This window comes from Drosophila miranda, assembly GCF_003369915.1.
Source record: "Drosophila miranda strain MSH22 chromosome Y unlocalized genomic scaffold, D.miranda_PacBio2.1 Contig_Y1_pilon, whole genome shotgun sequence".
NCBI lineage: Eukaryota > Metazoa > Arthropoda > Insecta > Diptera > Drosophilidae > Drosophila > Drosophila miranda.
Genome location: NW_022881603.1, coordinates 16986015 through 17046962, shown reverse-complemented (window position 1 = coordinate 17046962; position 60948 = coordinate 16986015). Strand labels below are relative to the sequence as shown.

Sequence of the window (60948 nt, the reverse complement as noted above, 5' to 3'; positions counted from 1 at the left end):
TAAAATATTTGTTAACATTAAAAAAAAATTTTAATAACTATAAATACCAACTGCTGCATATCATACCTTGTATTAGACAAAGTTTTTTCTACAAAAATTGTTAATCGAATAGACTTTTTTTTGACTGGCAATCAATATTCGATTTGACTCATCATTCGGCTCTCAAATCTATTTAAATAAATTATATATAATACTGACAAAATCAACAGCACGCACACGCATATTTATTCAGAAATGTTTTTTGTTTAGGTTTGTTTCGTACAACATCGGCGCGTTGTCTATTCTTTATTAGCTAGTAGTTCGGTTCCTTCGGCTTGAACAGTTCTTTATATTTTACATACATTTGCTTGGGAGGTGGCCAGCCAACGTAGGGTAGTATATAATATAAGTATATAAGCCACCTTTAAATTATTATTAAAGCGCTTTGCCTTTGCCTTAAACTTAGAGCATATATATATATATTTTTATGTAGGTGTAGGTGTTTGCATATGTATATTTTTGGATGAAGCGTTTCTTGTAAATTGGGGGGTAAATGCTACAGTAAAAATTGCCTCTCCTCTCCTCTCTTTCCTTCCGTCTAGCGTTCATGTTATGAATGATGATCGATCGTCAGATGTTGTCGTCGGGATGGCACAAACAACCACCAAACAGGAAATAAATAGAATAACAAAATGAATGATTTGAAATTACGTTTGAACTACAAATGAATCTCAAACGAATATTTGTTCGTTATTTTTCCACTGATTTCCAATGTAGTGTAGTGCTTGTTGCATTTTAGGGTATTTTCCTTCTTTCTGTTCAGTGTTTGAGTTATACTTAGTTTGCTAACGGACGTTTTGATCATTTTATTATTGAACTCTTTACTTAAATACAAACGCAATTTCGTAGTGCCACAGTACGCTTTGTTTTATAGCCATTTTCTAGGGCCATGTATGGTCCGGTCCATATTTGTGATTCGATTCGGTCAAGCGATCGCCTCGACAGCGAACCACAGAGCAGAGCCACATCGTGTGCCACTGAACATACAAACATACATAGATATCTAACTAGTTACATAGATAAGATTGTGTGTGTTTCTTTAGGGTTTGGGTTCGGGTTCGTGTGTGTACTACTCATAAGTATTAATCTCCAGTCAAGTTTCGTAAAATTTCGATTTCTATTGTAGAACACATTTTTCCTTCCCACCGCTGATATCCACTTGCTCCAGCTCCCTGGCTATCTCATGGTCGTCTTCAATGCTATAAATAATAAATGATGAGGGTTTTAAGTACGAGTTTCTGACGAGTATGGCTTACGCAATTTCCTGATTATGCAGATGTTGAACCAGCTGATCCCGCTTGTCCACAATCGTAACCAGCTCTTCGAGCAGCAGTCGCTCCTTCTCCCGCTGCACCTCCGTCTTGCGCCAGTCCTCTACAGATTGAGCCGCTCGCAGTTCCTGATTAAGCATTGTAAACTTCCGCTCCAGATCTTTCTCTTGTTCGCTGGGGGCACAACCAACACACATGAGTAATCCGTGCCGGGGAAAATATAGATAGATAACACTTACAGTATGTTCAACTGCATCTGTCGCCTGAGCAGTGCGTTCTTTTTGTTGACCAACGTGAACCACTGCGATAGCAGTTGCTCCTCCGTTTCCTCGGTTTCTGTGGGTAACGATACGTGTTAGGATTAAAATGCATGCATGGTACCACGTATGGTTTCTATAATCTCAAAAATGCTAGTTGTAGTTTAGTGTAGTCTAAGAACTAGGACTCCTTCGGCGGTTTTAAAAGCTGTTGCAGAGATTGCAGACTCTGTGATTAGTGAGAATTAGTGAGACGGTTGAAGCTTAGAGCTTTATTCGAACGAAGTTAGACACAATCGGAAGCAGGTATTTTTAAATAGGGAAAGCAAAAGACACACAAAACGAACAAACGGCAAACAACAAACAGCACAGAGCAGACAGGAAACAGCAGAAGGTACAAGGTATGAACGATGCGATGCGGTTTAGGCTGCGAAAACGGCGGCAGGCGGTTTTGAGGCGGCGGTTGGGTAGTGCTGTTCTAGCGGCGCATGGCGGAAGCAGTTAGGAACTCAATTAATCTAGTGGATGGACGGGCTGGCACTTTACCGCAATGGGCGCGAGAGTGGGGGCGGCGGGAGCGCCGTTGATGGTGGCGCCGCTTGTGGCGATCATGCTGCCGCCGAATGGAGACCACATGTCTTGTGGCTACCATGGCCAGGGCATCATCATCGTCGCTGTACGCTGGTAGATTGTCATAGGAGGACTGCTGGGAGGACATGCCCGAGGCGGAACTGCTTAGCAGATGACTGTAGGGCACGACATGATGCACATGATGCGGTCGCGGCCGCAAGTGATGTTGATGGCTTTCATGGGTGTTGGGGCTGTTCGATGGATGATGGTCTTTATTCACATTGACAAAACAGGAATGGGAGCGGGGTCGCGGCCGTGTCTGGCCCAGGGTCTGGACCTCATCGCCCGAGATACAGGCGCTATCGCTGGTACCGTTACCGGTGCCCTTATCCATGCCCGCCCTGCATGCTGCTCTACTACCGAACAAGCTCTCATCGTCGGAATCTAGCAGCTTGATGCGAATTAAGTCACCACCACCAATACTATTTCGGATTAGCCTAAGGAACGGGTTCCCGTTCCGATTGGTTCGATTATTACTTGGATTGCCGCCCATCACAGCGCGCAGCTTAGCCTCCAGACTGCTGGCCTTCTGGTCGATGGCCTCCTGCTCCCGCTCCAGTGCCTCCAGTTCGGACTCGATGTAGGATAGCTTTTCGCCCTGCAGAAACACAGAAGACGAGAATTAAACGAACATCTCAATTTGTAGGACCATCTTTCCTTACCCTCTTCTCGTGCTTTTGTGAGATGCGGTCCACAATCGCATTGAACGATTGCAGGGGACTGCCATTGATGTTGACTCCCCCGGATAGGGCATTGCTTAATCTATGACTAGGACTGATCTTGTTTCCCCCACTGCCTGGCTCCGCCTCGTCAATTTTCTTCAGGTTCTCGAAGTAGAAATCGTCGGAGCCATTCTGAATGGGCGAGATGGTGCGCTCGGGCGAAAAGTTAAAGCGCTTGCCCTTCGTGGGGCTGGTGGGACTGTCGATAGAGCCGCCGCCGCCTCCGGTCTTGGTGCGGGTCTCCAGTATCAGGCGACGTGCCTGCTCCCGCAACCACTGCTTTCGCTCCTCCTGCGAAAGCAAACAAAGCCGATAATTGTGTGAGAATTGATTGAGAGATAGGCTGCGCTGCGGGCGGACTGTGTCTCTGGCAAAAGCTACTTACGTCGTTCGCATCGCCGCGATCGCCGCTGCCGTTGGAAAACTTTAACTTTTCCATCATAAGCTTAGCTTTTTCACTCATTGCCTTGTGGCGCGTTAAAATTCGCTATAAAACAAACCAAAGTAAAGCAAGAAAAAACACAAAGAAACCAAATCATATTTACAGAAACGAAAAGCTTAACTACAACATGAAATCAATTCAAAACTGCAACATAACGAAGCACTGCAAAAGCTACAGCTACTACTCTGCTGCTGGCATCTACTCACATTGGCCGCGTGTGCATCCAGCACCGATAGGGATGCATTCTCCTTGCCCCCCACCTGCGTAGCGTTCAATGAGCTTTCATCGGCGTCCTCCACAAACTGGCTCTGGGGCGGCGGTGGCGTCAGGCATGACTGATAGGCATGCTGCGATGCGTTGATCGAGTTTTTGTCCTTTGTGGGCGACAGCACTTTGCCCAGGATATTCTTTGAGTTGTACAGAATAAGGTTCTTCACATCCTTTTTGCTCTGCGGCGATAGCTGCTGGGCTTTGTCCAACGAAAAGATGTCATCGTCGAAGGAATTCTGATGCAACAGCTGCGTCTTCAGATGCGAAAAGTTGAGGTTCTGCGACAAATTTTCCGACTTGTAATTGCCAATAACGTAGCTTGACTCGTCCGAGGTTGTACCTGCGAGATGGCACACCGTGAAATAGATTGTTAATAAGAACTTCAATAGTTTACATACCGATTTGTTCGATTTGCAGCTGCTTGCCGGTAAAGTGCGCCCGCAACTGGTGCAGATATGTCATGACAGCCAGCTTGTCCGGCACTGTCAGCAGATTCATGTCCCGCGGCTCAATGACACGGGGTATGCCCAGCGATTCGGCCGCATCGAAGGCAATGCGACAATTGCCAACCACATCGTGGGCACTCAGCTTCGTCATGTCGCTGCAATAGTGATAGAAGATTATAATGAAAGATGAACGATCTCTGGTGCATCTCAAAGAGCACTCACATCAGATCCGGGATAAAATGATGGATGATGGCACAGAATGCCATGCCGTTGCGCCAGCTGGTCGTTAGGTTTGTAACCTTTACATTTGGATAGTCTTTGGTAACTTCTTTGCACCACTCGAGCAGATCCTGGCCGGGTGTGTTCTCCTTTAGTACAATCTTCTCCACAGGCTTTAGGATGTTCATTCCACCGGCCACTGCACTCGACTGCGATTTGACAGAATCATTAATCGTTGGGGCGGGGGCAGGGGCTACTGTCTCGTAGCTCTTATTCAGATTCAGCGGCTGCAGCTCGGCACGTTTCGCATTCGAAATGCTGCTCCTTGTGGTCTGCTCTGGTGGGGCAACTTCAGTGGCCGTGCTGTTGTTCTTAACGCTCTTCGCGGTCTCCTCCTTCTTGGGCTCAGCCGGTAGATCGACAACTGGGCGAGACTCCTCCTTCGCGTCGAAGTTTAGAGCCTTTCCCTTTTTTGCTTTCGCACTCTCCTTGGCAATGGCTGCCTTTGGTTCTAGCGGTGTGGACGTGATCACCTTGGCGAATCCCTCACTGTGATTGTATCCCAGTGAGCCTGCCGGTGTCTTCTGCTGATCCGTTTGCCTGATTTCACCTGTGCCCCTGGTGGGCGTGCTCTCCACCACTGGCTGCAATCCGTTGGGCGTTTTCGAACCCTCTTCAACAGCAGCAGCAGAAGCTGCGGGCAATTCAAGCGTATGCGAAGTTTCCCTTTCGCCATCGGCTTCTAGTTCAAAATGCAATTCATTAAAGGACTCGGCCAATGGTGTGGGATCTTCAGATAACGAAGGTACTACACAGAGTAATAAACGGAAAATAAACGCAAAAGAATAACGAAATTTTCATTTACATTTACACAATTTACGCACAAGAATACGAGAGTTGCGGGGTAAATCATTCAAGATACGTGTGGAGTGGTGTGAATTGGATAGAAAGGGAAATAAACATTGTTTGAGTATGAGGAATTATTGTACAGATAGTATCTACAGCTAAGAGTTGCATATATTTAGTATATACTAAGTAAAGTAGAATTAACATACTTAATCTAGTCTGATCTATTTTGCGTACATTTAGAAAAACATCGAAACATCAAGAGTCTGTGCATACAAAGGATGAACGGACGGCACTTACCACTTAGCGGCGTGGCCACATCTATGCAGCCATTGAGGCTCGTTGTCATCTGCTCCAGTTGATGGGTGAAATCATATAGATTGTCCGTGATTTCGCTGAAATTCTCGAGGTCCGGTATATCCTCTAGATCGTCGAGCGGGGCCACATCACAGTTGTTGTTCACCGACATCATTGAGACAACGCTCTGCATGTCCTCATCTCTGCAAAACACACATACATGTTCATTTTTACTGGATCTCTGGATCCCTGCCGGTGTTTACTCACGTCGCCTTGCCCTCTCGGAGGAACACACAGCTGATGGTTAGTTCTAGGCTGGCTGCGGTTATCTTCTTCGAGACCGCCTTAAGACTCAATGTAAACCTCTGCTGAGTAGATTCGATGCTTGCGTACCTTCGCATATTAATGCTGGCGCTGGCCAGCACACGTTTCTTTCCCATGGGCGTGACCTGTTACAAGATATAAGTAATGTGTGTGTTTTACCGCCCATTGCTCACTCACATCTTCGATGACGAAGGTCCAATCCTTATCCTCCAGCTCGTGAGTGCGGGGATCCTTGAACAGGGTGACGGATATGGTGTGATTGTCCGGCACTGGCCAGGATATATTGCCCACCAGGGGGTTCATCATATCCGGCTCCCATGGTAATGGTGCACTTACCACGCGTCTCGATCTTCTTGTCCACACAATGGAGAGATTTGATGGCCGCCTTCAAAGATGATTCAATTAATATATGGATTATTTGTTTCTGAGGAATCTGAAAGTGCTTTCAACTCGAATCTATTCTAAGAACATACGCGGTCTTGTTATACATACTCGTACAATTCATGTATGTATAAATGAAATAATGAATAACATTTTTTGTTCCCGGAAAATTACCGTATTTATACAGATATGTGGGCCCTTGAGCTGATATGCCTGTACATATTGGTTCATATATGCAAATGATGATTAAAAAGAGGAGTTTGCATAAAGAATTTTAATATCAACAGGAAGTGGGGTCATGTACGAGTATATAAGCACACTCATTTTGGTGAAGGGGTTTATGGGCCACTTGAAAACGAGATATTCCTCATTTTCGGCTGTCCAGAAGAGCTCTGAATACTTGTATCCCAACCATAGATATACATATGTAGATACCATCACTTACCATTTGGCGGTGGTCTCTACGTGCAGGTCGTGGTAGGAGGCGGTGAACTGGAACTTTGCCGCTCGCTTAAAATTGCGCTGTAAACGCTTCCAGACGCTGCCCATGACGACACTTGTGGTACCCTCGTGGGACCGTTTTGTTGTGATGTTGAGGGGGGTGGTGGGGGCTTCTGTATAAAAGTTATCTCTGCTTCGATTCTCGTTGTGGGTGACGTCGACTTAAGTCTCCTTAGTGCATGATGTCCTGTCATAAATCAGCTGCAACCGCTGCAGTCGACCTTAAAAGCACAGAGCGCAATAATTGATTAGAATGTGCTTCAAACGCCAACGCCTGACACAATGCTATGTATGATCTGGATTATATTTCTGGGTCGTTCATACAAAGAGAGTGCACTCTTCAGATACAATTCAGATTGCATGGTCATGAGATACTTGAGATTTTTGCTTAAAACAGTGAAGGATTTCGTCACCTCTCGCTTTGTTATCTGCAAAAATACTCAAAAAATACATACGCACACACACACACTCGACCCGAACAGAAGTACACACGGACACGCACAATTCTCCCTCCCACCCTCGCTATGTATCGTTTAGTATTTGTTGTTTTGCCATTGCACTGTGTTTTTTGTGACCTTTAGTTGTCACTTTTGTCGCGTTTTTGTTGCTTTTCTTAGAGAATTACAGCTTATTGCTAGTTTTGTATTTATATATTAATGGCCCTGTGTATGTGTTTGTTTGCGTGCGTCGCTTTTCAGTATATTTCACTAGCCAATCCAATATTTAGCAAAACTCTGTATCCCACATATATGAATATGTTTGTCTGTATATACATAAATATCACCATTATGACGTCACTCTTGTTTTGGTCTCTGAATTCTTTTCAAGGCCTTCTATGCTTTGATACGGGCAACGACACTGCTCCTTGAGGCTTCAAGAGTGTTCTTGACTTGCACGAGATTCGGGCTTGTCACAGCCCAACATACATTTAATTCCTCGAGTTTTCCGCACACAAAACAATATCCCAAGGCTGCACTACATATATTTAATTCCTGAATTCTTCGCACAACAAATCCAGGGTTACAACAATTATTCAATGAAACGTTAAGTGTAGACTGCTAGAGACACAGCTAAGTCCAATATTCAGGGCTGCAGACAAGAAAAGTGCTATCGATAGTTGAAATGGTTTAATTGATTTGCGCACAAACAAATTGTTAAATAAACTGCGTTGCATATTAATTTGAAGCCCAATTATGTATAGCAGACCAATTTTTGGTTTAAATGCAATTCGATAATTTTTATTTATAATTATTATCAATGTATGATCAAGAGAATGTTGATTTAATTGAATGTGAAATTATCTTGTTTATTTTTTGCATTTGTTTCGTTTTGTTTTTGTTTTGCTTTGTTCCGCCGTTATAAGTCTACACATATTCTATGTAAGTGTGGGTGTACATATGTATGAGGCTTTGAGTGCAGCTGGTGTGTGTGTTTTGTTGCAGAGGCGTGGCAGTCGATCTGTATCGTGGTTTTGTTTTTAGCAATTAAATTAAATTCAATTGATGTCCTTGCAAATAAACACAAATAAATAAAAACGAGGGGGAACGTTGTGAGTTGCTGCGTACACCGCAACTCTACAGTTATACCCGATACTAAGTCAGTATGGCTCTCCTGCGGCAGACGCCGCTAATATTGAACCACACGACAAAGAGTGCGTGCGAGAAAGACAGAAAATCAGTCTGAGCGTGACGTCGGGCGCTGCGTGGCCGCTGCAAATTGATTTCTTGCTTTTGGCTACAAAAATGATCCGATCTGATCCAGATTCAGCAATCTGATAGATATAGTCATTATCTATGATTCTGCGTTTTTAGTTTTCTCGAATCTGCAATATTGTGGATGCAACAGATTTTCGTTCTTTGTGGGGGCGGAAAGGGGTGGGGCGAAATTCTGAGATATACGTTTTATAGTGAGATCTAACAGAAGTGCGGATACCAAATTTGGTTACTCTAGCCTTAATAGTCTCTGAGATTTGTGGATGCCCCAGATTTTCGTCCTTTGCGGGGGCGGAAGGGGGTGTGGCGAAATTTGGACACGAAACGGTCAAGGTCCGATATCACAGGAGTGTGGATACCAAATTTGGTTGCTCTGGATCTTATAGGTTCTGAGATCCTTGAACTCATATTTTGCAATTGGCAAAGCCGACCATGAAACCTGTGTGTTAGAGAGAGACAGAGCGAGAAAGAATGGCATTGTTTTCTTGATTCTGGCTATAATAATTATACGATCTGGTTGAGATTTTACACTCTAGAACATATAGTCATCCTCTACGATTCTGCGTTTTTGGTTTTATCGTATCTTTAAAAATGTGGATGCCACAGATTTTCGTCCTTTGTGGGGGCGGAAGTGGGCGGGGCAAAGTTTTGAAATATTTTTGTAGCAGTGACATATCACAGATGTCTGGATCCAAAACATCGTTGCTCTAGCTCTTATAGTCTTTGAGCACTAGGCGCTGAAGGGGACGGACGGACAGACGGACAGACAGACAGGGCTCAATCAACTCGGCTATTGATGCTGATCAAGAATATATATACTTTATGGGGTCGGAAACGATTCCTTCTGGACGTTACACACATCCACTTTTACCACAAATCTAATATACCCCAATACTCATTTTGAGTATCGGGTATAAAAAGAACAAACCAAAAATGATTAGCTGTGTTGGGTCGGGGGTGGTTTGGGAGGGCCGACCATGTGGCGACATACAGATACAAAAGAAGCGCATCACAAAAATATGGTTAGAAAAAAATGGTTATAAACATGTCATAGTGGCGCATGAAACGAAATATATCAGAAACAATTTGCTATCAAATAATTTAAAAGATAATCACAATTGGTTCTGAACCATGCAACTGAAATTATCGATCATCCTACAACCGAGAAATGTGTTAAAAATGCTTTGTACATATATTAATTCGCTTCCTGGTGTTCGTGCATACACATGTACGAGTACTATACCTAGCTGCCACGCCATTAAACCACAGATACCCGTCTAAGTTTTGCGATTGGACTGGCCCTTGGCCTGCGCCTGCTGCTGACCCTGCTTGCAGAAGTCCTTGTACGCGCGTTCGGTTTCCTCGTCCATTTCGGGATCGAGATCCAGGTCGCCGTCTCGTACATCGAATTCGTCGCCTTCACTGCCATTGGCATCGTCCTCGGCAGCGAGAAAGTCCGTCTCCTCGGCAGTCAGCTCATGGCCATCGGGGCCGTAGAAAACGGGCTCATCGCTGAGGCGCGGTGGCTCTGCCACAGTATCCTCCTCGCCACCGAGGGCGTTGGAGACCTTGCGGCCCCAGTTGTTCTGCTGCAAGGCAATGACGCTGGCGGCCATTGCGTACCTGCCGTTGGTCTTCAGTTCAATCTCTTTCAGGGCTGTGATTATATTCAGTATGTCTTTTGGGCAGTCGGCGGTGAGGTCGTAGCCGGCCAGCTTCAGGGTCTGGCAAATGCAGCGCACGTTTTCGGCACTTTCAAAGGCCAGGAGCTTGGTCAGAGAGTACACAATGTTAACGGCAATGAGTTGGATACGGGCGTCGTCATCACCGCGGAGCTGCATGTAGAGCTCGGCGAGGAAGAGCGCAGTCTCGCGCACTTTTTGCTGCTCCCCCGATGTCATATACTTCGACACTTCCTCCTGGTGGTAGTCGAGCTTGCATTTGAGTAGAGTGTGGAACAGCGAGTCTGGTTTGGGGTTCAGCATGTGCAGCAAATTGTACAGCTTGGCTCCCATGTATCGGAAGTTCGGCTGCTCGATGGATTTCTCGAATATATCCTCCATGGCGATCGAGAGTACGTAGTGGTTGTTCTCCATGCCGTCGAAAATGGTTAGGAAACGTGATGCGATTGTATCAAATTGGCCCGGATTCTGAAAGATGGACCGAATAGAACGCGATTAGTGGGCCAGACCCAAAGCATATGGATATTAGCTACTCTCACCTGGTTAAGGCAATGTATTACTGTATCGAGATACTCCAATGCAATGGTAGCCATGTCCGGCTGCGACGCGTTCGACGACTACGAGGACGAGGCAGCTGCGGACGAAGTAGAGTCTTGTGGCTGCTGCTGTTGATTTTGGAAGTACTGCTGCTGCTGTTGCTGCTGATGGTGCGGCTGCTGTGCGATTTGTTGGAATGAATTATTTAAATGAGCGTAACGTTGGAATTTCCCGTGTTGTTGTTGTGTGTTCTGTTGGTGTGGCAGTTGCTGCTGTACCTGCTGCTGATAGAAATTGCCCCCCATCGATCCATTGTTTGAGGACTCCTGATTGGATACGTTCAGTCGGCTTTGTAGAGAATTCGGTAGATTTTGCATATCATTCTTAAACTTCTGCTGATGCTGGTGGTGATGATGGTTGTGGTGCTGCTGATGCTGATGGTGGTGCTGCTGGTGCTGATGATGATGCTTGTAGCCATTGACATAGCGGTGCTGCTGCTGCTGCCCGTAAGGCGCTGTTCCTCCAGGCTGGTGCTGCTGACATTGCTGATGTCGCGATTGGGGTTGTGGGGGCGCGACTGCCCTCGGTATAAAAACTGTGGCGGCCGCCGACAGTTTCGATGAGCCGTCAAAGCCGCTGGCCAGCTCAGACAAAGCCTGGGCCTGTACATAACCAACTGCTTGACCAGGAGCGTACTCACTCTGAGTATAGCCCGCAGCTCCTCCATAATCGTTGAACAAGTGCGCCTGTTGGTCTAAAGGGATGGCGGCGTCATGGGCCAAGCCAGTGGCGGCGGTATTGCCCCCGGGATTCGGTAGACGTAGTGGCTCATACTGGTCTTCGGGTTGGAAGGGTGCGCGGCATGACATAGCGATAGCGGCGTCGGTTTCGAAAACTAAGAATAAAAACACACAATTAGCTGAACACGTTTTAAAAAGCACTAAACAAATCACATTCATGTTTCAATGATGCGGTTACGTCGACGCCGAGCGCCGACGCCAATTCCGCCACAATTGCGGACATTTTGTTTCTTCACTAGGTGATTTTATTTTTTTTTTCAAGCACAAAAAGTCGTTTCTTATATTTTCTTTACAGACTTGCACTGACTCACAAATCTTTCTGACACTGATGCTTCAGTTTTCAATGCCTACCTTAATTTTATCGAAATGTAACGTATACGTCGTTGGTTTTCTTTTTTTCGTCTTGCTTGCGTTGTCACCTTTGCTTTGCTGCCTTTCAACTTTCGCTTGCTCGTGTCTGCGTGTCTGTCGGAATTATATATATTAATGGCCGACAAGTTCACGTGATTGTAATATGCATATATTTAGATGCGGGATACTGATATTATGCTGATTTGTTGTCGCTATACTTTACCAATTAATTCTTCGCCAAAGATAATTAACAATTTCGCCTTTTCACTGTCGGGACCGCTTTATTCATCAAATATACCGTCAGACCCTCATAAATATACCGAAATATACGTCAAAAACTTCAAAATATACCGTAAATATACTGAAGAATTAATTGTATTAAAGTTCCATCATGTTCCTCCTTTTTGATATTCGGTTGAATATTACTAGCTAGCTAGGACCCTCAGCCCTGAACTCATAATTTTATCCCGTTCATAAATCAATTTCCTATAAGACTGGTAAACTTTAAAATCTCATCTTTATTGGATTGTTTATAAAATAAGGTTTAAGCAGATACGGTCAACTATGATTTCCACTAAATTAATTTAGCTAGACAGTTGGTACATATTAACTACATTTGTATGTAATTATCAAAAGCGTCACATGAAGTGCACATTTGTTGACAAGTTTGGCCGTTTATTTTTTTTAGGTAAGCCCCATGGAAGCGCCAGTGTGAAACCACTTTTTGACATGCCTTTTTTTAGTATTCGATGTGGCCTGGGATTTTCATATTAATGCTTTGTTCCATAATGCATCTTAAAAAATATTGGAAAATACTAGAAAACACCATGCAAGCTGTGTGAGCTAGACTTTCAGAAATATACCATATGGTATAGCCAACCCCCCTCTATTTTAATAAGCGAACAGCTTGAGTTAAGCCGTGGAAAAAAATACTGCTTGTTAATTCTTCTTGTAGATCCTATCCTTCCTGTCTACTTACGAAAAAACCACGATATCTTTCACCTGAACTGCGCTAAAAATCTGAAATGAAATTTCATCATTTTCGTGGGAATTATTCGCTTCCACTAAACGTTCACACTATAGATTGTGCTGTTGTTGTGCTAAATGTGCGCAATTTGTTTGCAATTTTTATTTATTATTTTGAAATTTCGTCGCAGTTCTCGTAACTAAGAAAATGTGAAAGACAAAAGAACGCAGAACTCGTTCAGCCGATGTCTCAACTAGCATAAGATAAAGTGCAATACATACATATAGAATTATTTCTCATTTAATGTAAGGACAACGGTTTCGTTATAAATAAACACAAACGTGAGTATTAGTGTGTGGCGTTCGTTCGTATATATACAGGTTGCAGGTGCAAATGCACTGGTATTGTGCAGTATAATTGTTCTACTAGTGCCAAAATTCTAAAATATAATTAATTTACGTGTTTTGCTTGCACTCCACCCCGTTCCCCCTTGTGTGCATACGTGGTTGTGTGGCTGTTTTCCTCCCCGATTTTGTGTGTGTGTTTCTCTTTTAATAAACTCAAGGCATTGTGACTCAAGAGCGCACACACAAACGCTCCAAGTTCATTCACTTGCATCTGTTGTTATGCTTAAGCACATTATCTGCACATCCATCCAGGCTTCCACTCGGAATTCTCGGCTTTGAGTCACCTGTCGTCGATTTGGCGGGCAATCGACAGATACATAATCTAATCGAAGAGTTAATTGAATAAGTAAATAGTAATAGGCTAGTGTCAGAGTTTGGAGACGAGACATTGAAGAAAGACAGTGCACAGATTCGAACTAGAATTTCCTTTTATGATCGTATGCTTCTGTGTCACGAATTCCGAATCTGATCGAGTTGATCAAGTTTTTTGGATTTCCTTGACGATCAGCACTCAGAAGGAGTTGTCATGGTCCACGATCGCTGCACGTATCTAATTTCACCATTCTCTGATAGTTCGGAAACTCTGTTCTCTGTTTGTATCTGTTTATGCAATCAAGACCTGTTGATAAAAAATTTTGTTGTTTTTGTGTGTATTTTTGCCCAGTCTATTTTTATAGACCACAATGGACACTGATGTGAATCAGATGCATTACCATTATAAGGATATATTGTCGGTGTTTTTGGACCCCTTCATTGAGGACTTTGACTGCAAGGATGTGGAGGACTCACTGCGTTCGATACTAACCAAAAGGGAAATCGATTTCATTTTTGCATCGGATCAAACGGATGTTAGAATCTACCTTTTGTTTTGGAAATTGCTCGAGAAGCCAGAGAGCATCGTTAAAAGATTCGTCGAGGAGGTTCTCAACTATCGCGATGGGGCCAACTACGAATTCCTGATGAGGCCCATCAAAGCCGAGTACCTACAGCCGAGCCCCAACACCAGGCTGTACGTAGAGCAGCGGGATCGTCTGTTCAATGACAATCAAGTGTTTTCCAAGTACAATGTGCCGCGCCTAAAACCGGTAAGATATTGGCAATAATGAAATATTTAAAATTAATTTTTATTTATATGTATGTACGTTCTGTGGACAGTTCCTCGACTTAACCAAGGCCCTGCTGGAGTTGAGGCCAGCCAAGAATGTCCTGGTCGATGGACCCCTGGGCGCCGGCAAGCAATGGCTTGTGCTCGACGTTTGCTCCTCGTACAAAGTGCAGCAGAAGATGGACTTTAAGATATTCTGGCTGAATGTGAAGAACTGCAACAGCCCCGAGGCAGACCTCGAAATGCTGCTCACTCTGCTCTACCAGATCGATCCGAGCTGGAGCAGCCGATGCGACTCCGGCACCTGGAACATCATGCAGCGCATTGACAGCGTCAAAATCGAACTGCGGCGCCTGCTCAAGAGCAAGCCATACGAGAACTACCTGCTGGTGCTGCGAAATGTGCAGAGCGTTCGCACCTGGAAGGCGTTCAATCTCGGCTGCAAGATACTCCTGACCACTCGCTACAAGTGCGTTACCGATTACCTGTCCGCGGCGACCACCAAGCATGTGCCGCTGAAGGATGCCCTCACCGAGCACGAGGCTGAGTCGCTAATTGTCAAGTATCTCCACTGCAGGCCAGAGGATCTGCCCAGGGAAGTGCTGACGACAAATCCACGCAGCCTGAGCATTATTGCCGAGAGTATACGCGACGGTCTGGCCACTTGGGAGAATTGGAAAGAGTGAGTACATGAATATAGGGGAAATCCCCTTCTTACAATGGCCTCAACTCTTAAATCTGTTCTTTTTCTTCCCAGTGTGAACTGCAATAAACTCACGAGCATTATCGAGAGCTCACTGAAGGTGCTGGAGCCGGTTATAAATAGGAATATATTCGATAAGCTCTTCATATTCCCTCCGTCCGTCCATCGATGTAAGTGCCTCGATTAGCTCATTGCCAATTAAATCTAATCTTTAATGTTCTATTCGAATGTAGCTCCTATCTCTGGTTTGGTCAGACAATAAATCAGATAGCGACGATCCGATGGTGGTGGTGAATAAGCTGCACCGGTACTCCTTGGTGGAAAAGCAGGCCCATCCGTCGACCATAAGTATACCCACGATATATTTGGAGTTGAAACTAAGGGTGGACAACGCTGCTGCACTCCATAGAAGAATCGTTGATCATTACAAGTAGGTGTTATACTATATATACTGCCCGATTTCCTTCGAGAGGCATTTACAATTCAAATTTCTTTCTACCTCTTGCGGCAGCATCACAAAGGCTTTCGACGATGATGACGATCTGACAGTGCCCTTCTTGGATGGCTATTTCTATTGCCATATCGGCCACCATCTGACTAATTTGGAGCACTCCGAGAGCGTGGCTCTGTTCCGCAAGATTTTCCTCGATTTTCGGTTTCTTGAACAAAAGATACAATACGACAAGACAGCGTGGAATGCCAGCGGATCGATACTCAACACTTTACAGCAGCTGAAATTCTACAGCGTTCGTAAACTCTACACAAAGTTAACCCTTTTTGGTGCTGCCATCTAGACAATGATCCCAAGTTTAAGCGCCTGGTGAATGCTTTGCTGGATTTCCTTCCAAAGATTGAGGAGAACCTTATACGGTCCAAGTTTACCCGCCTTCTGCGAATCGCTCTGATGGACGATGAGGAGACCATATACGAGGAGGCCCACCGACAATTGCAGCGGTTCGGTGATCAAGTTTGGTTCACAGAGCAGTACGTAAATGATCTCTTTTTGCAACTGAAATCTAAATTGAATCCGTTTGGCAGTGGTCGCTTTCACCAACATCGGCAAATTATCAACCTCGGGGAGAATACGGTTCGACACGTCCTGTACCTGAACAATGACTTCTGCTTGATGGCTCTGGACAGCAAACAAATGCTGCTGACCGACGTTTCTCTGGAGGCGGAGGACACGTATCTGCTGAAGGATGACAACGACAGCAGCGACATCCTGAAAATGGCCGTGTTTAATAACCAGAAGCACCTGCTCACGCTCCACAGCAATGGCAGTGTGAAGCTCTGGTCGCTGTGGGCCGAGTGCTTTGGGCGGCGTCACAGCAGCGGAAGTCGCCAGCGTGTGCGACCGCCACACCTTTCCCATTTGCGGAAATATGCGGCGACTCGTACGTACAAGCAGCTGGTCAATGGCGTCGCCAAGCGCGCAATGAGCTACCAGAGCGTGGACCAGAACATTGCGGCGTTCTACTTGAACGAGGAAGCAACCGTTGGAGACGCAAAGATTCAGCTGCATGTGGCCTTCAGCAACGGCGACGTTTGCATCTGTGAGTGGGATGACAGGGACCAAGTGTTCAAGTCCTCCAACACGCCCACCCTCGAGACGCATCCGCTTCGTGTGCGGTGTTTCGTTCAGGTGCTGAACCGCTACTATGTCATATGCACCGCTGACTGCACCCTCACCGTTTGGGATCTGCACAACGGGTCGTGCGACAAGCCAGAGCTCAGTGGCTACGATGTCCACAATGACCCCCCGCTTGCGATTGAAGTCTACAATGAACGCAGCCAGCATTCGACCCTGCTGCTCATCCACAGGTACAGCGTTTGGCGGCTGACGTTCGAGCCTGGCGACTTTCAACAGCCTCTAGTGCGGCTCAAGTCGGAGCCTGTGCAGCTGCCGGACATGAGCTTCATTACCTGCGCTAAGGGATCGCCAGATGGTCGCTATCTGATCCTGGGAACATCGGTTGGCCTCATTGTGTATGACATCCAGCTGTCCAGTCCCGTGCTGCGCAGCAATGTGAGCGAGCACATCGAATGCGTGGACATCTACGAGCTGTGCGATCCTATTTACAAGTACATAGTGCTTTGTGGTGCCAAAGGAAAGCGGCTCCTGCACGTGCACACACTGCGAAAGGTGGATTCGGGTATTACGTGGGTCCACAATGTGGATGAGACAAAGGGCATTACACGGGCTTGCCTCGAGCCCAATGTCTATCTGCGCCCGCTCCTGGACATGACCAGAAAGCGGTCTCAGCTGCTGGCCATCGACTCCAAGGAGCGTATCCATCATATTGAGACCACCGCCGACCCAAGTGCTCGCCGCAGGTCCAGTATTTCGTCTTGGTCAACGATAACCCCCACGCATGCGGCCAGCAAGACGCGCATAACCGCAATATCCGCCCACGACGACGATCACATATTTGTCGGCTACATGGACGGGGTGATCATCGATGTGAACCGCGATGCGGTGCTGCCGCAACAGTATATTACGGAGCCCATCGACTACCTCAAGCAGGTCAACTCTCAGCTGCTGGTGGCGTCGGCGCACGGTCCACGCAAAACTGTCATATTCCAGCTACAACCAGAGCTGCCATCGCTGCCAGTGGCTGGAACAGCGCCAGTGGATTGGCCGCTCAAGTTGGAGCTGGACACCAAATATTCCTGCCTTCTGGGTGGAAAGTTTCTGCTCTTGTTCTCCGAGCACGGAGTCTTTGTGAGTGCATGCCTATTCTTTTAAAAACTGACTTATTACCTGTCTATTTGAAATTTATATTCCAGCAACTGGATATATCCAACCCTCTGGTACTCATCAAGCTGGAAAACTGTGACGAACCACTTATGGGCTTTGACCTAAGGAACGGTCTGCTCTTTCTGGCCTTCGGGAACAACACCATTGAGGTGAGTGAGGCACACGCTTATAACTCTAAAGACTACACCGACACGTGGCTAAGGAACGATGTCATCTGCAGGAAACGGATCACAGAGGAACAGAAAATTAGTTACCTGATTGCCGCAGATGACGCTTCCCTGTTTGCACTGGGCTTCCAGAATGGCATTATCGAGCTCTACTCCCTGGCAGGAGCTGCTATTCAGTTGGTCTACAGCATAAAGGAAGTGCACGAGCAGTGCATCACACAGCTACGGTTCTCGCCGTGCAAACTGTTGCTCATTAGCTGCGGGGAGCAGCTGTGCTTCTGGAACGTGAGCCACATGCGGAACAACCAGATCGAGTCGCAGCTGGCCATAAGACGCAGCCGCCGGCACAAGATGATCAGTGTCACGCAGGAGGATGCTGTCGATGCGGCTCCTATTGTTTCGGACATGTCAGAGCCACCGCCATTTGTTAGTCATCTCCATCAACCCGTTCGCGACACCCAGCCGGAAGTAGATCTGTGGCGAAACAAACGGGGCAATGCCATACGGCCGGAGCTGCTGGCTTGCATCAAGTTTGTGGGCAACAAGGCCAGCCAGTTTTTCACCGACGCCAAGTTCTCGAAGTTCTATTCGATAGACGACGAGGGCGTCTACTATCATTTGCAACTTCTGGAAACAAATCCCCACATGCCGCCGAGTGGGTCGTCGATGCATCTGCAGATGGCTGAACGGCTCGCAAGCGAGATGATCAGTGACATGCAGTATGCGAATTTGGCGGACATTCGAATAATTGACCCCACATTGACAATTGGTGGCATTGATGACGAGGGAGCCGATGTCGTTGGGGATTTGCAGCCGGAGTCTAGCGCAACGAGCCAGGCAGAGACGCCGCTGGTTGTCGACGAATGCAGCTCATGACGCCAGTCGTGCGCCACTTCCGGGCGCACGGGTGAGGGCAATGGACATTTCCAGTATGCATTTAATTTGGCTTTATGCGCCAGATCGGGTGTTTTGTCGATTTTTGACAAATATGGATCAAGGAAAATCTAAATATTAGATTTATTGCGAAATGATTTGACGCAGCGCAGCAGGAATATATAGTGTAGTGCCCAGCGCTAGCGCCAACAATGAAGAACCTCATTTAATAATTATAAGTAGATATAAGACACAACTGACATAACCACCCAATTAGCAAGCAGTTTCTATGAAGCACCTGAAGATTCTCATTTTTATTAAAACCTAAAATTTCACAAGTAAGAGCGCGCAAAGAGTTGTTATCCTGTTTAAATAAAGGGGTTTTAAATGGGCTAAGTTCGTTTTTCATCGGAATATTTGAGGTATTTCTGAGGGTAAGACGGTCACATTGCAGCTCTCTTGCGACAAAAAAAAAATAGTCGTTATTTTGAATGGGCTATACAAAAGGGTATAACAGGCCAAGGTAAATTGAAAGGTTCGAACGTCGCCTCGAGTTTGAGGACAATATACCTTGAAGGCCTATGACCCGAACACGCATTGAATTAACTGTTAATTAACAGATTATTAGCGGATTAACAGAGGCTGAGTCCGGTAGAGGATTCCCCTAATCCGACTTTAACTTCTTCCAGATCGAAGGCAAAAGTCTTAGCTCTGGACAGCCCTTCGACATTGCCATAGCCCATAGCATTGACAGCGGCCCCAGTGGCGAGGAATAGTGACAAATGACATGAACAAGGACTGTATATCAGCCTCCTGGCGCTGTGATGGCCAAAGGACTTCCCGGCGGATAAAAAATGAAGTTTATGAATTATTCAGCCAGGCTTCGTCTATCACTTTCACAAAAGTTTTCAGATTTACTTTTGAAATAACATAAACACACATGTACCAGGGCAATTTAGATTGTGCCTTCTTCATAAATAGTATTAAGTTTTAGCCTAATAAAGACGTCTTGTATGTATATTCATCAGTTTCATCAATATATTAAAGTTTCATTCATATCCTCGTCACTATCACTCATTCACTTTAAAAAAATTTTTTTTGAGTAATTCATTTTAGCTTATCTTGTAGAAAATTGATAAAATTATGTGTTAAGGTATGGAAGTCCTAGCTAGCTAGTAATATCAAATATAAAATAAAAATCGACAAATATGGTTTCCAATTCTTGACGGACAATGATAAACCTTAGACCAAGAGGGATTTTAGCGCAGTTTAGATGAACGATATCGTTGGTTTTTTGTTCAGAGGAAAAATGACATTGATCTACAAAAGAAAATATCAGACATATTTTCCGCCATTTACGTCAAGTCGTTGAACTGTTTAAATAGAGGAGGCTTAAGTGGGCTAAGTTTGTGTTTTTCATCGGTATATTTACGGTATATTTCAGCGGGTCGGACCGTATATTTTGTCGATAGGTCACACTGGTCGTGCGTGCGAGCGCGATAAGTGAAAAACAATTTTCTGTGCTTTGTTGTTTGTTGTAAGAATAATAATTAATATCAAAATAAGTGCGCTGTTATTTTGCGTGCGTACATATATGGAATCAATGCGCCATTGTTAGTATGCAGCGCTGCCCAGCGAAAGTAAGAAAGAATGATATGTATGATATGATGCGCAGCTTGCTACGCGCTCCGTTCGTTGTCGTTTTCGGTTTGTGAGCTCACTTTAGCTGGGGCAATAAATAAGATTTGTAGATGTACATACGTATTATATGCACATACGTACGATGAGTTTACACACGTAACTGTGTACTTAAAGTGAAGGTGATTTATCAAATTGCAAAAGTCAGTTCGCGTGTGTGCAATGCTGGAAAATTATTACGGCCTAAGTTCATCTAAAAACGATCTCTAACCTATTGAACACATGCATAAGGATACAGATAGGGGCACGTACATACGCGCTGGCGCACACACAGCCACAAGTGAGTTGCTGTTGGTGTGTTTGTGTATGATGACCCAACAGCAGCTCAGCAAAACAATATGGCTGCCACCGCCACTTGTTAGATATAACAACAGACGAGAATTGAAAGAAAACTCGTCGCTGTTGATCAAATTTCCATTAATTTACCCGTCGCCAGGGCCGTAAAGCCGCCTTTCGCTAAACGATGTACGTACTGCAGTTCAAGAGTTCACTACTCAAACAAGCACAGGCGCACACACACCCGCGCACCTAAATGTATGCTCACACGCGTACACACAGACGAAAATTTCACACAAAATGCGTTTGCGGCGATGATCGCACTCGCACCCCCACAAACACGTCTAGTGTGTGTTTGTATGTATACACATTTATTCAATTAAATATTTGCGTTTAATTATGAAAGGAGTGAAACTGCAGGGTTAGATTTAACTTTGTGTATACACATTGAGATCAGTGCGATAAGAGTATGCCCCGCTGCGATAATTTCCCCCTTCACAAGCAGTTAATTGAACAATCAGCTGTTTGCGATGATGAGAACATCAAATAAGTAGATATTGTACTTGTAAATAGATCTGTACCTACTCCTGCCCTATGCCCTCTGAGGATATTTCATAAGGGATATATGCTTGCATATACATACATATGTACATGTACATATATGCGTTTTGTGCCTGTCCATTCTGACCCATTAGTATTTTATTAGTACTTATTTTTTCGGCCAAAACTTGTTTTACCCCGCCATCCCCATCCCCCCATCGCCGTCGGTCGTCGTCATTCGTTCGAGTGTTTCGTGAAAACTAGTCAGCAAAAAAAAAAAGAAAAAAAAAAAGAGTACAACAACAACAAAATAACAAAGCGCCAGGGGCAGACAAGGAGGAGCGAAAGAGATGACTGTATTGAAATGAAAACAATGGAACTGCAAGGAGATCGTTGCATGTTCGTGGTCGTCCCTCCCTCTTCTCCACCCCCTCCTAATGTTTTTTTTTTTTTTTTTTTAATATTCATATACTTATTTATTTGCTCTATAATATATACTGTACAATTTATATCTAACTTAATTTAACGGACAAGAGTATGTTGGGACTAGGGGCCCCGCGGACTGCGGTACTGCCGCAAAGCATTGCTTCGCAGTGGCGTGGACACCTACTCCGTCTGCTCCTTCCGCCTTCTCTCCAAGGACCTAAGCGTTCGCATCACGCTAGAGGCGAACTCCGCGGCCGCTTCCCACACCTTCGGGTCTGCCAGCATCAGCGGCACCAGAGTCTCGGTGCTGACCCTAGACCCTGCTGCTGTCTCCAATGTCTGACGCTCGAGGTCAAACCTGTGGCAGTCGAAGAGGACGTGGCGAGCGTCCTCCTCTATGACTGTGCCACACTCGGGGCACCAGTCCTCTGTCTCGTGGCCGAAGCGCTTGAGGTAGCCGCGGAAGCAGCCATGTCCGCTCAGTGCCTGGCTAAGGTAAAAATCCACCTGGCCGTGCTTCCTTTCAACCCAGCATGCTATGCTTGGGATGAGGGTGTGGGTCAATCGGCCTTTGGGTGAGTGGTCCCATCGAGTCTGCCATCTGTCTATGCTGGTCCTTCTGGCGGCGTCCTTAATTTCTGCTTTGGAGCGTACCTCGGCTGCACTGTCCGTCATGGCATCATGGATCTCCTTCCTCTCCCTTATCAGCTCCCTGAGCGGAACTTGCCCGGCAATGACTAACGCGGCTTCGTCTGAGATGGTCCGGAACGAGCACGCGATCCTAATGGCGCACAGTCTGTACGTTGCCTCAACGCCTCGCATGTAGCTCCTCACCTTCGCGGCTTCTGCCCACACCGGTGCGGCGTAGAGCATCTGCGACGTCACGACGCTCGTCAGCAGTTTCCTCGTTGCCTGCTTTGGCCCTCTGGTGTTTAGCAGCATCCTGGATAGCGCTCCCGCGGTCCCACCGGCCTTCGTGTGGACGTATTCCAGATGCTCTTTGAAGGACAGGCGCGTGTCGATGAGGACTCCAAGGTACTTGATGGACCTCTGCGATTCGATCGCGGTCCCACCAACCTGCACTCTGGCGGTCTCGACCACTTTACGGCTGGATATCAGGACCGCCTCCGTTTTTTGGGCCGCCCGCTCCAGCCCGGCGGCGGCTAGCCACGCCTCGACGGCTTGTATGGCGACGTTGGCAAGCTCCTCCACTGCGGCAAGTTCCTTCGCTACCGCCACTATTGCGACGTCGTCAGCGAAACCCACCAGGTTAGTGTTGGCTGGCATCGGGAGCCGTAGGACCCCGTCGTACATGGCGTTCCAGAGCAGAGGTCCCAAAACGGAGCCCTGCGGGACTCCGGCTGAGACTTCGTATGCCCTAGAGCCCTGACATGTGTCCATTGTCAGCACCCTATTGCTGAAATAGCTGCGCGCTATATTCAGTAGGTAGCCCGGGATGTTGAAGGACCTCAGTGCCTCCAGCGTCCGGGTCCAGTCGGCCGAGTTGAAGGCGTTCCTAATGTCCAGTGTCACCACCAGACAATAGGACTTGGTTTCGCCTCTCCACCTAGTCCCAGCAATGGCTTCCTCCGCCGTTTGTACGACCCTCAAGATGGCGTCCAGCGTCGACCTCCCTATCCTGAACCCGTATTGGTTCCGGGAGAGACCGCCTGCTACTTTGATGGCTGCGCTCAGCCTCGCACCGATCACCCTTTCGAAGAATTTTCCCATGGAGTTCAGAAGGCAGATGGGCCTGTAGGAAGAGGCCACCCCTGGCGGCTTGCCCGGCTTGGTTAACAGTAGCAGCCGTTGCCTTTTCCACCTCTCGGGGAACGTCCCCTCCTGGAGGCATTTGTTGAAAAGGCCCGCAACTTCCCTCGGGAGTAGAAGAAGTGCCAGCTTCAACGCGCTGTTGGGGATCGCATCCGGACCCGCATCCCCCTCCTAATGTGTGTCTATGTGTTTGTGTGTGTTTAGGTGCGAGTAAAAATAAATATAGCGAAATCTTATTACAAAATTACAAAAATATGCCATAAAATCAATAATAATAAAGGAAAACTCGACAAACAGCTGCAAAAAACAGACAAATAGCCGCCAGAAGCCAGAAGTCAGAATCCAGAACTAGATCAAACCCAATTAAGTCATCTTCGTGCAGTGAGTGCTCTGGAATAATTCCGAACAGTGCAGTGCAAGTTTTTTGCAAAACATTTACAAAACGCAGTTCCACTCCCGATTCTGGGTAGGAGGAGGAGGAGGATCACCACCACCCTCATTGGATGCCAGACCATCGACCGTCGCTGATTGCAAGCTGAATTCTCAACCCACCAGCAGCCAGCGCAGAAAACAACCCTATGGATGACCCATCAATCAAGAAACGGTGAGCTAAAGCCCTGAAATGAATGCCCAGAATGCTCCTCCCAGATCCAGATCCAGAACCAGATCCAGATGCTGTGTTCTGAGGAAGACTCAATCGCCGGAGGAATCCACATATTACTCATTGGCGTAGTTTGAATTGTGAAAAACGACGATAAATCTTTATTTCCGTAATGTAATATACGATGTATTTTCCTTCCCCTACGTACTATTCACTCTCGTATCCAAAGTATGACATATGCTCTGGCCTACACTCTCCTCTCGTTCGAACATTATAAGCTTTGGGGGATATTTGCTTATCTAGATTAGTCGTGGGGCAGTGGGGCAGGCAGGCAGGCATGGAAGGGAATCCAGATTTCAGCAGTCCGAGCTGCTTTGCTGATTGCTTTTTGGCCATAGGTTCTCTCAAATGGGGCTGGTTTTGTTTGGTGGTTCGTGGTTCAACCACATTCGATGACTTAATGCCCGCCGCATACAGCAGAAACTAAGGAGCGGCCGGTTTTGACATTCTACTACCTTTATTTTGTTGGCTGGGGTAAGTTTCAGCCCCAATAGATAAGTTTAGTTTTGGCCAGCTGAAAAGTTAGTGTGAAAGCGTATGCAAAATCAGTTAACTATATCGACTCTTGGGCGGAGAGAGAGAGAGAGAGAGGGGGAATGCGTGTGCTACTCAATTTATTTGCCTGACATTGTGGGCTTTAACAGGTTTTACTGTCTGTCATCTGTCCACTAGTCATCGCATCGTTTTCTGATGTGATGCAGTCAGACTTCCTCAAAGAGCGCCAGAGCAGGGGCAATACGTTGTATTATTGGAATGGCAGTGGGGGTCACTCTCGGGCCAGCGTTAAGGTAAACATTGGTTTTATTTTTGGGGCTTCTGCTCTGCTCGACGGCGGCTGTTCGGCTGCTAGGCTGCAATGGGAATATATACCATAATTTTTAATGGATTCGGCAGGCGGGAAATGAGATTTTATAGCAGTCCAAAGCAAAGGCAGCCCAGCCGCATATATGCGACGGCGATTCTATTCACATGCAAAACGATCAAATAAACATCAATTAAACTGTATCTATTCTTTGGGCTGATTTAATTTTAGCTCAATTAAAAGAGAGACTGAACCGAACGAACGAACGAATCGGGCGCAGGCCATGACTTTCATTACATGTCTGTCTGTCCGTTGGTTCTTTTGATTATCCACTAATCTGGCTAATCACAGAATGTCAATTGTTTGTGGTTCCGGTAGCTAGAAGACCTTCGCCCACCGAGATACCATATTAATTGCTCTCCCTTTCGGGCATCCTCTGCTTCCTTATCCTTGCAGGTTAATAGATTTGTGCACCGACGAACATGATTACGATGAAGTTCAGGAGCTGCCAGAAGAGTCAAGCATTCAGCAGCAACAGCAGCAGCAGCGGCCCTTGGAGTCATCATCAATCGCCACAACGAGCAGCACGACGAACGGTGGTAGCAGCAACGCGGGAACGGGAACTGGAACTGGAACTGGCACAACGCCAGCAGCAGCAGTTGTTGTTGCCGTGGATTCTGCCTTCCCCAAACCAGAGCTGCCTTCGCCCAAACAGAAATCTGTGAAGAATTCCAAAAACAAACAGAAGCAAAAGCAGTTGGCGAACAAATCGAAAATACCCCGATCCCCATCGTTGGCTAGCAGCCTGAGCAGTTTGGCCAGCAGTTTCAGTAGCCACAGAGACAAGGATAAAGTTAGGGACAAGGATAAGGATAAAGATAGGGATAGGGAGAGTCAGAGCAGTTCCGTGCCACCACAGACCCCGCCATTGCCAGCCGGCTACCAGCAGGCGAACAAACAGAGCCAAATGAATGGTGAAGCCACTGCTGGTGGCACAGCACCAGCCACACCCACAGCCCACCACAATAATAACAATAATGTAGCCGGGGATAATCCTCTGCTTGGGACTGCAGATCGCAGTAGCCTCAACCTGACAACACCCATAGGGGGCAACCATCCCCAGACACCGATAGCGGGCGAGGGAACAACGCCAGCGACGGCGCCAACGACGCCAAGTTTAGCATTACCAAAAAATTTTCAGTATTTAACCCTGACAGTGCGTAAGGACGAGAACGGATATGGGATGAAGGTGAGTGTGGGCATCAGTCGCCTTTATTGTGCTCCAGGATAACATCTTTCCCTCGCCAGGTCTCCGGCGACAATCCAGTGTTTGTGGAGAGCGTTAAGCCTGACGGGGCTGCCCAGGTTGCTGGTCTCGTCGCTGGCGATATGATACTGAAGGTCTGTCGTCTCTTCGAGCGTTTCTACCTAGCATTCGACGGGGTATTCTCATGTTTCTGGTCTCCACTTTCAGGTGAACGGACAGGAAGTGCGCCTCGAGAAGCATCCCACGGTCGTGAGTCTGATAAAAGGTTTGTAAATGCCCAGTGGAATATATTGCTAGTCGGTATCGAAAGAGTGCGGTGCAAAGCAGATTGCGCACTCTTTCTTGGGCTTTGGATCGCAATGCTAATTGGGATTGGGGGGGCTTTCGGCTGACGGGACTGCCGGGCAATTGGGCTTCTTGTCTGCCCAGCCCTCTTCCTGTCGTTTCCTGCACTTGGGGCAGTCGCACTGCGGCTTCTTTGGCATTCGCGGCTTGTAGATGAAGTCATCCTTGAATCGCTCCTTGCACGGAACCTTTGTCTTGGGACATTCCTTGTCATTGCAGAACGATGATTGTGTCCCGTCGTTGGGCACCAGACCCGGGTCCGTTGGCTGGCCACACTTGCACTTCGATTCGGCGCCGGGTTTAATCGGCTGCACCAGTGGCCTCTCGTCGATATGTTTCTTGGTTGTAACTTCGTTCTTCGATCGCTTGGACATGAAGTCGCTGTCACCATCCCAGGCACCTGCTCCAGCCAATGCTGCAGAAACGAGGGCACGGCGCTGATAACTTCGAAGAAGGCAATCACCACCTGGTTGTAGTAGTGTACACCAGAGAACCTCCAGCTGCCGTCGGTGTTTCAACCGGTGTTTCAACCGTTTCAACCGACGGGCCCCATGCACCGAAGTGTTTGGTGGCCACAACCACAGCATAAACCACGCCTGCCCGCACAATCAAGTCGATTATCATCCTGTGCCAAAAATGTTCGGAATTGCTATTTAATTGAGAATTTGGATATAGATGAAGTTTAAAGGTCGGGAATCTAGACGGGCACACGTTTGCCGCATGTGATGTCTTTGATCTTGGGCGATCGGATTGGCTTGCTCTCCTCGGGGGTGGAATGCAGTTGCTCCTCATAGAAGCATCCCCGCAGCTTTTTCTGGGAGCCCGAAGCGTTGTTCGGCTTCTTCTTTGGCAGGACCACGTTATGTTGCAGTGTTGTGGCCAGAATGTCGTGGGTTTGCTTCTTAAACTCGGAGGCCCAGTCGGGCATACGGAGAGCGAAGTACATTCCCCGCTGAATGGCCAAGTTGCACTTGTAGTGGGCCACAAACTTCCCCTCGGCCTCCGGGGACGGCGGGAGGGCCTCTGCATCGAATGATCCCTGGTCCATGGCATGTACGACGTGGAACAGTCCTTTGGCGGCGGTGAACAGTCCACGCACCCCAGTTATTATTTGAGAGGCCATGATAATGATAATTTTGGTATACTTTTGCTTGTTTCTGCTTGATTTCTGTATACTTATTGTCACGGGTGGGCCACTTATCATCTCCTTTAAACAACCGACATATGCTGTTACCCAAGTCGCTCGCTACACCGCTCCAGAAGGCGGGGATCTTGAGAGTCCGCACCGTATCGCTCCAGGCGTCCTCGATGCTCTGCCAAAATGGTTTCGGTGGTGGAGGCTCACAGATGCCGCCTTTGGTGCAATACTTTCGCTTAAAGTCGTCCGTCCTGCGCTGTAGATCACGTTTGTCATCCTCATCGAAGAGGATGTTCTTGCTGCCATCCTTTGCCACCTCCTCGGGAGCGCAATCTGGTTCCTCCCGCTGGCAGTCGACCAATGCAGGAGCAACGTCCCTCTCGCCCAATCCATTGATGAATAATACGATTCCGGCGAAACCCATTAACTTTAAAATTTTGACCACAAACATGCTTAATTTTGAGCGCGGGATTACCCGGGAAATTCTTTCCATTGTGGGTGATCTTGTCCCAGAAAAAACCAATGGAATTTAGGAGGTTTTGGCTTTATTTAGACAAGTAATTCAAAGCTCCTTTCCGCCGTACCTTTTGCAGCCTCTACCATTGTGGAGTTAGCCGTGAAGCGCCAGAAGATGACACGTCCAGCGTCCGTTGGTGTGGTGACCACGCCAATGACACCGATTCTGTCGGGAAGGGATCGAACCGCATCCATTACAGGGCCCCAGCCGGTCGACGTAAGATCATGATTCCGAATTCGATTGAATACTAAATCGATTTGTGTTGATTGATTTTCAGAGCATCAAGCGTCGTGAGATGGAATCGTACAAGATTCAGACGTTACAGAAAATGCTGGAGCAGGAGAAGCTGAATCTGGAGCGACTGAAGAGCGATCAGAACAATCCCAGCTACAAGCTGTCGGAGGCGAATATCCGTAAGCTGCGAGAGCAGCTCCATCAAGTGGGAGCCGAGGTGAGTGCTGCCACGGACCAGCAGCAGTCGTCTGTCCGTCTGTTTGTCCCCATCCCGGATATTAGGCGCAGTAGCAGGAAAATTTGAATTAACGAAGCTAATCTCCAACAAAAAACATAACCAACCTTCCACCTGCAGCAGCCATTCGTGGCGAAGCGCTCTCGCTAAACAATAGTAGAAAATGATTTGGTATGAGATTTGTGGAGAAATTAACGCGAGAACCGAAGCAGCTTCGGATGATATGGATGATTGCTACATGATCTCTCTTTCTTCTCTTCCATTTCGTGCTGTCTTAACGAACCCTAACTGCAGGATGCACCAACAATCAAACTCCAAGCAGCCGCGAGCAACAAGAACACCGCATTACTAACGCCCAATCAAATCCAACACTTGTCTACGTCCGCCACTCACAACAATCCGCATCAGCATCAGCAATTCCATCATCTCCACAGCCACAACAACTATCAGCAGCAACAGCCCCTAGCACACCACTCCTCACCCGCATTCCTATCCCTCCTGCCGCGTTCTCTCTCGTCCCTGTCGCTGGGCACACGCAAGAACCGGATCGAAAAAGACTTTGTTGCCTCCTCGCCGTTCAACAACACGGCGGACTTCCCGCAGCACCAGCGGATGCAGCACCAGGCCGAGGCCATGTCCCAGTCCCTGCACCAGCACACATCCACACCGACCATGCAGCAGCAGCAGCAGCAACCGTTCTTCCATCCGCACCTCCAACAGCTACAACAACAGCAGCAGCAGCATCGGTTCAAGGAGACTCCCAAGTCAGCCGCCGGTTCGAAGAGCAAGAATAAGTTCCAAATATCTAAGAGCCTGATCGAGGAGGATGTGCCGCCACCGCTGCCGCAGCGGAACCCTCCCAGGCAGCTGAATCTCGACCTGAAGAACGGCAAGGCATCACCACATAGCGGGCATTTGATGGCGCCCGTCTCCGACCTGGACAGAGCCACCAGTCCCCAGCTGAACAGATCGCAATTGGGCGTCAGCGGCAGCAACAGCAACGACAACAGCAGTCCCAGCAGCAATGCCAGCAAGTCCAAGCGATCGAAGATCAAGACCAAGGCACTGTCCGATCCAAAGATGTCCACGCAAATGTTTCTGCAAATGGAATTGGCGTGTGCCCCTGGAGGAGCCCCCGGTAGTTCACTCGAAGTGGACGGTGGACCGCCACCATTGCCCCCGCGTCTGCCGGGCATGATGTCGGAGGATATGAGTCGTGGCAGCTGCCAGAATCTGGCCCAGCCCAACTCCCTGAACACGATGTTCAACTATCCCCTGGTTTCCACGTGCACAGCCGTGCAGAGCGACAACCTGAAGGCGGCCTTTCCGCTCTCCCAGCGGCCGAACATTGTCCAGCAGCTGCAGCAGCAGTTAAGCAGTGGCCAGGCCACAGCCGTAAGTAGCTAGCCAATCGATCGATCGATCCATCACTCTGAAAGCACTTGTAACTTTTAATCCTTCACTGCCTCCTTTTTCCATCTCTCTAACATTTTACTGTATCTCATTCGCTTTTATATAACAAATGAAGGTCTGGTTGCTGGCCAGGCCTAAAGCTTCATCCCAGTCTAACATTAACATAAAAAGAACGAGGGGGAACGTTGTGAGTTGCTGCGGAGACCGCAACTCTACAGTTATACCCGATACTAAGTCAGTATGGCTCTCCTCCGGCAGACGCCGCTAATATTAAACGACACGACAAGGAGTGCGTGCGAGAGAGACAGAAAATCAGTCTTAGCGTGACGTCGGGGGCTGCGTAGCCAGTGCAAATTGATTTGTTCCTTTTGCCTATAAAAATGATCTGATCTGATCCAGATTCAGCAATCTGATAGATATAGTCATTATCTATGATTCTGCGTTTTTAGTTTTCTCGAATGTGCAATATTGTGGATGCAACAGATTTTCGTCCTTTGTGGGGGCGGAAAAGGGTGGGGCGAAATTCTGAGATATACGTTTTATAGTGAGATCTAACAGAAGTGCGGATACCAAATTTGGTTACTCTAGCCTTAATAGTCTCTGAGATTTGTGGATGCCCCAGATTTTCGTCCTTTGCGGGGGCGGAAGGGGGTGTGGCGAAAGTTGGACATGAAACGGTCAAGGTCCGATATCACAGGAGTGTGGATACCAATGAAATTGTTTTCTTGATTCTGGCTATAATAATTATACGATCTGGTTCAGATTTTACACTCTAGAACATATAGTCATCCTCTACGATTCTGCGTTTTTGGTTTTATCGTATCTTTAAAAATGTGGATGCCACAGATTTTCGTCCTTTGTGGGGGCGGAAGTGGGCGGGGCGAAGTTTTGAAATATTTTTGTAGCAGTGACATATCACAGAAGTCTGGATCCAAAACATCGTTGCTCTAGATCTTATAGTCTTTGAGCACTAGGCGCTGAAGGGGACGGACGGACGGACGGACGGACGGACAGACGGACAGACAGACAGGGCTCAATCGACTCGGCTATTGATGCTGATCAAAAATATATATACTTTATGGGGTCGGAAACGATTCCTTCTGGACGTTACACACATCCACTTTTACCACAAATCTAATATACCCCAATACTCATTTTGAGTATCGGGTATAAAAAGAAACATAAACATTGACACTAACATTAACTTTACTTTGCTTCTGTGCTAGCCTGCCACTAACCGCAACCGCAACACACTCTTTCGAGCACACACAACAGATATACTGATACTATGCTCGTATGTATGTGCGGAAATTCGAAATTATCTTATCATTTATGTGGGCTTCTTTGTATCTGAGACATAGAATTTTGAAAGAGTAACAAAATGCAGGAGTAATATGTACTCGCATATGCCTAGACGCATTCTTGTGCCACAATTTGGGTATGAGAAATGTATAGAACATGGACAGCATAGCATGATCTTATATTTTGTTCATCTTCCAAACACAATTTACCCCCCTCCCACCGACAGACCCTGGGACAGACACCCAATTTGGGCAAGAAGAAACACCGACGCGTTGGCTCCTCACCGGACAATATGCATCCAGGTGAGAATCCTTCGGTAATCGATGCGTAGAAGAAGCTTTAACTGATATTTAAACAATCTGTAGATCGCCTAACGAAAACCACTTCCGGTTCGTGGGAGATTGTGGAGAAGGATGGGGAAGTGACGCCGCCAGGAACACCGCCGCCACCATATCTGACCAGCTCTCACATGACGGTGCCAGAGGACCCAAACGAACAGTCCATGGGGGCTGCCGGAGCTGGAATCTTCATTGAATCGCATCACTATACGACAATGGGAGGTACTCCGTCGCCGATACCGACGTCTCTACATTCCAGCCATTCCATACAGGCGGCACAGTCGAACGACACGCAGAAGGAGATCATCTCAATGGAGGACGAGAACTCGTCCGATCAGGAGGGGCCCTTCATCGACGAAAACGGGCCGTTCAACAATCTCACACGCCTTCTCGAGGCGGAGAATGTCACCTTCTTGGCGGTGTTCCTCAACTACGTACTCTCGAACTCGGAGCCGGCGCCGCTGCTGTTCTACCTGATCACAGAGCTCTACAAGGAGGGCACTTCGAAGGATATGCGCAAGTGGGCGTACGAGATACACTCGACATTCCTTGTGCCGCGCGCCCCGCTCTCGTGGTATCGCCATGACGAGTCGCTGGCCAGGGAAGTGGACAATGTGCTGCAGCTGGAGTTCGACAAGGTAGAGATCCTGCGAACCGTCTTCCTGCGCAGCCGTAAGCGCGCGAAAGATCTCATCAGCGAGCAGCTGCGGGAGTTCCAGCAGAAGCGCACCGCCGGCTTGGGCACCATCTACGGTCCGACGGATGAGAAGCTGGCCGAAGCGAAGACGGACAAGCAGCGAGAGCAAATCATCGACAAGTATTTAATGCCCAATCTTCAATTGCTAACGTGAGTTGCCATCCATCTCCTTGCAGGATTATCCATTGACTATCTTTTTAATTTGTGTGTTGCAGCGAGGACTTTGAGAAGGATTCACCGACAGAGGGTGTGCGCAAACAGGCCCTGTGCTCGGCCCTCTCAACGGTGATCTATCGCATCTTTAACACGCGTCCCCATCCCAACAGCATTGTGGAACGTGTGCACCACTTTGTCAGCAGAGACAAGAGCTTCAAGTCACGTATAATGGGTAAAAATCGAAAGGCGAGTGCTTCACTGTCCGGCAATAGGTGACATGCCTAATATTCCTCCCTTTGTAGATGAATGTTCGTGGTCATGCATTGATATTGCGTCAATACTATGAAGTGACGCACTGCAATCATTGTCAAACGATTATATGGGGCGTTAGCCCCCAAGGCTATCATTGTACAGGTGAGTGGCTCTCAATACTTCGCCCCTATTCCGGACTAATCCGAATACTTGCTGTCCACTTTGTAGACTGTAAACTGAATATACACCGTCAGTGCTCGAAAGTCCTGGACGAGAGCTGTCCCGGCCCACTGCCGCAGGCCAAGCGGATTGCCCATAACGATAAGATGAGTAAATTTATGGGAAAGATTCGACCACGCACCAGCGATGTAGTTGGAAGTAAGTTCAAGCTCTTAAGTCCTCCAATGGGAAACGAACCATATTCATATTTTCTGTTTATTTCCATTACTCAAGATGAAAAACGCAGCCGGCAAGATGAGGACTTGGACATTGATATGACTATAGGTAAGTGTCTAGTCTTTATCCAATTACCTATCCTAACCCCAACTCTCTCTGTCTGCGATTTTAGAGCGCGGACAGTCCTCGATTGTGCGCCAACCATCGGATCGTCGCCCGAATGCGAATATATCAATGCGTTCGAATGGGAATGCATCCTGCAACACCTCTGCGCTGAACAGCACTGACCTGAAAAGTTCGTTTCATGGCAGCAGCGCCAACGACAGTATTAACCCAAGTGGCGGCGCCATTTGCCCCATGGAACTGTCAACGAGTGTGGCTTCAACGGCCCCATCGAGCAGTGGTTCAGTCTCTGCCGGTCTGAGCGCTTTTGCCGAGCTGAATGCACCGGATACGGTGGACAAAGATGCGCGTAGGGAACGGTGAGACGAGAGGAACTTGATCTCCACACATATACAAGTCTTAAATTTGTTATCCTTTGATCCTCCGTGCAGATACACCCAAAATCCGCAGCACAAGAGCACGCCAGTGTCTGTGAATCGCTCGGAGTCGTACAAGGAGCGCTTGTCCAACAAAAGGAACCGCAACAGTCGCCGCAAGACCTCTGATCCAAGTTTATCGTCACGTCCGAAGTAAGTTTTGGTGGCATCGATTTCACTGTCCCCCACCCACGTCATCAGCTTGTTTCTGCCTTCTATAAATTGTACTTACACTCCAAGGACATTGCCTTGCCGCTCCCTAAATTCTCTCAACGAAAACATTTCTCTTTCTGTGTCCCTGCCACTGTCTGCTATCTGCTGTCTGGGGGCACAAGTAACCGGATATTAATTTTACTAATTAATGCGAATTGCGTCGCAATGCAATCAATATGGACTCTGACTCGTCCCCCTTCCGCTGTTGCGGTGTTGCAAAAGTTTTCCATTCATTTTCCATTTGGCATTTACTCTAAAGGATGCGCTTTAATAGTATATGTATTTAGGAGGCACTGTGGATAGTTGATTAGACGCCGGCATTGGCATCGATTATATTGTCCGCCTCGCTTTCTGCAGCGTAATGTAGGCCACGCCACGCTAAGCCAAGCCAATCCAATCCCATCCCATCGTCCATCGTCCTTCCCATCCCAGACCGGCTCGTCGTGGGCAGTCCTGGCCGTCCGTAATTTCTTCGTTTCCTGTTGACAAACTGCATGAGTGACTGGCTTCCACATAGTACAACATTTAGCTGTGAACACTCGTCGTCGTTGGTGTCTTGTAACAGTGACCAGTGACAATTCTGGTGCTGAATTTGACTCATCGTGGTTGCAGCTGCATAATCGAAATAGAATAAACATAGTTATCTGAACAAACGCGGTGATAATGGAACGAAATATACGCTTCAATCGGAGTAAAAGTTTCAAGGCGACTCTTAACTATAACTACAAGTAAATGAATCATTCAATTTAAGGAGTACCTTAGCATCGAGTGTGCATCGAGTGCAAGTGTCTTGTGATTAAGGCCTGCAGCAGACACCCATTCGAATTGGGAAATATGATTGATTCGGTTTCCAGGCAGCATGCGCTCGCCTTTAAGTGTCTTAAATTTGTATAGCTAGTTGTGTTTGTTGGTAGTTTCCTAGCAGACCTTGGGGGAATCTTTCGTGAATTAATATTAACATAAATATTTGATTTTTTTGTGTCTTTAAGTGAGGAACAACTGGATTTGGGGCTCTCGAATGCCAACTATGTGGCCAGTTCCAATTCTAGTCTCTCTTCAGCTGGTGGCTCCGAAAGCCCCAGCACATCGATGGAACACTTTGCGGCTAGTGGTGCGGCAGGAGGGCCCGCCAGTGCTGGGGCCCTTGCCGTGTCAAGAGAATTGAACCTGAATCAGCATCCCTATTTACTCAGACAGCAGCATGCCCAGCAGCACTGTCAGCAGGACTCGTTTCAGTGCGGCAGTGTGGCGGCCGGTGGTAGCAGCGTTGCCTCCAGCAACTCGAGCTTTTGGAGTGCGGGACACCCACTGAACCGGCAATGGAACATGGACAGCGACGACGACGAGGATCTCAATGAGGCCGATTGGAGTTCAATGGTGGCGGCCGAGATGCTTGCAGCCCTCACCGATGCCGAAAAGAAGCGTCAGGAAATTATTAATGGTGGGTCTCGTAGAAAAACTCCCTTTCGATGTGTATCAACTTATTCAAATGACTTTCCATGGCCATTCCACGCAGAAATTTATCAAACGGAACGCAACCACGTACGCACCCTCAAACTGCTCGATCGCCTGTTCTTCCTGCCCCTCTATGAGAGCGGGATGCTCTCGCAGGACCATCTGTTGCTGCTCTTTCCACCCGCGTTGCTGACGCTGCGTGAGATTCACGGAGCCTTCGAGCAGCAGCTGAAGCAGCGACGCATCGAGCACAATCACGTGGTGAATCACATTGGGGACCTGCTCGCGGATATGTTTGATGGCCAGTCCGGGGATGTTCTGTGCGAGTATGCGGCTCAGTTTTGCGCGCGACAACAGATCGCCCTCGAGGGGCTGAAGGAGAAGCGGAACAAGGACGAGCAGTTGCAGAAGTTGCTGCGGAAGTCAGAGTCGCACAAGGCCTGCCGTCGCCTCGAGCTGAAGGACTTGCTGCCGACCGTTTTGCAGCGCCTGACCAAATATCCATTGCTCTTCGAGAATCTGCACAAGGTCACGGTTCGGGTATTGCCCGAGAATACCGACGAAGCGGAGGCCATACAGCGTGCCGTCGAATCCTCGAAGAGGATACTCGTTGAGGTGAACCAGGCCGTGAAGACAGCCGAGGATGCTCACAAGTAATGATATCTCATGATGCCACATCACTTCCAACAGAAACTAACAATCTTCTCTCAATTGAATAGACTACAAAACATCCAGCGCAAATTGGATAGATCCTCCTATGACAAGGAGGAGTTTAAGAAGCTGGACTTGACGCAACATCGCCTGATACACGACGGCAACCTGACAATGAAGAAGAACCCCAGCACACAGCTGCACGGCTTGCTCTTCGAAAACATGATCGTGTTACTCACCAAACAGGCAAGTCTATCCACAAGGCATTCTATAAGCAGATAGCCCTTTTACACGTCTGATCTCTCTGCCCCTAAGGATGACAAATTTTCGCTTAAGAATCTGCACACTCCTCTGGTGGTCAACAACAAGCCGGTTAGCCCCATCATGAGCATTGATGCGGAGACGTTGGTGCGCCAGGAGGCGGCCGACAAGAATTCCTTTTTCCTCATCAAAACAAAGACATCACAAATGCTGGAGCTGCGTGCCCCCAGCAGTTCCGAGTGCAAGACGTAAGTTCCCTGGGATTTTGTGCCCAAATTGAGATTTGATTTGAATTTGTGATTACATTTGCAGATGGTTCAAGCACATCTCGGATGCTGCAGCACAGCACTCGAAGCATCGACCTAAGAACGCTTCCAAAAGCCATGACATACCGCATTCCAATACCAAGGAGTCCCTGGAGCTGGCGTCCGAGTGCCCGCAGCCAATGGCCGCCACCGCGACTGTGACAACGACACCATTGGCCCCGATGCTGCCAATAGCCACAGTCACGCCCGCACCTGCAACAAGCAACAGCAACGTCAGCAGCGGCAGCACCACCTCTGGTGGCGTCCAGCTGCGAAATGTTCACCGAGAATCGACGGGACCAAGCGACATCGATGCCGATGCCAAGCAGCAGCGTCTTAGCCAGAACGTTGTTAACCGCTCCATGTCGATACGCAGCAGTGGCGATGGTGCTGGCACCACCAGCTCGTCCAATGGGTCAGCGGACCAGAACGACGTCACTCTGCGCCACTCACAGTCTGTGAGGGAGAGCCAGGGAGCCAGGAAGGGGGAATCGGCCGGCGAGGAGCGCAACTCGAGCTACGGGCTGGTGGGAGGCCACTCAAAGCGCGACAGCGCCAGCATTGTCTGCTCGAACAACTCGAACAACACGCGCACGTTGTTGATGCAGAGTCCGCTGGTGGAGCCCACTGCTATCCAGATAAGCATTAGTCCAGCACATACCGCCAAGCCGGTACTGACGTCGGGCGAGCGCCTGCGCCGCTTGGACGCCTCCATACGAGGCAATTTGCTGGAGAAGCAAAAGATCATTTGTGATATCTTCCGTTTGCCAGTCGAGCACTTCAATGAGATTGTCGACATTGCCATGATGCCGGAGGCACCCAAGGACAGTGCAGATATTGCGTTGGCCGCCTACGACCAGGTGCAGATCCTAACCAAAATGCTGAACGAGTACATGCACGTGACGCCGGAGAAAGAGGTCTCCGCCGTCTTGACGGTGGTCTGCGGCCACTGTCACGAGAAGGAGAAGCTCCGCAAGAAGTCGACTCTGGTTTCCGCGTCGCCGCCTCCGCTGCCCCCACCGAATAGACAGCATGCACAAGCGCAGGCACAAATACCAATTTCCAGGATGATGCCCAAACTGCAGACTCTCGATCTTGAAGATGTGGCCATACACGAGGACGATGACGGATACTGTGAGATTGATGAACTGCGGTTGCCTGTAGTACCCCTAAGGCCACTGACTGCACCCACCACGCCATTGGCTCCGTTCAGAGCAGCTCCACCAGCACCAGCGACAGCGCCAGCATCAACACCAACCACAGTAGTGACAGCTGAGAGCAGTAACTCCAACGCGGATATTAATCAACGGCAAAGCACTCAAAGCACGGATGGTGCTCAGGAGGATTCCCCGTCACAGAAGAAACAATCCGAAGCGAAGGGCAAGTATGATACTGACAGTCCTGCCGAAGCACTCAAAACTGAGACAGCACCAGAAGATAAGCCGCAAAATACAAATGCACAAACGGACCAGCTGGCGTCCGCAGAAAAGGAAACTATTGATGTCGAGAAAACTGAGGAAAAGCTTGATTTGGCAATCGCTGGAGCGCACAATGACAATGTGGCATCGGCATCCGCTTCGGCATCTGGATCTGCACCTATGCAACAGACTCAGAGCAGCGAGGAAACAACAGGAGCAACGAATGCAGACAAAGACCACGTCGGCGAGGAAGAATCGGTAGCTATCTACGATTTGTTCGTCCATTGTAAAGCCACTGATGTGTGTGATCCTCTGCAGGTGCAGCATATCCCGCTGTCTATGGTCGATAGCTCGACACAGACAACCGAAGCACCGACTGAAGCAGAGAAACCAGCAGGTTCAGCAGTACCAGAAGCGCCTTCTGCGTCGGGCAGCAGCTCCTGTGGGCCGATCCGCATACAGCATGCCAGTGTGCTGGAGCCCAGTGTTCCCTGCCATGCGCTCAGCAGCATTGTGACAGTACTAAATGAGCAAATTTCCATGCTATTGGTAGGTGCAATTAGGTTATATTGATCAATCATATCCTCAATCATAACAATGTTTGATTTTTCCCACAGCCAAAAATTAATGAGCGCGACGTGGAGCGGGAGCGATTGCGTAAGGAGAATCAACACCTGCGCGAGCTTTTGAGCGCGTTGCATGAACGCCAGCGAGTTAATGATGTAAAGGTATGTGCCACATAGACAGACCGATGCCACAGTAAAGCGAATGCGATTGCTAATGCGTTTCATCCGTTAGGAAACTCCCTTCGATATTTCAAAGCTGATGAGTGCTGAGGAAGTGGAGTTTGATGACGATATTGACGCCATGTCCAATAGTTCCCTGACGCCGACACCATACGCCGATACCGACAGCCTCGACCAGCGCCAGCAGCAGCAGCCAGACTCGGACAACGGAGGCCACGAAGGTGGATGCGGATGAGGATGTGGAATAAGAAGATTGGAAGCTTGTTCACCTTTTTTGTTGTATAAAAAACATATATTTGTTCTTGTTTTCCCCCCAAGACGCACTGGGTCCAATTGAATTGGTGGCGTTTATGTTTTACAAGTAGCCTTCATAGAGCATGCCTTTACTACTGTTAATATTATAGCTACATTTGTTTTCTTAAATATATTCCACTCCAGATCCAATAACACTCGAGTTAAGCTAATGTCCTCGTAAAACTAATTGAACACATATACATACACAGACTATATATATATATATATGTATACATATGTATATGTATGCATATTACCTACTTAAATAATATATACGCTAAATACACAATGTTTGATACATTTATAAAGAACAATCAAAAATAAAAGTAGTTATTCAGATTTCCGAATTTAATGAAGTTTTCCAGCCGAGGATGTTGGCCGTTTCTTCCTGCAGATCCTTGGGGGAGACTACGAGACTCCAAATAAAGCAGCAGTGTAACGTCTCGATCCACCAAATTACGCACGCAATTAGCCAAACAAAGCCAGGAGCTTTCCCAGGAAAGCTGGGATCTAACAAAGTCGAACGTAATTTGCAGCCCTTTGTTACACTTGGCTTGTTTCCCAGAGGGCAATGCCGGGTAGCTGTCGACCCCAGGGCTGGGTAGTTCCCCTTGCCCACCAAATGTAGACAAAAAGGAGACATACTACTTCTCGGGACATCAAAACTAACAACAACGTAAAGACAAAGAAAATCATAAACAGACGGCTATCAAGTGGGTGAAGCTTGGGTGTTATCACTTCGCGCGCCCGCCCTACCTGTGGCCAAACACAACGTTCATTTTGGCCGCCCTCTGCTGGAACGGTAACGCCTGGCCTAATCCATGGCTTACGCCAAGCGTCCTTCCTCTATTTTAAATTTACGGCATCATGCTTCAGTATATATCCAAGCTTTAATAATTATAAATTGACAATTTCATCTTTCTCATTAGTAAATAGCTATACTCAAAATGATCACTAACCACAAAGAAACACCAAAACGTTCGACACAAAGGCAAACAAGGAAATAACTGCTGAAAGTTCGTTCAATTAACAGGGATACCCTCACCCATACGTAATGGAATATGTGTAGATGAGTGGATCCAGTTTTACGGGAGTTAAATTAACTCGGGCCCCTACGGAGACTTAACCTACCAAGAGCTCTTGTTAAGGGTCCCCGGGACATAAACAATAAACAATATTTTTCCACAAATAGCTCGGCCAAATACGGTGGACTGATGGGACCCCCGCGTCACCCACTAAGGGTTAATCTTCTGGAACCGAGCAGCTGATCGCAGATTTAGGTTCGTGAAAGGTGTTGGTGTTTTTACATATTTTTTTCAATGGCCAAGATTTTACGTTAAACGGTTTAAGCTAATACTAAATACTGAATAAAGGACAACACACGGAACAAAATAACATTTAATGTGGAACGGTGTTTAGAGTGCGGATTATGTTTTTTTTCCCTTTAAGTTCAAACGACGCGGGCGATCGCTGGCCGTGGCCGGTCAGCCCTAAATTTATATAGGTCCGAGTATACGTGTGCGCGTGTGTGTGTGTGAATAGGGTTTCGGGTTTTTACGTGGTGAATGAGACCAAACGTGTGGCACGCACTGGAAAGCGATGCAACGATCGTGCGGTGTGGCTAGAATCGCCCTGGCAGCTAAATCGTCCTCTTTCACCCTCCCCCTTCACACGTCCCGCGCTACTTGGCTCACACACGCGCAACTGGAACGAACTCACTCAGGTTCACGTTGGACAGTCTTCTTCTCTGCAGTCGACTTTCTCGAAATCCAGTGTTCCTCTCCAGGAAACCTTCTGGCCCGGTTCTGGTGGCTATATTCTCGCCGGCTGTGAGTAAAATTTTCTCCATTACAACCTATTTTCTCGCCCGCTTTTTCTGTACTCACTTCAAACTTTCTGTTTTAAGCACAAAATTTCAAATTTCGACGTTACTCTTCCGTCCACGCTCCACGATTTCCATAATCCAATCCACGTTTTCTAATATTTTCACTCCTATTTATCCCCTTTTTCCCTTACTAATACATATAACTAATCCTATTCTATTACTTATATCCCCAGTACGGCTCCAGCTCCCCCCGATGTCCCCATCCACCATCGAGCCTCCCTGGACTTCCGCTAGATGGCGCATCGCCCTCAGCCCTGGCCACCTATCGTTTAGGTGGGACTGGAACACCACCACGAGTATGTCGTCAGTCCCAGGAGGGACAACATACGCGTAGGCATGCCCTGAACACTATTGAGCACACGCCGGCGTGCCCTGCATTCTTCTGCCGCGCCCAACGTAGGCCACACCCACACCTCACTACGTTCTCAGGTCTTTGGCGTGGTACACTCCTATGGGACGGCCGTTAAGGTCCTCCAGAGAATTCGCGTTCTCTCCTACTGGCTTCACTACCCGGCATCGGATGAATTTGGGCGCGAACTTGGCATTAAAGCCTTTTCCGAAGTCACTAAGGACAAAATTTCGGCGGAATACCTCTTGTCCCGGCCTCGCTTAAAAAACCAGAGCTCGCTGGTTGTACCTTACCCTACTACGCTCGTATGCCTGATGTAAACTAGCGCGAATCCTCTCTTGGATGAGTTGTCGCTTGTCCTGACCCTCCAGCAGCGATATGTCATGCTCGCCGATTGACCGCAGTCGCTTTGCCAGCTTGTAGCATGACCCATGAAAATACATTTGCTGCCCGAAGACTGCAAAGAATGGTGTTACGCCTGTCGCCTCGTGAACCTAGTTCCTAATAGCCAGTTCTATCTCCGGCAGATGCACATCCCAGTCCCGGTGATCGTCTTCCAGATACGCCCAAAACGCGCTGAGTACTGTGCGGTTCACGCGTTCGGCTGCGTTACTCTGCGGAGAATACACTGGCGTCCTCATATGAGTGAATCCGAATGCATCAGTCATCTTTTTAAAAGTTTTCGAGACGAACTGAGCCCCATTGTCCGAGTGAATCATCTCCGGCACTCCAAACTTGTAAAACACCTCGTGAACGAGGAATCTTACAACTTCCTTTGCTGTGGCCTTGGTCATGGTCTTTAGGAATGTGAACTTAGAGAACTGGTCAACTACAATAAATATCCACGCCTGACCGTTCTTTGACCGCGGATATTTGCCCAAAAAATCAATATAAAGTTTTTGGAACGGGCGCTCAGTGACCACTTCTTGCCCCATCCCGACCTGCACCCGATTTCCGCTTTCGACTACTTGCACACGGTGCACCGTCGGATATAATCCCGCACCTCTATCGCCATGTTCGGCCAGTAAAACTGCCTACGCAATAAGTGCAAGGTTTTTGCGATTCCTCCGTGCGCTGTCTTCTCTTCCGAATGTGCTTTGTCTATCAACGCGGCCGTCAGCGAACTCGGAACCCAAAATTTCCAGACGGCGCCCTCCAGTTGATCATCCAATCGTTCAAAGCGCATGCGCTTGAATATCATGCCGTCAACAATCTGGAGATCAGGTAAGCGGTCTTGGTTCTCTGTTATTTCCTTCCTTAACTCCTGATATTCTTCAGATTCAAACTCCACCGTTTCAAAACCCAGGATACTACTCGGATCCACTTCCAGCTCTTCAATACTGCGCGACAATGTATCTGCCACTACATTGTCCGCTCCTTTCCGGTGTTCTATGCCGAAATCGAAGGCCTGCAGTTGAAGGGACCAACGAGCTAAGCGACCATCCAGGTTCTTCATGGTCATTAGCCATTTGAGACTGGCGTGGTCAGTTATGACCTCCTTCTCTGTCACCGAGTAGTTTTTTTGGTGGCAATTCAGTTTGGCAGAGAAAAACGCTATGGGCCTCTCGTTCTGCTCGTCATCCCGTTGGAAGAGTACGGCTCCTACCCCATAATGTGAGGCGTCGCACTGTATGTAGAAGTGCCGCTTGAAATCCGCGTGTACCAGGACTGGTGAGTGCCGAGGTGAGTGCAGCTTTTAGCTCCCCCATGGCTCGTTTTGCCTCCTCCGTCAATTTAAACTTTCCATTTCCCGACTTTTTCAGGGCGTCTGTGAGCGGACCGGCCATCTCAGCATAGTTTTTCATAAAGCGCCGGTACCAGCCCGCAGTTCCCAGGAAACTACGCAATTCTCGAACAGATCGCGGCTCGGGAATGCGCAAAGTGGCCGACACACGATCCGGATCCATCTTCAGCGCTCCTCCTCCCACTATAAATCCCAGGTATTTAATGTTTTTATAGCAAAAATGAGATTTGCTCAGCCCTATTGTTAAATTTGCTTCTCGTAGACGCTCGGCAACCTGTCGCAGAATCTTCACGTGCGATTGGAAGTCCTCAGCTATAATGCAATATTTATAATCATTTAAATTTAGCTAACTTTTAACTTATCTTTTTCCGCCTTTAGTAACTAAGTACCATTATTAACAGATAATTTGTTAATTTAATAAATAAATAAATAATCAGCAAGTCGTCGAGATACGCATAGACGTTTGAACGCATCTCAACCGGAATCACCTTATCGACCAGTCTACATAGGCGTTGTGCGGCGTTGCAGAGGCCAAAGGGCATCATACGGAACTGGTACAGAGGCCGTCCCGGCACCGTGAACGCCGTATATGGTCGACTCTGCTCGTCCAGCTCGATTTGCCAAAAAGCGAATTTTAAGTCGACGCTGGAGATATATACATATCGTCTGATCGAGACGCGACAAAATCCCCTCGATGCTAGGAAATGGGTAAGCGTCCTTGATGGTTACTTTGTTGAGCTTTCGGGCATCGAGACAGAAACGATTTTTGCCCGGCCTTCGCACCACGGTGGTACGGTTGCTCCACGGACTATCACTGTACTCGATGACTCCCAAAGCCAACATTTTGTCCACCTCACCACACACCACTTCCTACATCGCTGGCGACAGCGTGTAATGTCGATCCTTCACAGGCTCGGCCTTCTCCACCAACTGAATTTTGTGAGTCTCTCTCGACGTCCTCCCCAGGCCTACGGCTTCGAAAGTCAGAAACTCTGCCTTCACCTGATCCAAGGCTGCCTTTTGCTCTTCTGACAAATCCCATTCTTCCTGCACTATCTCCTTCTCCGGGCCTTCCACATAGTGAGCGACTTGATCAGCCAGCACTTCTTCCACTAATCTGTGGGATGCCCCTACTGGACCTTCTCCCATCACCTCAGGAGCCAATGAGAATACCCGCCAAAAGTCTACCCCCAAGTAAATTTCCTGTTCCAAGAAAGGGCATACGAAAAACGTTAATCTTTTTACCTCCCCCTTGTATTTCACCGGTAATTCTACTTGGCCAACGATTGCGCGACCTTCCCCATTCGCTACCTTCACTATAGAAGAATATCGACGAGCCTCCATGCTGTGTGTAGCGCCTGAATCCAACAGGCCACGGACTCGCCCATTATAGAGATTTCTGCGAAAACTCTCGGGTCTTTCTTGCAACAACGCTTTACTGAAGCAATCACCTGCCTCCTCATAGCTCGCCTTTGCTTAAACCGGGATCTCGCCTTTCTCACCCGCACCGACAGTGCTCGCATACCATCCACTCGTAGTTCAGAAAATATTCTATTTCTGGTTTCTAAATAATTTCTTAAGCGCTCTTCATATGATAAGTTCCTTAACCTAGCATGCAATTTACGTCTATCTAATTCATTTTTATTTTCTTCTACTTTCTCTGCGCAGGCCCCTTCTGTGAGCGTGTTTCGCCTGCTTGGATCGCACCCCTCTTCACGTTTCCCGCGCAATTCGGACAGGTTGGACAATATGCATCGGGCTTTACACACCGGTAGCAGAAAATTCGCCTCTCCGATGCCATACAGTCCCTAAAGCCATGATCGGTCTGCCCGCAGTTCCAGCAAATCAACTTCTGTGGAACACGCTGTGTCACTTGCGCTTCCTCAATGACCTCTGCCTGTTCACCGCTACTCGACCGATCCTGCGCGACCTCCTGGCTTTGGGTGCTCCTCGCCACGAAGATCGAGCCTTCCTCTTCAGATGTGCCTCTATTTCCACGCACTCTCATCTGTGAGTGCCTTTTTGACGATTTTTACCATCTCCTTTTCAGGTGGTGGCATCTCCAACCTCGACGCGAGCTTTCTCATGACATGGAAAAAGTCTTCCAACATCTCGTTTGACCGCTGCATTCTTTCTCGCAGTTCTCTCATGCGGTCGAACTCGGACGCCGTGCCTCGGAAACGAGCAAGAAAGTCGCCCCTTAGTTCCTGCCAAACACCACCGCCATGATCACGGATGTACTGCCAGTACCATTCCCGCGCGTTTCCTGTAACCAGGTGATGAAATCCCTTTAGAACTTCATCCCACGGACAGCGGCATTGGGCTTGTAGGAATTTAATTCGGAACACAAAATCCTCGACTGTCATTTTGTTGCTGTCTCCGTCGAACGTCACGTCCCATTTTTCGACTCGGCCCCACCGTGGCCAAGGTCTATAACCCGGGGGATTTGGATGCGGATCTTCTCGAGGAACCCCACCAGCTCTCCTACCCTCGCCACGACCCTGACCCGAGTGTCTGAGTGCTATTGGGTTTCGCCAATTTCGCGCTTGATGCCCACCCCGTTGATGCTGCTCACTGGATGCGGTCGGTCCTACTCCTGAAGACGGTTCCGGACCAATACCACCTCGTTCCGAGCGAGCCAAAAATGGTTTTGGTGGCGGAATCGGCGCATCAGTCGTGCTAGACGGCTTCCTTTTCGGGATTGCTCCTCGATACTCCTGCCCTCCTCCCGCTGCGGTTCCTTCTGCTGCTGCAGCTGTCTAACCGGCTGGAGTACCTCGTTGAGTTGGTGCATCATCTCGATAAACCCCTTACGCAACTCCTCCTGCAACACCCGACTAATCGAGTCAGTGTTCGCTGCCCTGTGTGTCGCATGAGCCTGAGCCTGAGCCAGTGATACGTTGACTGCTGATGCCAGTTCGGAAGCAAGCGTGGGTGTAGGATCGGACATTGGCCATTCTTCTGACCTGGCCTGGACCGGTGTTATTGGCAACCCACCCACAGCTCCAAGTTCCTCCCGATCTTGATCAAACATCGCCCCTGACACTTCTCCTATCTGGTCCACTGTTTTGTATACGCGTGATCGCGTATGGTACTGTCGACTACCCCCTTCTTGTGGCATCTGCACCGAGCAACACCAATATTACAAAAAAAAAAGGGAAACTCCTAAACTAAGATAATATATATAAATAAAGAAATAAATACCCAAAGAAATAACTAGTAAGAATAAATAACACCACGCTTCGGACCAATAAATACTCCGATAAATAAATAAATAAATACCGATATAAATATTGCGCCAACTAGCGCCGTTAACGAGATATATGCAATTAAATATTTGAATAAATAAATAATAACATACATGTATATTCGATCGACACCTAAGACACTCAAACTTCAAACACATTCAACACAACGCAAAACCTAACAACAAAAATTCCTAACAGTTCTTCTTCTTCTTACAAGATTCATTAAGAGGGGGACACGTGACTAGCCGGGAACAGTAACCGCTCCAGTTTCTGCGCTCCACTTGACAGTCGCCCTACGGATATCCTACAATTACGAACACCACCTTTGTGTGGCCTGTCATCTACTCTAGTCATCGCTCTAAGCGATGGCCGATAAACGAGAAGCCTCACGGTGCATGAGCTCACTTTGCTTGTGATTTGTTCCTGTCATCCATCATACCGATCTGCCATGACAACAGATGCATCGCGGGTTGTCTTTACGACTCCCGGGCTACCTACTCCTCACCACCTCTCGGCAGACAGACAACAGGTTCAAAAAAAAGAAAGCGGCTTTGTTTTAAACAAGCAGGTGCGAAACTACAATGAACATTTACCTACATGACTTACTCTAACTTATTCCAATATCACATTCCATCACAGATTTATTCGATATCACAGTCCACCAGGCAATGTGTCCGTCGCAAACTCCCAGTCCATTTTTTTGTTGAACGGCAGTGACTTACGTTCACTTGCGACATCGAATAGCGACAAAATGTTCAACTGTAATTCGTAAGTCCCTATCACATATTTTATATTTCCGTTAACTGCCTCCGTCTATCCATCCCTAGCATCAATCACCCCGCGCCATTAAGGACCAGCTTTACGCTCACCTTAAGCCTGCAGCAGCGACTTCTGCCGGGACAGCTAAACTGCACTTCGCGAGCTGTCGTCTTCTCCACAAAATTTATTTTTTTTTTTCATTCCCCGCATCTGCCTTTACCAGCCAGAGTGACATTTGTTGTAATACCACCCGAACCTGCGTCAGTCCAGATGCATGCGAATTCGAAAATAAATTGGGCGCCATTTGTTACACTTGGCTTGTTTCCCAGAGGGCAATGCCGGCTAGCTGTCGACCCCAGGGCTGGGTAGTTCCCCTTGCCCACCAAATGTAGACAAAAAGGAGACATACTACTTCTCGGGACATCAAAACTAACAACAACCTAAAGACAAAGAAAATCATAAACAGACGGCTATCAAGTGGTTGAAGCTTGGGTGTTATCACTTCGCGCGCCCGCCCTACCTGTGACCAAACACAACGAAACGGTGACGCCTGGCCTAATCCATGGCTTACCCCAATCGTCCTCCCTCTATTTTAAATTTACGGCATCATGCTTCAGTATATATCCAAGCTTTAATAATTATAAATTGACAATTTCATCTTTCTCATTAATAAATAGCTATACTCAAAATTATCACTAACCACAAAGAAACGCCAAAACGTTCGACACAAAGGCAAACAAGGAAATAACTGCTGAAAGTTCGTTCAATCAACAGGGATACTCTCACCCATACGTAATGGAATATGTGTAGATGAGTGGATCCAGTTTTACGGGAGTTAATTTAACTCGGGCCCCTACGGAGACTTAACCTACCAAGAGCTCTTGTTAAGGGTCCCCGGGACATAAACAATAAACAATATTTTTCCACAAATCGCTCGGCCAAATACGGTGGACTGATGGGACCCCAGCGTCACCCACCAGCTGATCTCAGATTTAGGTTCGTGAAAGGTGTTGGTGTTTTTACATATTTTTTTCAATGGCCAAGATTTTACGTTAAACGGTTTAAGCAAATACTAAATACTGAATAAAGGACAACGTATACGTGTGCGCGTGTGTGTGTGTGAATAGGGTTTCGGGTTTTTACGTGGTGTATGAGACCAAACGTGTGGCACGCACTGGAAGGCGATGCAACGATCGTGCGGTGTGGCTAGAATCGCCCTGGCAGCTAAATCGTCCTCTTTCACCCTCCCCCTTCACACGTCCCGCGCTACTTGGCTCACACACGCGCAACTGGAACGAACTCACTCAGGTTCCGTTGGACAGTCTTCTTCTCTGCAGTCGACTTTCTCAAACTCCAGTGTTCCTCTCCAGGAAACCTTCTGACCCGGTTCTGGTGGCTATATTCCTTCCTATATTAAAACCTATTTTCTCGCCCGCTTTTTCTGTACTCACTTCAAACTTTCTGTTTTAAGCACAAAATTTCAAATTTCGACGTTACTCTTCCGTCCACGCTCCACGATTTCCATAATCCAATCCACGTTTTCTAATATTTTCACTCCTATTTATCCCCTTTTTCCCTTACTAATACATATAACTAATCCTATTCTATTACTTATATCTCCAGTACGGCTCCAGCTCCCCCCGATGTCCCATACACCATCGAGCCTCCCTGGACTTCCGCTAGATGGCGCGTCGCCCTCAGCCCTGGCCACCTATTGTTCCGGTGGGACTGGAACATATGTATATAAACACTAACCATACAGTAAAATACACGGACTTCGTCCGCAAGAAAACTCAATACATTGAATTTATTAATATAAAAATTTAACTTCTATAAGTTTATTATATTTTGCTTATTTTTATACCCGATACTCAAAATGAGTATTGGGGTATATTAGATTTGTTGTAAAAGTGGATGTGTGTAACGTCCAGAAGGAATCGTTTCCGACCCCATAAAGTATATATATTCTTGATCAGCATCAATAGCCGAGTCGATTGGGCCCTGTCTGTCTGTCCGTCTGTCCGTCTGCCTTCAGCGACTAGTGCTCAAAGACTATAAGAGCTACAGCAACGATGTTTTGGATCCAGACTTCTGTGATATGTCACTGCTACAAAAATATTTCAAAACTTCCGCCCCCACAAAGGACGAAAATCTGTGGCATCCACAATTTTAAAGATATGAGAAAACCAAAAACGTAGCATTGTAGAGAATGACCATATCTTTAAGACTGCGGAATCTGAATTTGATCGAATTATTATTATAGCCAGCATCAAGAAAACAATTTCATTTTTTCTCGCCCTGTCTCTCTCTAACACACACGTAGCATAGGCGGCTTTGCTTAGAGTAAAACATTAGCGCCTAGATCTCAGAGACTACAAAAGCTAGAGCAACCAAATTTGGTAGCCACACTCCTAAAATATCTCACCGAGACGAGTTTGTTTCAAAATTTCGCCACACCCCCTTCCGCCCCCGCAAAGGACGAAAATCAGGGGATATTCAAAAATCTCAGAGACTATTAAGGCTAGAGTAACCAAATTTGGTATCCGCACTCCTGTTAGATCTTACTATAAAACGTGTATCTCAAAATTTCGCCCCACCCCCTTCCGCCCACACAAAGGACGAAAATCTGTTGCATCCACAATATTGCACATTCGAGAAAACTAAAAACGCAGAATCATAGATAATGACCATATCTATCAGATTGCTGAATCTGGATCAGATCAGATCATTTTTATAGCCAATAGGAACAAATCAATTTGCAGTGGCTACGCAGCGCCCGACGTCACGCTCAGACTGATTTTCTGTCTCTCTCGCACGCACTCTTTGTCATGTCGTTCAATATTAGCGGCGTCTGCCGGAGGAGAGCCATACTGACTAAGTATCGGGTATAACTGTAGAGTTGCGGTGTCCGCAGCAACTCACAACGTTCCCCCTCGTTTATTTTCATTTATATGTATGAACATATATCTAACAGATTTAATTTTAGGCGGGGAACATGGATGGGACTTAATTACTTAAAAGTCTTGAAATTAAGTCATATCAAGTCGACTCAAAGGTCAGATTAATTTTTGACCCCATTTAATATATAATGGCCTCCTCGTGGTGTTCCCTGGGTACCGATCTTCAATCGGGAGCCAATTTGAGCGGCGACTTTAAGTACATATGTATGTATTTACGTATATATATGTAGTTACATATATGAACATTCTTAAGGCATATCCTCTATTTATAGAAAGAAATATATAGTGACATATCTATAGTCCATGCTCCGCATACCCTTGTCTATGTCTATTACCCTGCACCCACAATACTATAAACAATACGACACCCTCAGCTTCGAACCCTCATAAACAATCTCACGCTCGAAATGGACCACGCGCAGCCGATTGCAGGAAATGTAAACAAACACCCTAAACTGGAAGTTGAACATAAAACAATAGATGCCGCCCTAGAATCCAGCCGCACTAGAATCCAGCCGCACCAGAATCACGCCACTCTTCAGAGATCAATTACGAATCGATTCTCAAGAATCACACCATCCTATCTGGCCAATCAGAGGCCCTATTCTCAGCCACCCCCAAGTAATGCAACACCGATCATACGCAGCGGAAGCCTTTCATCAAAAGCCGCCTTTCCCACATATCGATCGAGTCACGTACTCCATCTCCGAAGCCGAAGTCGAAGCCAACGCCTCCGAATCCCAATCCGAATCCCAAACCGAGCATCATAATATAAATAGTCTGCATCTAAGAAGCCAACTCAGTTCTGTTCAAGACAAACGCTAAATCGCGACACCGTCGGAGAATTCAACCAAAGTTAATTCCGTTCAAGACTTCAGACCTCAGTCATCGTCGGGGAAATAACTAATCAATGTACGCTAAAGTTTAAGTGAAGAATAAAACCTTTTTTAAAACGTAAACTGAAGTGTCGCATATTTAATTGGCGCAGCCGGTAGGATCTCAGTTAAAAGTGAATCCCTTTTTTTAAGACGATCAATTGGCGTAGTGACAGTTACAGTGCGTAATAACCTACAGTGATCAGAGGAAAAGTAACGCTAATACTAAAGAGATCCGCCAAAGAATCTACACACTGTAGCAAGGTAATAATTAGTGAGGCATTCAACTAGTATTTAAAATAGCATACAGCGCGCATTGGTATTTACCGCACCATCGATACACTCGGTGGGAAATACCAATAGTGAGATATCGGATAAGAAACATCGAGAAGAGAGTGAGTGCACTTTGTAAATGCCGATTGTGAGAGACGGACGCGCAGCTAATAAAAAAGAGTTACATTAAATCACCGGGTTTGTGTTTTTATACCTATACAGTTCACTCACGCACCGATATTGGTCACTACAATTCCCGGGTTAGACGGCCTACAATTTCAGAAGTGGGATACGATCAATCGCCGCCAGTGAAAAATAGCGAAAATTTTTATTATCTCGTCCGTCGAAGACGCCATCGCTGAAAAAAAACATGTCGGACTTGGTCGGCACGGAGGAGTTCTCGGCCGCCCAGCTGCGCGAATGGCTGGAGTCCCTCAATCTACCAAAAGGTGGAAGCAAAGCTGCCATGGCAGCGAGACTTAACGAAATACCAGTAGAGCTGCGGGGACAGGGACCACCGGCAGCCGAAACATGCGAGAACGAGAGGGAAGATGAGGCGGCCGCAGATCAAGACTCGACGAAGAACGAACGCAAAGAGAAGAACGAAAAAGCACCGCAAGCGCCTGGGCACAACAACAACCATGGCGAATATCGAGCAGAGGTTGAAATGTTAAAACTGCAAATCGAGCTGCTGAAGCTGCAGAGCGAGAGGGAGAAGGAAGGGAGAGGAGAGAACACAACACCAGCCGCCAGCAATGACGCTGGCGTCATGTTGCTAAATGCCGCCAAAGACATGTTGCCAACATATCATGGCAACATTTCTGGAAACAACGATGACGTCACAACTTGGATCGCGCAGTTTAAGGCCGTCGCAAAAGTGAACAAACTGAAGGATGAGAAGCTACTAATGCTGCTAATGTCGAAGCTTAAGGACAAAGCATTGGTGTGGCTGCATTCGAGTCCGGAGCACATGTCGCTGCCAATCGATCAATTGTTGAACGTCATGGAAGACACTTTCCATCCCAAGGAAAGCAAACTGTTGCTCCGTCGCAAGTTCGAGTCCCGTTCATGGGCACGTGGCGAGGAGTTCTCGATGTACTTCAACGCCAAAGTGTCGCTGGCATCCCGCATAGTCATTGACGACGAGGAGTTTATTGACGGAGTCATCGAAGGTATCCCAGATGTAGGCCTGCGTAGGCAAGCCCACATGCAGTGCTTTGGCGCTCCATATCAACTACTCAAGGCGTTCGAGAAGATCATGCTGCCAAAGAAGTACGGTTCAACTGAAGGGGCAAACACTGGAGCCTCGCCAACACCCATTCGCTGCTACAACTGCAACTCTTTGGGCCACGTGGCAGGGGAGTGCCGCAAGCCCAAGCGCGAAAGAGGAGCGTGCTACGGATGCGGCAGCATGAGTCACCAGGTGTCACACTGTGACGAAAAGAAGTACAAGGTACATAACGATTATATATACAAATTTAATATATACATTAGCAATTACAATAACAAATGCTTGTCCTTAGATTGCCTCATCGACTCAGGGAGCCCAATAAGTTTTATGAAGTTATCGTGTCTAGAGCACCAGTCGGAAAATAACCTAAATAAAGTGGAAGAGCGCTCACGATTAAGTTCGAACGAAATCAAAGAAGATGATTTAAGTTTATATAAGTTTAACAAAGACAAGAAAAACAGAGAAATTGAATTTATTTTGAATAGAAATGCGGATTACGCTTATGTTGGACTAAATAATAGCAAACTTAACATCTTTGGTAAAATACCCAGTTTTGTAATTATTAACAAAAATCGAATCAACTTTGAATTACTAGTAGTGGCAGACGAGTCGATGGGCTATGAGGCTGTGTTAGGTAGGGATTTTATGAATTTATGCAAATTTAAAATTGTAAGTGACATTTGCAAGGAGAAGGAGAGTGAGACAAAAAACGAGTGTGAAATAAAAAATGAGTGTTTAGAAAAAAATGAGTGTTTAGAAGAAAATGAGTGTTTAGGAGAAAATGAGTGTTTAGAAGAAAATGAGTGTTTAGGAGAAAATGAGTGTTTAGAAGAAAATGAGTGTTTAGGAGAAAATGAGTGGTTAGAAAAAAATGAGTGGAAAATAGAGAATGAGTGTTTAGGAGAATATGAATGTGAAGTTAAAGATGAGGGTGATAAAGAGAATAAGCATGAAGTAGAAAGTGGAGGCAAGGTAGAAAATGAGTGTTCTGCAATGGTTGAGTGTCTGGAAGACAGCGATACCTGCGAGAGCGTAAAAACCAATTTCAACGAACTACCAAGCCAGTATCCAGACAAAGAAAACGACTGGGAGTTGAAAGTAGGGACAGATTGTAGCCAAGAACTCGCAGGACGACTTAAATACATGTTTAGGACAGCGTATGTAAACGCAGAAAGACCAAACTTACCACAAACCAAGTGGGAAATGAAGTTGAATTTCGAACACGAAAAACCGTTTCATTGCCCACCTAGAAGACTGTCGTATAGCGAAAAAGCCCAAGTACAGAAAATGATAGACGAATACACAGAAAAAGGTTACATCAGAACCAGTGAGTCAGAATACGTTTCGCCTATAGTACTGGTAAAAAAGAATTCGGGAGAGTTGAGACTGTGCGTCGATTATCGCACACTTAATAAAGGTATGATAAAGGACAATTACCCAACACCTCTGATAGACGACCTACTAGATAAACTGTCAGGGAAAAGACTTTTCACCAAGTTAGACCTGAAGAATGGATACTTCCACGTATTTATGCATAAAGATTCAGTTAAATACACATCGTTCACGACCCCCATGGGACAATACGAATGGTTGAGGATGCCGTTCGGGTTACGAAATGCATCGGCGGTGTTTCAAAGATTCACAAACAACATTTTTGCAGATATGGTAAAGGAAGACAAAGTTATAATATACATGGACGATATTATGGTAGCAACAAAAGATAGTGATAGTCACATGGAAATTTTACAAGAAGTGATGAGACGATTGGTAGAGAATAAACTTGAATTAAGGATTGATAAATGCGAATTCTTACAGTCAGAAGTTAAGTACCTGGGCTATTCCATATCGGGTAACGGAATTAAACCAGATACGAAGGGATTACAGGCAGTAAAAGGGTTCCCAGTCCCCACGAAAACGAACGAAGTGCAGAGTTTCTTAGGGTTATGTTCTTACTTTAGACGGTTCGTAAAAGATTTTTCTACGAAAGCTAAGCCCCTTTATGATTTGGTCAAAAAAGACAGGAAGTTTGAATTCGGTATCGTAGAACTAGAATGTTTCGAACAACTCAAAAGTAATTTGTTGGAAGCACCGATCTTGGCACTTTACAATCCCAGAGATCCGACAGAATTACATTGCGATGCAAGTTCGTTAGGTTTCGGGTCAATTCTAATGCAGAATGGGTGATGGCAGAATGCACCCGGTGTTTTATTTCTCCAAGCGGACAACAATTACCGAAGCAAAATACCACAGCTTTGAACTGGAGACACTAGCGATAATTTATGCACTACAACGGTTTAGAGTATACGTGCAAGGCATACCCTTCAAAATAGTGACAGACTGCAACGCGCTAACTATGACTCTAAACAAAAAAGAACTCAATCCACGCATTGCCCGCTGGGCGTTAGAGTTACAAAATTATGACTACAAGTTAGAACACAGGTCAGGAAGTAGAATGCAACACGTAGATGCGCTAAGCAGAGCCGTTCAGATACTCACGGTAGACACAAACACCTTTGAAGAAAATTTAATTATATGCCAAAACAGAGATAACAAACTGATGGAGCTGAGAGAAACGTTACAGAAATCAGAACACAAACATTATGAGATGAGAAACGGAATAATATACAGGAAAAAAGATAACAATACTATCCTATTCTGCGTACCCGAGGAAATGGAAGGCCACGTACTCTATAAGTACCACGATGAACTAGGGCACGTCGGTATAGACAAGATGACCGACGCTATATCGAAAAGCTACTGGATCTCAAACGTAAGGTATAAAGCCAAGCGACACATTGAAAACTGTCTAAAATGCATAGCGTACTCAGCAAAACACGGAAAAGAGGAAGGGTTTTTACACAACATACCAAAAGGGTCAGGACCATTCGAGGTAGTACATATCGACCATTTCGGGCCAGTCGACAAAGGCAGGGCCAACAAACATGTTTTAGTAGTAATAGACGCGTTCACCAAATTCGTAAGACTTTATACGACCAAAACCACTAGCACAAAGGAAGCAGTAATTGCAATGAAAGATTATTTCCGAGCTTACAGTAGACCCAGATGCATTGTGTCAGACAGAGGAAGCTGTTTCACGTCAAAAGAGTTTGAAGAATTCTTAGAACAGAGCAATGTTAAACACGTAAAGATAGCAACAGGGTCGCCACAGGCCAACGGGCAGGTAGAAAGGGTGAACAGAAGTTTGGGACCCATGATTGCAAAGCTTGTTGACCCGGAAAAAGGATTACATTGGGATATGGTGGTGGAAACAGTAGAACACGCGATGAACAACACAATTCAAAGAACAATTAATGAACACCCGAGCAGAATGTTGTTTGGGGTCGTACAAAAAGGAAAGGTTTCAGATTTACTAAAAGATCATCTAGACGAACTAACCGAACAGCGGGCAACAAGGGATATAGAAAAGATTAGAGCAGTAGCAGGCACTCATCAGGAAAAAATACAGTCTTATAACAAACAAGCAACAAATTCAAAGCGAAGGGAGCCACACGTGTACGTAGATAATGATCTAGTTATGGTGAGAAATTTCGACACTCATACAGGGGTGTCTAAAAAGCTTATCCCGAAGTTCAAAGGACCTTATAAGATATCAAAGGTGTTAAAAAATGATAGGGATTTGCTAGAAGATGTAGAGGGGTTTCAACAATCAAGGATCCCGTATAAAGGAGTTTGGGCGGTGGCAAATATGAAGCCGTGGATTGAAAATGGTAATAATGCAAATGTCACAGGGAATCAAAATGAAGAAAATGATTGTAACACGTAAACTTAGAATATTAAGAGTAAACCACACCCAACTGTAATAAATCAACCTATCTAGAAACTAAATTAAATGTAAGGAGTTCAGGAGCACTCCGGTCAGGATGGCCGAATTGTAGCAAGGTAATAATTAGTGAGGCATTCAACTAGTATTTAAAATAGCATACAGCGCGCATTGGTATTTACCGCACCATCGATACACTCGGTGGGAAATACCAATAGTGAGATATCGGATAAGAAACATCGAGAAGAGAGTGAGTGCACTTTGTAAATGGCGATTGTGAGAGACGGACGCGCAGCTAATAAAAAAGAGTTACATTAAATCACCGGGTTTGTGTTTTTATACCTATACAGTTCACTCACGCACCGATATTGGTCACTACAATTCCCGGGTTAGACGGCCTACAACACGAAACTCAATTAATATTAGAAAAAATAAATAAATAAAAAGAAATCAACATGCCGCTAACAGAAATACACCTGAACCAAGCCTTGAAGTCAATCAGGCAAATTCCACCATACGACGGATGCCAAGAACGCCTAAGCTCGTTCATAAGCAGGATTGAGTCCATCTCCGAATTGTACCCAACAGAAGACATCCGGCAACAAAGCATCATGTACGGAGCCACTTAGGGTCAACTGTGCGGACGAGCACAACTTTTATCACAAAGCCTTCAACCCAACACCTGGACCGATCTAAAAGCAGCCCTAATCAGCAAATTCAACAACCACACTCCATACGAGACGCTGCTACAACAATTACACGACACCAAATTCAATGGGAATATTCGTAAGTTCGTAGAAGAACTAGAAATTAAGTCAAATGTTATAGTAAGTAAACTAAATCTGGAGACTAGCCCAGAAAATAAGATAATCTTTAAAAACGCTCTGGCAAATGCCACCAGACATACCATAGAAGATGCTCTACCCAATAAACTATTCATCATTTTAGCAAAAAAAGACATTTCTACTATGGCTAATCTAGAAAAATCAGCTCAAGAGTTAGGAATCTACGAAAATTTCGTAACTGATAACAAGAATCACGAACATTAAAGACACGGAAATAACAATCGTAGGAATGTTGGAACTTATTACCCTCGCTATAGTAGTAACGATTATAACAATCAAAACCCAAGTACTTCCAGAAATAATCTTGGATCGAATCGAAATAATTCAGGAAATAATGCCGTAAATAATAAAGGGTTATTTAACGAATTTAGAAATTCCTTAAACCAGGGCAGAGTCCAGAATCCCACAAACTATCAAATCAATCAGACACAGGCAGGTAGCAGTGCACCAAATCAGCCAGTCAAACGATCTAGGGAAAGCCAAAGCGGACAAATGAAAATGGATGTAAATTTTCAGCAGAGTGCCTCGGAAGAAATCGAGGAAGACCATATATAGAAATAATCGTAAATAATAAAAAATTAAGAGGTATCGCGGACTCGGGATCGTCAATAAATATAATAAAAGAAAACTATACAGATTCCAAAGTCGATAGCGACAACCTCACCGTCCATACCATCAATGGACCCGTCCGTCTGACTCAGAGCATTACACGCGATGCAACCAAAAACTGTCCGACAAAACAAAAATTTTATATTCATAATTTTTCTGAAAATTATGACATACTCTTAGGCAGATAATATTTGATGGCCAGCAAAGCCGTCATCGATTACCGAAATGAAACGGTAACGTTAGGAGAAAGGTCATACCCAATCATCCAAAGTGGAGAAGCAATTGCCGTCGGCAAGACCGCACACAAAGGTGTTAAGCCATCTTCAAAGGAAGATATATCTACACCTAAGTGCCTTGACCCATCTCCTGAAGGAGAGCAATACTTCGCTTCCGCATTAGAGAATGAATTAAGGGAATGCAACCAGCTAAGGTTGGAACATTTAAATGACGAAGAAAAGGAGAAACTAAAGAAAGTTCTCTATGAATTTAAAGACGTGCAGTATAAAGAAGGTGACATTTTGACCTTCACTAGTACTATAAAGCACGAAATTAAAACCCATCACGAAGATCCTGTATATCGTCGACCATATAAATATGCTCAAATACACGATCAAGAAGTGACTCAACAAATCAAAGATATGATTAGACAGGGAATCATTCGTAAGTCGAACTCTCCCTATTGTGCACCCATCGCTATGATACCAAAGAAAATAGATGCTTCAGGAAAGCAGAAATATCGTATGGTAGTAGATTATAGAAGTCTAAACGAGGTGACAATAAAGGATAAATTTCCTACACCCAGAATGGACGAAATACTAGATAAACTAGGTAGGTGCCAATATTTCACAACAATCGATTTAGCTAAGGGATTCCATCAAATTCCTATGGAACCTAGCTCAATCCCAAAAACAGCTTTCTCCACGAAGCATGGTCATTACGAGTTCACTCGTATGCCCTTTGGGCTAACCACTGCCCCCGCTACCTTCCAAAGATGTATGAACAATCTGCTAGAAGAGTTAATCTTCAAAGATTGCCTCGTATACTTAGACGACATCATTATATTTTCCACTTCATTGGAAGAAGACCTGTTGTCACTAAGGAGAGTATTTGGAAAGTTGAGAGACGCCAACTTAAAGCTACAAATGGATAAGTGTGAATTCCTGAAGAAAGAAACGGAATTCCTAGGCCATGTAGTAACAACTAACGGCATAGTTCCTAATCCAAAGAAAATATCTGCCATAATAAACTTCCCAATACCCAATACAACCACAAAAATAAAATCATTCATAGGTTTATGTGGATTCTATAGGAAATTCATTCCCAACTTCGCTAATATAGCAAAACCTATGACACTCAAATTAAAGAAACGAGCAGTCATAGACCCAACCGAGGAAAAATACGTCGAGGCCTTCGAAAAATTGAAAGTACTTATCACCTCAGACCCCATCCTCGCATTCCCAGATTTCAACAAAATGTTCACGGTAACAACCGATGCAAGTAACATTGCATTAGGAGCAGTGTTGTCGCAAGACCACAAACCAATCTGCTATGCAAGTAGAACCTTAAACGAACACGAAATCAATTATTCAGCAATAGAAAAGGAATTACTAGCTATAGTTTGGGCAACTAAGTATTTCAGATCATACCTGTTTGGTAAAACGTTTGAGATATTAAGTGATCACAAACCCTTGATTTGGTTGAATAACCTCAAGGAACCAAATATGAAGCTACAACGATGGAAGATCAAATTAAATGAATTTGACTTCAAAATAAAATATTTACCCGGAAAGGAGAACCATGTAGCCGATGCGCATCAAGAGTAAAGATTAACGAAAACCTACTCGGGGAAACCATTAATAGTGATTGTGCAACGGTCCATAGCGCGCAAGAAGATAATACAAATTATATTCCACTTACAGAGAGACCAATCAATTACTATAATAGGCAAATAGAACTGATTAAAGGTAATGAGGATAAGGTAGAAACATCCCACTATTTCCACAAGATACTGATAAAAATCACATATACCGAAATGACAGAATCATTAGCAAAAGATATAATAAAGGAATATGTGTGTACCAAAAAGAGTGCACTATATTTCCATAACGAAGTAGACTTCCCACTGTTCCAAAGGGCATTCCTGGAGATAATCAGTCCAAATCACTTCACTAAACTGATTAAATCCAGTACCAAACTCATAAATATTCCCAACTACTCCGAATTCAAAGAACAAATATTGAAGAATCATAAAGAGCTACTTCACCCAGGTATCGAAAAGACCACTAATTGGTTTAAAGGAAAATTCTACTACCCCGATTATCAAAAGTTAATCCAAAATATTATCAATGAATGTCCTACGTGCAACGTTGCTAAAACTGAGCATCGTAACACCAATCTAACCTTCGAAATCCCCCCGGAAATACAAAATATCAGAGAAAAGTATGTCATGGATTTCTATTTTGTAGGCAATCAACAATTCCTATCATGCATTGATGTATATTCTAAATTCGCTAGCCTTGTAGAAGTTAATAGTTGCGACTTGTTAGAAACCAAGAGAGCCATCATAAAAGTCTTTAACGAAATGGGCAAGCCACAGGGAATTAAAGCCGACAAAGATTCAGCCTTTATGTGCGCAGCATTGCAAGCATGGTTGAATGCGGAAAATGTGAAAATCGAAATCACCACCAGTAAAAACGGAGTTTCTGATGTAGAACGACTACATAAAACGATCAATGAAAAATTAAGAATCATTTCAAGTGAGGATAACATAGAAAACAAGCTCACAAAATTCGAGTTAATTCTATACACTTATAACCATAAAACGGTTCATAATACTACAAAAAGATCCCCAGCTGATATCTTCCTGTACGCCGGAGTACCAGATTATAACACTCAACTGAATAAAGTTAGGAAGATCAATCATTTGAATAACGATAGAATCGACTTTGAAGTAGACACACGCTTCAAGAATGCACCCCTAGTTAAAACAAAAACAACCAACCCGTTCAAAAGAACAGGGGAAATTTGGCAGGTAGACGAAAAGCACTTTGAAGAGAAAAATAGAGGGAGGAAAATCACCCACTATAAAACGAAATTCAAAAGAAAGAAAAAATCTAATAAAAGTAAATACGATAATTGCAGAGTACCCGAAGAGAGTACTGGGAATCCGGAGCTACAACATGATTAAGATTATAATCTTACTAATGTTCACCGTCCTACAGTCTTCCGGACAGAATATAGAGATAGATCCCATCAACTCAAGGAATGGATATCTCATATTCAAAACAAATACCATTAACATACCCATTAATTATGAATACCATTATCTAACAAT

The 60948-nt window shown here is 46.2% G+C and overlaps 3 protein-coding genes and 3 pseudogenes across 7 annotated transcripts; 3 read left to right on the top strand and 3 right to left on the bottom strand.

The window, feature by feature from the left end:
- Positions 1-202: 202 nt before the first annotated feature.
- Positions 203-7676, bottom strand: LOC117190632 (EH domain-binding protein 1-like). Of its 5 annotated transcripts, none has more exons than XM_033395679.1 (14): positions 7572-7673; positions 6590-6866; positions 5941-6148; positions 5707-5888; positions 5443-5642; positions 4300-5104; positions 4030-4232; positions 3568-3971; positions 3305-3406; positions 2860-3210; positions 2675-2795; positions 1550-1646; positions 1296-1484; positions 203-1238 (listed from the first exon to the last, which is right to left on the bottom strand). In XM_033395679.1, exons 2-14 carry the CDS (start codon positions 6691-6693, stop codon positions 1157-1159), a joined length of 3048 nt encoding a protein of 1015 aa, XP_033251570.1. In that variant the 5' UTR covers positions 6694-6866; positions 7572-7673; the 3' UTR covers positions 203-1156. The 5 variants fall into 5 exon arrangements, with proteins under 5 accessions (XP_033251570.1, XP_033251571.1, XP_033251572.1 ...); XM_033395680.1 differs by having other exon boundaries at positions 4300-5038; XM_033395681.1 differs by having other exon boundaries at positions 4300-5035.
- A 1850-nt stretch (positions 7677-9526) lies between these two features.
- On the bottom strand, positions 9527-11621 carry LOC117190633 (annotated as a pseudogene).
- Positions 11622-12682: 1061 nt separating this feature from the next.
- Positions 12683-17980, top strand: LOC117190637 (annotated as a pseudogene).
- A 5720-nt stretch (positions 17981-23700) lies between these two features.
- LOC117190636 lies at positions 23701-39226 on the top strand (annotated as a pseudogene).
- Positions 26342-28206, bottom strand: LOC117185862. Its single transcript, XM_033395684.1, has one exon. The coding sequence runs from the start codon at positions 27697-27699 to the stop codon at positions 27193-27195; it is 507 nt and encodes a 168-aa protein (XP_033251575.1). The 5' UTR covers positions 27700-28206; the 3' UTR covers positions 26342-27192.
- An 11910-nt stretch (positions 39227-51136) lies between the features above and the next one.
- On the top strand, positions 51137-52816 carry LOC117191266. The gene is made up of 2 exons (XM_033396179.1): positions 51137-52601; positions 52672-52816. Exons 1-2 carry the CDS (start codon positions 51519-51521, stop codon positions 52699-52701), a joined length of 1113 nt encoding a protein of 370 aa, XP_033252070.1. The 5' UTR covers positions 51137-51518; the 3' UTR covers positions 52702-52816.
- Positions 52817-60948: the final 8132 nt, after the last annotated feature.

Excerpts from the sequence above, each read along its gene's own strand:
- LOC117185862 (XM_033395684.1), bottom strand. The coding sequence starts at position 27,699 with ATGATAAGTGGCCCACCCGTGACAATAAGTATACAGAAATCAAGCAGA.
- LOC117191266 (XM_033396179.1), top strand. The coding sequence starts at position 51,519 with ATGTCGGACTTGGTCGGCACGGAGGAGTTCTCGGCCGCCCAGCTGCGC. Across the intron at positions 52,602-52,671 it reads GTGACGAAAAGAAGTACAAG|ATTGCCTCATCGACTCAGGG; the intron begins GTACATAACGAT and ends GCTTGTCCTTAG.
- LOC117190632 (XM_033395677.1), bottom strand. The coding sequence starts at position 6,693 with ATGGGCAGCGTCTGGAAGCGTTTACAGCGCAATTTTAAGCGAGCGGCA. Across the intron at positions 5,889-5,940 it reads GGACCTTCGTCATCGAAGAT|GTCACGCCCATGGGAAAGAA; the intron begins GTGAGTGAGCAA and ends ATCTTGTAACAG. Across the intron at positions 1,239-1,295 it reads CTGCATAATCAGGAAATTGC|CATTGAAGACGACCATGAGA; the intron begins GTAAGCCATACT and ends TATTATTTATAG.